General features: G+C 46.4%; 1 protein-coding gene and 1 non-coding gene across 3 annotated transcripts; one reads left to right on the top strand and one right to left on the bottom strand.

Annotated features, from left to right (window-relative positions):
- Positions 1-15,905: 15,905 nt before the first annotated feature.
- Positions 15,906-60,662, bottom strand: Xpnpep1 (X-prolyl aminopeptidase 1). Of its 2 annotated transcripts, XM_036172311.1 has the most exons (20): positions 60,575-60,662; positions 52,896-53,020; positions 41,103-41,166; positions 39,898-40,002; positions 38,557-38,649; positions 38,151-38,294; positions 36,496-36,591; positions 34,176-34,257; positions 31,568-31,778; positions 30,294-30,383; positions 28,539-28,589; positions 27,433-27,491; positions 27,235-27,312; positions 25,246-25,317; positions 23,821-23,881; positions 22,388-22,457; positions 21,476-21,649; positions 21,006-21,082; positions 20,070-20,168; positions 15,906-16,415 (listed from the first exon to the last, which is right to left on the bottom strand). In XM_036172311.1, the coding sequence occupies exons 2-20, from the start codon at positions 53,010-53,012 to the stop codon at positions 16,287-16,289; spliced, it is 1,872 nt and encodes a 623-aa protein (XP_036028204.1). In that variant the 5' UTR covers positions 53,013-53,020; positions 60,575-60,662; the 3' UTR covers positions 15,906-16,286. The 2 variants fall into 2 exon arrangements, with proteins under 2 accessions (XP_036028204.1, XP_036028195.1); XM_036172302.1 differs by lacking the exons at positions 52,896-53,020; positions 60,575-60,662 and adding an exon at positions 41,257-41,324.
- LOC118576830 lies at positions 34,563-34,667 on the top strand. Its single transcript, XR_004944038.1, has one exon. It is a non-coding gene; the product is annotated as a U6 spliceosomal RNA (small nuclear RNA).
- Positions 60,663-65,092: the final 4,430 nt, after the last annotated feature.

A 65,092-nucleotide genomic window follows, 5' to 3' on the forward strand; every position in this document is an offset into this window, starting at 1 on the left:
AAAACCTATGCCAGGCACAGGCTGGTTCTCTCTCTCTCTCTCTCTCTCTCTCTCTCTCTCTCTCTCTCTCTCCTCCCCCCCAGTTTTCTGCTCCTTCTGCACCATGCTCCCCACCATGATGATAATGGACTGAAACTGTAAGCCAGCCCTCGATTAAATGCTTTATTTTATGAGGTGACTTAGTCACGATCTCTTCACGGCAGCAGAACAGTGACTGACACATTAATTCTTCTAGAACAGTGGTCTCAACCTTCCCAATGCTGCAACTCTTTAATACAGTTGCTTGTCTTTTGGTGACCCCGAACCATAAAATTATTTTTGTTGCCACTTCGTTACAATAATTTTGCTACTGTTATGAATCATAATGTAAATATCTGGTATACAGGATGTCTGATATGTGACCCCTGTGAAAGGGTCATTCGACCCCCAAAGGGTTACAACCCATGTATTGAGAACTGCTGTTCTAGAAGAACTGGAGGAAGGTGGGACCATTTCACTCTACTGAAAAGTTTAACTTCTAAGATGGTATAAAATAGTGGTGATGACCAGAGCTAGGTGATAGTGAATTGGGATAAGAACAAAGCAAGAAGGGCTGGGGGAGAGGAAGATGGACTCAGCTTCATGAACAAAGCCTGTTGATGCCAACAGCCACCTCAGAGGGGCAAGGTCTGCTACACTCTGAATGAGGTAGCATCTTGCACAGCATCCAGCCCCAGTGAAGACCCTTCAGGAAACTGTCTGCTGACCCATTCACTAGGACCAGAGAAGGGACTTGTTTTTTCAGAAGGGAGAGATGTAAAGTGTATTTGTAGTGAGACAAAAAGGACTCTCCTGGAGGGAAAAGAAGGTTAAAAATGCAAATGCCAGGGCAATTCCTGCAATAAGGAGGGCTAGAAAGCCTCAAGAAGGCAAGGGTTGGGAGTTTTCCTTCGAGTTCTCCTAAAGGAACACTGCAAAGCCCTTGTCAGAGGACCTACAGATGAGAGATGGAGAGAGAAAGAAGAGCTCCAGGCTGAGGACAGGGTGTCAGCAGCAGCATCCAGATTAACCAAGCGGCTTCCCATGTTCAGGTCTCCCAAGGGACCCTTCTGCCAGGACAGTCTCACAGGCTAGGTGTCCCTGATCTAAGCCACAAAGTGAGACCTATCTCCAGGCTGGCCACTGGCTTATTGTGACTTAGAAATAGGCCATTTCTAAGCAAGCTTTCTCATCAGACTTTCTTTGGGGAACACCAGCTCCCCAATAATGACACAGAAACTTATTGTTATGAAACCTTGGCCTTTAGTTTAGGCTTGTTCCTCTTATAACTTAAATTACCCTCCTTCTCTTAATCTACATTCTGCCTTGTGACTTTTACCTCTCTCCCATTCTGTACATCGGACTTGCTCCACATCTTGCTGGTATCTCCCTGCCTCTCTTTTACCCAGAGTTCCTCTCTCTCCCCAGAAATCCTGCCTATTCTTTCCTGCCTGGCTATTGGCCATTCAACTCTTTATTAAACCAATCAGAAGATGTCGTAGACAGAGACACACCTTTACAGTGTACAAAAAGATTATCCCACAACACATTCCCCTCTCAGAGGCTCAGAGCCTCCTCTGTGGAGATGAAGCACCCAGGTTAGACAATAATGTGTGCCTGAACAATAGTGCAGATGGGGAAACGAATTTATATTTCTCTGGATTTTTTGCAAGCTGAATATACAATGAAAGGAAGCATAACTAGTAACTTAGAAGCTCCCCACTTGCTGCCTTCCACTTAACAAGCGTAAGTCAGAGTCATCCAAGAATATAAATAGCTACCCTTTGAATCTGCCTCAAAAGATATCAAGTCTTAGCTCTTTAATTTTTAAGTCACTGGGAGCTTTACATTTTAATTAATAAGCCATATTTTGCAAGGCAGTGAGAAACATTTCTGCCAATTAGCATCAGGTCGTGTGTGTGTGTGTGTGTGTGTGTGTGTGTGTGTGTGTGTGTGTGTGTTTTAAATCTACACTTGTGCTGACCTCTTTTCTCAGGAATTCATATGCATCTTGTCACTCCATTGTACTCACTTTTTGCCATCTCACTGTCAAGGGGCAACTAGAATATTAACACCTGCTACCCCTTGACCCAGTCGTGGCAAATACAATTTCCTCCATAACAGGATCACCCAGAGAGCCACCTCTGCTTGCCAGGCCTTGCAGCCAAGTCTGAAAATGGCAGCTGCATAAGACAGGCACCCATGACATAGGGTGAGGGGGGTACAGTGCCTCTTGGATGCCAGCCCAGTCTCCAGAGTCAGACTGCCAGCTGACATTCCTGGCTCCGTCATTTCCTGGCTGTGCAACCTTGAACACGCCATTTCTCTTCTCTTGGCTCTAAGTTCTTGTTTTGTGAAATCAGATGGTGATTAGCACTCATCTTTTAGGAGTTTTAAAATGACCAAATGAAACTGTAGTATTTTTTAAAGGACCTGGATTCTTGGGAGGTATTCAGGAAAATAAATGATTGCTAAGGTTCTGCTCTCTTCTGGGCACTGTCTGGAGAGCCCAGGGGATAGGCCAGGGCCATGTGGCAAAGGTAAGCCAGCTTAACACCCACAAGCTCCGTACCTCTGCCCTCTCAGAATCCCGCCCGAGGAGGGCTGAGCAGGAGACCAGAGCTGATCTCACAGAGGAAAAATCATTTGGATATCCAAGCTCTTCCCTAGGATGGGCACTGTTTCAGGAGAACCAGGGCAGCAGAAGTGACTGAAAATCGACTCAGCATTCAGCTTGACAAGGGATGGGCATAGTCCTGGGGCCTAGGTGGGAATGTACTGAAGACAGACAGATAGCTGAGGAAACTCAACTGAGGACTAAAAAGGAGGGAAGGCAGAAAGCAGAGCCGGAAAGTCATGACAAGACCAGGGTTAAAGGCAGTGGCTGATCACAAAACAGAGGCCCCCTGTTTTGCTGAGATTTCAACAAAGGACTATGATTTTGTTGGTTCTGAACACAAGCTCACTAAGATAACCAGACTACCCAAGGCTACAGAGAAAAAAAAAAAACCACGGAGCAAACACTGAGAACGATTCTGTGGCTAGAGGCTGGAGAGATGCCCAGTGGCTAAGAGTCCTCTCTGTTCTTCCAGAAGCCCAGAGCTCAGTTCCCAGCACACGTGTCAAGCAGTTCACAGCTGCCTGTGCCTCCATCTCCAAGGAACCCAACACTCTTCTCGCTTCCAAGGGTCCCTGTGCATCTCTAGTAAGTGGGGAGAGTACAACAGAAGAGGCCTGGGCCTCTTCTTTCCAGGAATAGAGTCCACCCCAGGTGTCCCATTTCAGATCAAAAGAGACAAAGGAGTCTCAGAGAAAAAGAGAAAGGTAATATTGTTGATGGCGACAATAAAAAGGGCAGGGAGCAATGCTGCCCTGACTTTCCATCATGCTAACTGACCATCATACACAGACCCAAAAGGAGGTCTGTCCTCCCAGCTAATGGAACTCGCCTGTTACCAGGGCAAATCTCAGTCAGGTGCAGTGTCAGTGTGACAGAGCACCGAGACCCAGCCAGGGCACACTAGAGAGCTTCTACAGACACCTCCCGGTGATAGCTTAGATCATAAGCCCTGTGCTGCAGCTGACATACAGTGAGACAGGCCCAACGTGGCGCGTGGCTCTGTTCCCACCACACTAACTGAAGGGCCCCTCAGAGCAGGCACTTGAGGCTAGCTTATCAAATGAACTCTCTCTCTCTTCCTGCCTACAGTCATGCGCTGCTTGCATAGTGAGCTTTTCAAGGGACACTGAGTGGCAGCCATGTGGCAGCCTCTGTGTCAGAGATGTCCTGGGGTCCTCCAGGGGTCCCACTGAGTATCTGTAATTCACCTTTCTTTCCAGGCTGTCTGGTGGTCTCTGCTCTCTCCAAAGAACCACACTGCCACCTGCTGGCAAAACATGCAGCTGGGCCTGGGATGCTATGGGATGTCCTGGAAATTCCCAGTGCATCCTAGGGATGATATCATCTCTAGGGATGATAACCTGACCTGTGGAAGTCTACCCTGCTTGCTGCGGGGGAAACCCCGCCCAACTGTTCCCTTTGGCTTTCCCTGATTGCTCTCTTTTGCTTCTCTTGTTGAGAAAGGTGTGTCCTCCACCACCCCACCTGGACTCAGGGAGCATGATGGTGGAAACAGCCAGACACCTTTGTCCCCACACATACAACTCACCCCTTCCCAACGAAATTCACTACACAACTTAACACCAAGTCACAGCACCCAGGGGGACTTAGGCAGATGCTCTATTATGGCAGTTTTTATGTTTGTTTCACATGTCAATAATCAGGATGCACTTTACATTCACGATGATGCCAGGTGATCTTTGACATCTGGAGATGGCAAGAAAGTACCACTGTTGGTCATTAGATGGATGGCATAGTATGTGAGTTACATCTCAGTAATGCTGTGATGACATTTTTTAAAATGTCTCGGGTTGGATTGAAAGGCATGGGTGTACACAAAGCTCTGCTATGCAACAGTAACATCTAAAAGTGCCTCTCACGGAGTCCTCACCACCAAACAGGAGGCGGGACCACCAGTCTCCACAGGGAATAGAGACTCAAGGCTTGTGCTACCCGATGACAGGACTCAGACACAGTAAGGTCTGCCCTGGAATATGTGTTCCTAATCACTGTATTTCTCTCTTGTTATGTTACTTCTAGAACAAAAAAACTAAGATCAAATTTTCTCTAGTAAGAAAAAAATGAAACTTTCTCTTTTGAGTTAAAAAACTATATTGGTACTAGGTGCTGAAGAGTTGGCTCAGCAGTTAAGCGTGTTTGCTGATCTCACAGAGGATCCTTGTTTTAACACCCACACAGTGGCTCCCAATCATCTGTAACTCCAGTTCCAGGAGATCTGACACCCTCTTCTGACCTCATTAGGCACCAGGCATGCATAAGGTGCACTTACATACATGCAGATAAAATATTCATACAGTTAAAATAATAAAATAGTTTTAATTAAAAATAAATGGATATTAGGACTGGGTATTTATTGGGAGAAAATGCACAGCATGTTAAAGGCCCTGGGTTCTATTCCCAGCATATATATATATATATATATATATATATATATATATATATATATGCTGGGAATAGATTAACAATATATAATTAATAGAAGGTCAATAGGTAGGAAGATTGTTAGACAGATATGATAGAAAGCAACCAATCTGCCCTTCAATAGGTGACTGGTTTACAAACTGCTATATCTATGCACTAGAATATTATTCAGTGATTGAAAAAGACACTCTTGAGCACTTGCCTATTATTTACAAAGTTCTAAATACAATACCCCTCAACAGAGACAAACAGAGAGACAGAGACTCAGAGAAAACGCTATCAAGTCACAAGACATGGATGAACCTTAAGTCCATATTGCTGATGAGAGCCCCATCTGAAGAACATATTACTATACAACTCCAGTTATGTACCGTCTGGGAAAGACAAAACTTTAGAGACAGTAAAAAGATCAGCAGCTGCTAGGAGCTTGCAGAAAGACAGGAGAGAGGCTTGAGTAGATGGAGTTTTTGAGTGGGGATTTTTTTCAGGTGGTGAATCTCTATCTGCAAGATATTGTCATTATAGATTTAGAACACTAAGTGTTTATCAAACCCACTGAACCTTACAGTCAGAATGAAGACTGAACCTTAGTGTAAGCAAATCTGAATGAATGAATGAATGAATGAATGAGCCAAGAGAATATAGGATGGGATTCAGAATGTGACCTAATAGCCTTGGAAGGAATGAAACAACCACATTCAAATGACAGGAGGGAAAGGTTGGGTCTAAGCCACTTTTAAAACTGAAGGAATGGAGCTTATAAGCCAAACAAAAGAAGGCTCATTCAGCAGTGACAAAGGTACCCTCATGGTGGCCCAGGTTACCAATAACAACACAGACACTAAAACCGAACAGTCAAGTGCACACTCCAACTGAACAGTCAAATCACATGCGTGGTAATGATGGTGAGTCAAGCTTCTCACCAATGAGCAAGGTTGCAGATGAATGAGAAAACATACTTTGCTCATGGACTGGAGTTGGAGACATCAGTTTGAATCATATTTAGTCTAACACAGGCATGTATGGCTGATTACATATAATGCTAGTTACAAATAATGAAATGTTATATGACTCTGTACATATATACATATGTACATGTGGCTTTGTACCCTTGCACCAGCTGAAAGGGTCTAAAAGCAATGATAATCCAATAGCCAATAGCCAATAGCCAAGAATCCATCCTTGATATAAGAGCTTCGTTTTCTTCCAAAAGAATCTGAGCTCCTTGGAGAAATGGCTAACTCAAGGATTGGCCAGGAAATATACTATACAAGTAAGTCTAAAAGCATTGAATACCAAGAGTGAGGCAGGGGTGGAAAAGATCTAGCAAAGGGACACAGAAGCCAATAGAAAGAGATCCTAATAACCAAAGATGGAACAATTTGAGAAACAAAAATTACCTTCCAAAATACAAAATATCCACAGGTTTATGTGAATATGAAAAAAAAATGTAAGAAGAGAGATACTGGGCAGTGGTGGAGCACACCTTTGATTCCTGCACTTGGGAGGCAAAGGCAGGTGGATCTCTAAGAGTTCAAGGTCAGCCTGGCCAGGACAGCCAAGGCTATACAGAGAATTCCTGTCTTGAAACACCAAAAGAGGGGAGGGGAAGAGAAGAGAGATATCTCTCATGTGGAATATTTTCAAATAAGTTCTATAGATACTCTTCAAGAAAGCTAAGTGTAAATCTCCACTCAAGTCTCGTCTGCACATAGTGACTTATTTCAGAAGAGTATAATAGCAAGGAGGGAATTGACTTTACAGTGAAGAAATATGAGCAAAACCTCCTCAGTCAGATGGCCATGGCACACGCCAACAGTGACAGGCTGTCTTGCTGGTGTGTTCCTTTGATCTGATGTGGTAAAATGGTACTTTATCTTTGTGTCTTCCCCTTGAAAATGTAGAACCACAGGTTAACCATACGAAAGTCCCAATGTAAGGACAATACACAGAATAGCTGGCCATTATTCCTCAAAACTGTCAATGTCATCAAAACAAAGTGAGAAACTGTCACAACCTAAAAGGACATGACAGCTGTGATGGCTAATTTTTTGTCAACTTGATATAAAATGGAGTCATTTGGGAAGAGGGGAAACTCAAGGAACTGTCTCCATCAAATTTCCCTGTGGGAAGTCTGTGGACCATTTTCTTGCTTGATGATGTGTAGAAGGACCTAGCCCGATGTGGATGGTGCCATTCTTGTGCAGGTGGTCCTGGGATAAGTAAGAAAGCAAACTGAGCAAGTCTGGAAGAGCAAAGCAGTAAAAAGCATTCCTTGTGTCCTCTGCTTTTGTTCCCACCTTCAAGTTCCTGCTTTGGCTTCCTTCAACAAACTATGACCCAGGATCCGAGCAACAGCAAACACATAGAACAGCTAAATGTGATCCTCAGATCAGAAAATAGTACAATACAAACACCAAGAAAATTTGAATAAAGACTGATCTTTGGTTATTAATAATGCATCAACATTTGTTCATTGTGATAAAAATGAATATCTCTGTTCTGTTTTCACAGTAAATATAAGACTGTTCTAAAAAACATTTGGTTTCTTTGAGACACATTTTTATTTATGTTTACTGAGCCTGGAAGTATGTGTACATGGTTGCAAGTGCTTGCAGAGGCCAGCAAAGGGAGTTGATCTGTGGCGCTGGAGTCACAGGTAGCTGTGATCTACCAAACATTCATTGGTCATGAGAACCAAACTCAGGTCATCTGGAAGAGCAGCAAGCACACTTACCCACTAATCCATCTCTCTAGCCCCTGAGAACATTTGGTTTTTAAAATAATGATATAGGGATGAAGAGGAAGGAATAACGAACAATAGTGAGAGAATTCAATATAGAATACATGCCTCTCTTTCTTGGCTAAAAACACAGGTGCTCTCTCATAACACTCAGCTTTACTGGGTGACAATGTGTGTCCTACAGTAGGCTAAGATTTGTGGCCATTGTTTTGCTTCATCCATACAAATACACCATCAAGGATGTCATTACTGCTTCTATTTTATAAATGACAAAACTGGAGGTCAGAGAAAATAGATGGTGCCAGACTTTGAAAACTGTGGGAAGATGCCTATTCTGCTTCCAAATCCTGTCATCTGTAAGCCTGTTTGAAATATCTTCACCCACCATGTCAATAAATAAATGTTTTTAGTGATTATGTTCCTAGTTTGTGGCCATAGACTGTGTTGAGTCTCAGGGAGCTGTAAGTCTAGTGAGAGAAACACGGGGAAGTTCAACTTTCAAAGGGAAATTTCTTACAGTTTTTGAACGCTGTAGAAAGTTGGCATAACAATTAATGCAGAGGGATGTGTGGAATGCTGTAGAAAGCTGGTGTGGGGACTCATGCAGAGGGATGTGTGGAATTGGAGCTAGGTTCTGGAGAAGAGAAGGAAGTGAGAGGATGGATGATGTGGAGGGTCCTCCAGGCAAAGAGGAAACTTGTGGCACGCCATCTCTTACAGGACAGATGTTGGGTAGGTAGCATGCCCCAGTGCAATGAGCCCTTGACCTGAGGCCCAGCAGAAGCTGCTACAGTGTTGGTCTTAGCCTTCAGTCTGGCCCGTAGGCAGCCTTTCTTTGTCAAAACCTCTTTAGATCCCCCTATAATGATTAAAACACAGAAAGAAGATTCTAAGTTGAGAGACCCTTAATCAAGTGACCTAGTATCTTTTTCAGCTTCTCTTGGAGTGATGTAAATGCTTCAAAACTAGGAACTGGAGAGAGAGGTGGACCAATGGCTAAAGAGTTTGCAGTACAAGCCTGAAGACCAGAGCTCAAATTGTCAGAAATCTCATAAATGCCAAGTGGTATGGCAGCCCTCAGAAGTCCAAGGCAGGAGATCCTCAGAGCAAGCTGTCTAGTGAGACATCCCCACAAACTCTGGGGTCAGTTGTGATGCCCTGCCTCAATAAGTAAGGAGGAAGAGGAGAAATACTGACATCAACCTCAAGCCTACACAAACACACACACACACACACACACACACACACACACACACACACACACACACACACACACGCATGCACGCACGCACGCATGCACATATACACACAGGAAATAAGAAATGCTTAAAAACTAGGAAATGTCACTCACACACACCACTCACATTCATGTGCTCACATACACAGTTTCACCTCCTCCTTAAAACTGTATTTTCTGTTTTCCCCTTAAGCCCTCCTCATCCCGTGGCGAACCAGTGCAGATGGTAGTACCTCCTGCCAGCTTTATGCTGGACACGTTCCCTCCTCCAACCCACACCAATCCCACCAGCACTAGCTAACTCTGTTATCTTGGCAACCTGGTCAATGCCAGTGCTACTTTTAAAAAGAAACCTTTGTGCGTGTTAATTTTAGCTCAGATACCAAACCTAGCATGAAAGCGGAGCTTAATCAATTATAATGAAGACCTTTGCTGCTGTCATGCCACCTTCTTGACTCCGTGTGGCTGTGAAAATGTCTGATGACAACTTTGTACTTTCCCCACTGTGGAAACACCACATCCTGTGGGTGTTTTGTTTAAATACTAAAAGATTTCTTCCTTCTTCTTTAAAGTCCAATGATTACTACATTCTGTACTGTTGGACATTATTGGTTTACTTATATAGCTGTGAGGTGTACCTTTTCAATGTGTCATTTCAGATTTTTATTCTGTAATCTCAGGGACGTTTGTTTGAACATTGTCAAATATTTGTTCTGTTCTTTTGCTTTGGTTTCCATCTTTGGAGAAACCTGTATAAATGTTTAATTTGTTGTCCATCTGTGTCATACTCTCTTAGTGCTTTTTACTCATTTTGACTTTTGTGTGTTTAGTGTATGCCAGTGCCGGTGCACTCACATAGAGATCATACATAGGTTGATATCAGATACCTTTCTTGACTGGTCTCTGCCTCCATTCTTTTAGACAGGGTCTCTCTCCTTTAGACAGGGTCTCTCTCTTCTAGCAAGGGTCTCTCTCTCTTCTAAACAGGGTCTCTCATAGGGCTATCACTGTCAGGGTCATGCCATCTCTGCCTGCGGGCTGGGACCGCAGGCATACCCTGACTGACCTGGCTCTTACTGAGAGTGCCAAGTCCAAACTCAGACCCTCAGGTTTGGAGCGGAGCGCTTGGCTGACAGCCACCCCTGCCCTGCTCTGACTGGGTGCATTTTCTTCATTCCTTTTCTGCTTTGCTTAAGATACTGTCTTGTATGCTTCTCCATCCTGTATTCTTGCAAGCCTGTGGTTTTGAAATGTTTTCCATCTGCTGTTACCTCATATCCCTGAGGTGTGCCTCCATTCTTGGCATATCATTCTGCAGTTTTTCAAATGTTTCTAACTTCTCACCTCCATCTTTCTTCTGTCATGTTTCTATGCCATGATTCCTTCTGTGATTGTCTTGAGCTTCAGGAAAGGAGACTTGAACTGAGATCTTTGTTTATTATTTGGGGCTCTACAAGTCTTTTCTGTTGATAGTGTGACTCTTTCAAAAGACAGCACCTACTTTGGGAGCTCCCCAGCTCTGATCCGGGTCTCTGCTGGATGAATCTCCATCTTTGCCTGTCCTGCTCCTGTTTGGGTCTATCCTCAGGAGTGACTCCTGCTTGGGTCTATCCTCGGGAGTGTCTCCTGTTTGGGTCTATCCTCGGGAGTGTCTCCTGTTTGGGTCTATCCTCGGGAGTGTCTCTGTTTGGGTCTATCCTCGGAAGTGTCTCCTGTTTGGGTCTATCCTCGGGAGTGTCTCTGTTTGGGTCCATTCTCAGCAGTTTCTTCTTGCTATGGGGCTTTGCCCCGCCAGTTGCTAGGATTCTGACTGCTTTGGCTCCTGCCTTCCTTCCACAAAACCCACAAACATCACCAAAATGTGCAAATGTTCTTTGTTTTGATCACAGCTCTCAAACCAGCTCTTGGAGACTGAGTTCCTGGACTGTTCCCAGGCTGGTTGAGCACCTGGCCTCTCCTTCACCTGCCTCCAACACGGAAGTGGAGAGAACAGCTGCCCTGGTCCCGTTGACTGTGTGTCACTGTTTGTTGTTAAGTCTCATCCCTGCATTTCCGTTTTGCTATCCCAGCTTCTCTGTTTTTATAGTGATTTGAAGAGATTCAAAACTATGGCAAAAGTTGGAATCTGCATTTTTAACTCTAGATCCTATGAATTTCTTTTTTGTTTCTTTGGGACTTTTGTGGAAGGTTTGTTATGGTGAGATATTTGCCTGAAGATCAGAGAACAGAACAAGCCACCAGATTAAACATAGATGCCAGGGAGTGGTGTCATACATCTTTAATCCTAGCACTCGGGAGGCAGAGATCCATCTGTATCTTTGTGAGTTCAAAGCCACCCTGGACTAGCTGAGATTGATTCAGTCTAGCAGAGAAACAGAGTCAGGCAGTAATAGCATACACCATTAATCCCAGCACTAGGAAGGAAGTGATTGCTGGGCAGAGAAAGGTATATACAGCATAAACAGACAGGAACTAGAGCCTTTTTTCTGCTGAAGCTTTTTCAACTGAGGAGCACTATTCAGCTGGAGCCCTTGTGGTGAGAACTCAGGGGCTTCCAGTCAGAGGATTCGGGAGTGGTGAGAAATCTCTCTAGTGACTTGTTCTTTTGTTTCTCTGATCTTTCAGCATTTACCCCAATGTCTGGCGCCAGGTTTTTTTTTATTAAAAGACCTATTAGATTTCATGTTACAGGTTGTTTTTGTTTTGTTTGGTGCTTTGAGACAAAATCTCTCTACCTAGTCCTTGCTGTCCTGGAACTCACTCTGTAGATCAGGCTGGCCTTGAACTCATATATCGCCTGTCTCTGCCTCTCCAATGTTGAAATTAAAGGTGTGCCCAACCATGTCCCACTTGCCTGTGGATTTCTTAATCTGTATTCTGACTAGCTGGTGACCACCATGTGGGCTTGAAAAAGGAGGCAGCTCAACTAGTGAAGAGTTTGCATGAGGACCTGAGTTCACATTTCCAACACCCACATAAAAAGCTAGGCATGACAGCACATGCCTGTAATCCCTGTGCCAGGAAGCAGGGGCAGAAGGTCCCTTGGGCTGGCTGGCCACCAGTCTAGCTAAACCAGTGATTTCCAGGCTCAAGGAGACCCTGTCTCCAAGACTGTTGTGGAAAATAGAGGAAGACACTGGACATTGACCTCTACCCTCCACATAATACACACACACACACACACACACACACACACACACACACACACACACGAACACATACACACACACACAAAAAAAAAAATTGCCACGTACTTACTTCCTCCCTTGAGGCCCTCCAGAACCACTCCTAATCTCCCCAGAAGCGCAGTGCTCAGAACACTGAGAAATTCGAGATACTTTATGCTGAGCCTCTAGGTCATTGGTGGTATAAACTCCTAGCCGCTGAGAAACCCAAAGCAACACTTTGGCCGGGGCCAGTCAGTACTCCCGGGTCTGCCTCCAAATCACTACCACCACCCAGAGCTGGTGTGGTGAGAAACAGAAGGCAGCTGCTTGGCAGTTAGATACCAGGCAACCTCCTAGACCAGATCATAGGTGGTGGGGGCAGGCTGTCTCCCATGTGCAAGTATCACAGAAGCACCAGAGATTGAAAAGCACCCCGGAAGCCAGCCCCTGGGGTGTTCATTGCCAAAGCCGTGCATTGAACCATTCCTCGATCTTCACTAATGTACTTAAAACTTTACCAGGGAACAGAGCAGCCAAACAGAAACGAGACAGGGTTCCTTGGAGTTCCATGTCCCATCAATTCTGTTTTCCCAATCAACATCTATCACTTATTTAAATTCTTTGGTTCTGCAGTTTTTCTCTCGCATCTTCCCTCGGGCTCTGGCACATTAGAGCTGTATCCGGTCCTGTCTTTACGGAACTGTCTCACCTAGTTTAGGTCTCAGAGGCTTATGCTAAGACAGTACAGCCCAGGCAGAAGCTCCAGGCACTGGCACCTGTCAGCATGGCTGGAGCCAATTAAGTCAAATTGCTCTGAGGCTGCCTTGGGAAGCGACAGGCTGAACAGCCTGATGAAGGAATGGTACAGTTGCCGTCACACTTGAGTTATGGTCTGTTTAAACTTGAAATCAACTGTGATTCACAGTTCCCATTTCAATGGATAAGGAAGCTTTCAGGATATCAGGAGACGACAGACAGAGTCCTAAGGGGATGCCTCCTGCCTTCCGGAGGGATGACAGATGAGAAACATGCCTAATCCATTCTATCCTTTGGGGAGAGATTTTTCCTCTAAGTCTCACTTTATGGTACATATTAGAAATATGATCAAGTACGGGGGAAAGACAGTCAAGAACACATCTTCAAGGGATCAAACTGCATCCTGCTACTCATCGGCAAGTATCATTTCTATACTTTCCTGACCCTGCTACAAAACGGCCTGAGGAGCAGATCTTGCTCCCACCACGTGGCAGGTTGGAATGAGGAACTCAAAAAGAAAGCAAACCATACTGGCAAGCTTGTTGGTACTCTGTGAATCTGGGCTCACTCTTCTAGTAAAAACGATACCACCTTGGTTCTAAATGGTAACATCATTTAGTTCTTTTATTTTCCACTCCCAATTGGCAAAAATATTGGACACTGCCAGTCATACTTTGAGGAACAGCAAGTGCGCTCACATTTGTTCATCTGTCAAAGCCATTCAAGTTACAGGTAGGGCTTAGTCCCGAAAGTTGTGGGGTAGTCACAAAGCAGGGGACTTGTGGTTCTGTCTGCTCACCTACACGACACCCACACTGGCAGAACCCGTCTGATGTGACCATCTGGGAACTACAAAGTCAACCAAAGGCTGGGAACTCGCAGAGGGCTTGACAGCAAGTTGAGGTTAATTTTGGACAAGTTCAGCCTTCACCCCTGAAGCAGTTACCTGCCCCCACCCGTCTCATACACAAATGTCTCTCTTCACTGGCAGACAGCTGCACATATATAGATGTTCCTAGAGCAAATTGCAGAGCTTGGAGGAGCTTCAGTGAGCAAAACAGACCTTGGATTAGGTGAAGATGTGCTCTGGTGGTAATTGCTGCTTCTGAAAAAAAGTGCAGAGGTAGACAACTATGTCATATCTCCACGAAGAGTTGAAAGACTTCCTCCTTCAAAGTAATTCCTATGAGATTTAAAGAGCCAGTAATGATTTTTTTCTGTTTTCCTTTTTCCCTTTTGGGATCATCCACTAAAAACTAAAACCCTGGGTAGGGTGGGGAGATCTGAGAGAACTTAAAGAGGATAGCACAGGGCAAATATGATCAAAATACATTATATGCATGTATGAAATTTTTTAATTAGAAATGAATTTGTCTCAAAAGCAGATTATGAAAGCAAATTCATATGCCCAGGAAAAAGCTCAGGTTCCTTCAAAACAGACTCAAATTTAAGTTTATATCTTAAGCTGGTCCTTGACCTAAAAAAAGATAAACAGTAATCAGCAATTTAAAAAAAAAAAAAAAACTGTCCCAAGGAACAGAGTCTGAACTTCCAACAAAAAGGTCACAGAACACACAAAGAGAACAGAAAGTGTGATACTTTCAAAGGAAAGATACTACACGAACTAACAAAACCTGAACAAAAATGCCCGATGACAGACCTGTAAGGTCCTTTAAACTAAATGCCTTCTGATGCTAGGAAAGCAAAGGGAAGTGTGTAGCAAGTCACGAGCGTGTCTGAACAAAGTGCCAACAGCACCACAGAACCGAGACATTCTGGAGCGGAAAACTATAGTGGGCAATGCAACTTGACTGGTGGGGTTCAAAGGCGTACTGCAGCAAGCAGAAAGTGAAAAAATAGGAGACAGGACAACGGGAAGGATGAAGTCTGAGGAGCCGACAGCATCATCGAAAGATGGACACGCTGATCCATCCCCAAAGACAGAGGTGCAAGGAACATTTGAAGAAGTGTTATCTAGAAAATCCTTAAACTTGACAAAACATTGATATAAATCTGATAGTATTTTTATAATCAAGGTTAATAAAGTCCAATAAGATTAACTCACTATGACACATTATTAACTTTCCAAAGCAAATTTTTCCAAAGATCCCTGGAATCAGTGACTTCTCAGCTATGAGGAACCTTCACTAAGATTATCTGTACATTCTCATGAGAAACTTTTGAAGCCAGAAGGCAAGAGGCCAACATATCCTAAATGCTAAAAGAAAAATGAGTCAACCATGAAACTCGAATCAAGCACAGTTGTTCTTGAGAAGGGAGAAATTGAGGCAGTCACAGGTTTAAAGAGATACTACACCTACCTGGCAAGAAATGCTTATGGGGTCCTGAAGACAGAATGAAGGACAAGATGGCAACTGGATGCCATGTGAAAAACCAAAGAACTCAGTGAAAGGCGTGGGCAACTGTAAAAGTTGGTGGTAATGGAACAATGGTTTGACCTCATTTTTTCCTATATTACTTAGATTTTGTTTTAAATTATCAGTCTGTTGCACATATGAACTCAGATACTGGCAGCATGCACAGGACCTGCACAGGTTCAAGCCAGATGAAGTCTCAGCACCAAGAAGTAGACACGGGCTCCCACCCCTAACCAGGAAGCTATCTGCAACTGATACCCACTGGGAAAGGGAAAATCTGCTTTCTCTAATGGAGTCTCTCTGGGTATAGTAACCTCATGGCAGGCCCCATGCCCTGAGTCACTGGCCAACACAAAGTGAACTCAATGGCGTTCTGCAGACTTTCAGTGTCCTTTGCTGAGTTTGGGCATATTTTGACTCCTTGGCCTTTTGCTTGTGTTTTGTGTGGTTGGGGAGTTGTGTGTTTCTTGACCAGCAGCCATGGAAATCAGCTTGCCTGACTTACTGGGAGACAGAACCCTGGGGAAGAGACGGCCAAAACAAAGCAGAGTTTTGATGCTTTTATTCACTGATCGGAAGAGGGTCTCATGAACATCAAGGTGACCATGACTGATGTACTAGCACCTGGAACGAGCCCATCATGGAGCACTCAGTGTTCACCATCACTGGCCAGAGGGCACGGGGTGCCTCCCCTTGTCAAGTCCTTCTGGCATAGCAATTTTATTCTTGGCTCATTCTCAACAATTAAAAATTCATAAAAGACTGTTTGCAAGAAAATATCAAAGTGGGTAAGAAGAGTTTCAGTTCTTCTTAGTGTCTAAAAGTAAAAAGGGGAGTCGGAGGAAGAGGTAAGGAGAAAGAAGTTGGGGTCTGCTGTGTTTCTTCCTTCCCCAGAAGCATCCTACAAAACAAGCGCAGGGCGGTGTCAATGCTGCTTGGAGACAGGCTCCGTCTCTCTGATGAGCCACTCGAGAGCTTCCTGGCGGCCCTGCATCTGCAGTTCCTTCCCAATCACATCCCTGCAGGTCTGGTGGTAACTGTTGAGCCAGTCACACTGCAGGGGGAGAAAAGGACACCATAGTGTTAACTGAAAAGCTACACAGGCCAACAGTGAGAGGCCCAGGTGCTAAGGTCACAGCTGAGAGGAAAGACGCCCAAACCTTGTCCTCTTGCTCCTCGACTTCCTGCCTGCTTCCCTGGGAACAGACAGGCTGCACTGCTTCTGGTGAAATGATCCCTGAAGAGTGTAGTGTGCCAACTTGAACTAGCAATGACTGTGAGGGTACCAAAAATAACCTGGCAGCAAGCCAAGGTACTAGGCTTCCTTGAGTGCAGTGCATCTTGTAACCAGGGCTCCCCTTGTCAGGACACCTGGAAGCCTCATCCACTGCTCAGGTCACTAAGCTGAAAGTTCCTTACCAGGCCATGTAGATCTAACACAAACTAGCTCAGGGTATCGACCTGAACAAACTCTGCCAGCTGTAAAGATGCCTGCTGAGACCAGACACTCCTCAGCTTCCTGTCCTGTATCCACTAAAGCTGATAAATGAGCATCAGCTAAGCTCAGGTGGCTCTGGTCTGCAGTTGTCAAAAGGATACAAAGCCTTTGGTGGTCAAGGACATAGTTCTTCAAAGCAGGGCTGGAAACAAACTTGACTTTTAGCCCCTTGTGGATATGCCACCATATCCAAAGGGGTTTTTTTTAAAAAAAAAAAAAAAAAGATTAAACAGATGCTAGCAGAACTTGGTGCCTGAGAACTGATAACTCCAGACCTGCTATCAGATGGTCTGTGACAGGCACCAAGAGTGAAATCCCCTCCTGTTGGGAGTGGTGGGAAAAGGGGATGAAGAAAGTGAGGACAATGTCCATAGCACAAATTTGACCATACGCCTAACAGGACCAAGGACCACGAGACTAGCACTGCCTTTGGTCTGGCTGTAGCAACGGAGCAACATGCTACTCAGGGAGGCTATGTTTCCATAAAGGAGCTGGCCTCTGGGAATAGTCTGCACCAGGTACCAAAGCCTGCCGAGAGACCAAGATGGGAACATAAACCAAAGGAGACAGATGGGGAACTGCTCTCAACAGGCTCTGACAGGGTCAGGGCCCTAATGCCCACTAATAAAAGCAAACTAGCCGACTACGAGCTAGGGAAATGCTGGTGAGGGTGTCAGAACTAGCAAAGCACTGTGTGTCTGTGTTTGCAGCAAAGTCCAATGGAGCTTTAGGCTGTCAGCAGTGGAAACAGCTCAGTAGTGTGTGTGTGTGTGGGGGGGGGGGGGGGGGGGCTGTGGTAACCTTGGGCAAAGGGGCACTCCTAAAGCCCTTTTGGTTGAAGGATGAGAGACAAGATAATGTAAACTGACTCAACAGGGACTGAGCAATATCCCCATGGCCCTGATGTCTGCAGATGACCAAATTCAAATCAGACTATGGTCCTCTGCTGCCATCTGGTGAGAAAAGGTAGACCTACTCCAAAGAACCCCTAAAGAGACAGTCAAGAGCAGGCTGATACTAAAGTACAATGAGCAGGTATTTTAAAAGAACAAAGGACAAACCTCTTTTGAGATATGACCATTCCTTCAGAAAAAATGGCATCCTAACCTATGAAAAGCTATACAAGAAAGGGGCCTTTGCTAAAGTAGTGAGACAGTACTCTGCCCGGTACATCAAACACTGTATCCACGGAAACTTGCTTATGACCCAAAGAAAGGGTAGCTGTCCACAATAATCCTTTGGTGATTTGGCCAGGCAAAGTATGTAATTAGCCACTGGGCATGGCAGATCCCAGTGGTCTGTGTTAAGTTTCACAAAGTGGGTTGTGTCTTACTAGTAAAACTCTTCCTGGAGAAAACAGCCTTGCATAACTTGTCCTCACACACTACTTCCCGAAATAAAGTGGAACATTACCTGGGACAAACATCTCCCGATTCACATGAGGTCAGGGCAACTGCGTAACCTACTTCCCGGTCATAAATAAACTAAAGCCTTGGGCTTTGGAGAGCCCTTACTAAGGCCCTGAGGTGTAGCAAAAGGAGGCTACAGGAGGCATGGGTCCCTGTGGGACACAAAGCTTCTGAGCAGGTGGCTCTCACGCCATCGTGTGCTCATGCTCCCTTGCTCCCACAGCATTACTCTGGTGGGGTGGAGAGGGGCTCCTAAACTGCAGATAGGATCCTTCCCACTAAAGAGACATAGGACACCAGGCTGCTGTGAGGCTGAGCATCCTGTTCTAAACCTATCTACAATCTGAACAAACCAGGATGGCCAGGACCCTCAAGTGTTCTGTAAACATAAATGCTGACTGCACTATAGGCACCATAATCAGAGAGGTGCCCAGGCACACAGGCAAGCTAAGCTAAGCTCCCTCAGCAACCCATACGTTAAATGAAACACACAAGAGGCTTCTGGCGGGGTGAACCCCACTCTACAGCCTCCATGGAGAGCATGTGAGCCCTCAGTTTCCCTCCTCTTCAGACCCCAGTGAAGATCCACCCTGCACCAAGTGCACCGGCGCCCAGGGAGGAGACATCAGCTCCCTCCAGGTGCCAACCATCCTATTCCGACAGTGTCTTCATGCTTTTCCTGCCTAGTGTTCCCATCAGCCACCTGCTTTTCGCTGGGACTCATACCTCGCCATGGAGCTTGTGTCCTGGCTTCCAACTTCCTAGATTAAAACCTGCTTTGTCTCTGGCTGGCTAATTGTTCCTGCCCTGTCCAGGTCCTAGTCTCTTCCCTGACCGTGATCACCTGCCTGGTTCCTCAGTCATTACTCCAGGTACCTTGGCCTGCCACCTTCTCTGGCCTAGGGGACTGGGGACTTACTGTACCACCTAATAGAATTCCTCTAGCCCTGTGAGCTTGGTAAGTGAACCCCGCAGTGCCACACAAGGTGACCACAGCCATAACAGACTGAGACGACCTCACTCAACTACATGAACCTATAGGCTCATGACAGATTCTGCTTCTTGCTGCCTTAATGTTTCCTGCATGGCCCGGAGGCCTCACATCCACTTGGCTTTTTGTAGGAAAGACAAATGGATCCATGTTTGCTCAGGAGGACTGAGATGCAGCCCATGAGCTCCTGCTTTGACTGTTTGTGCCCCAGTAGGTGGCGTTACTTTCAGAGGCTATGGAACCTTTAGGAGGTGGGGTCTACTAGCTGGCAGGAGTCGGTCACTAACAGCAGGTCTTCAAAGGTCATGGACTGGTCCCTGGTTCGTCTTTCTCACTGCATCCTGGTCCACTGAGACATGAAAAACCTCTGCTACACATTCCAGCCGTCACGAACTTGGCCTCAGTCCCTCACTCATGGAGGGTGTTAGCTAGCTGTTCCTCCATCTCTCCCCATAGGACGACCTGAAATCTCCTGAAACTGAGCCAAAGAAAACCTTCCCCAAAAGCTGCTTCTGTCAGCTCCTGAGGACACAAAAGCAGCTGATACATTGCCTCCGTGCACCCAAGCAGGAAGAGTGGAGCTGTTTCTCTTGAAAAGCAATGGCCCACTGTGCCTACCCATGCGCACTAGGGCCCCAGGGCCTGTGGAATAGGACTACCTCTGCTAAGAGCCCAGCACATACTGGCTATAGTCCCAGAGGACTTCAGACAAAGTTGAACTCTAAATGGAAGCATGGGAATGGAACAGGGGGTAGTAGCCATCTCTTACTGACATTTCCTCCAAACTTTCACCCCAAGACTCCCTGTTACCTCTTTATCAGTAAGAGAATCCACATCTATCATTTTGGTCTGGATGGGAACCAAAGTTAGAGGTTCAAAGGTCAGGCTTCCTCGGTTGTTGAAATTATACTGTAAGACAAGAGAGGAAACAGCAGGTTACACTCCCCTTTAGCACAGTGAACGGTTGAGCTTTCTCCACCAAGCCCGGCACCCCTCAGAGAAATGTGTATGTGAGAGCGGACCAGCAGACAGCAGGACACCATCTTCAACTAAGGAACACAAGCGCAGCTGATACCACTTCCCACGGCACTGTGGGCACACCTCTCAGTTACCAGGAACAAACGGTGGTGCTGAGCGCTCCCACTGGGCACTTCCATGAAGCTACTTATGCTACGGTGAAGAAGATGAGGACAGCCCAGGAGGGTGTCTGGACTTGGGGAATCTCTGGTTTGGGTCTTGAGAGTCTACTTGGTATCAACCATCCAAATCAATTGGCTGTGTGGCCTATGTTGTCCTGCTTACTAAGCTTTCTTTTTTCCACTTCTGTGTCTGTGTGAGTAAGAAGACAATTATCCACCATGTGATGTGGGTCCCAGGATCAAAGTCACGTCTCCAGGCTCAGTGGCAGGTGTCTTTACCCACACAGCCCAAATCTCAGGCTCATCCATTCACTACGATTTTTTTTATTATTATTCTTTGGTTTTTTTTTTTTTTTTTTTTTTTTTGACAGTGCTGTAGACAGAACACAGGACCTCGTTTGTGCCTAGCCAGGACTCCACCACTGAGCTACAGCCTCTGTCCCTTTCTGGTTTTACAGAGGAGAGAAGCTTCTGGTAAAACCCCTGATCTGAGGGGAAGGAAGCTCCATTTTGGCCCCACTATGGCACATTTTGGTTCCAAAGACACAAATATTCATCTTCCCACAATAAGAGAAGGAAATCTTTAAGTAAATACATGAACACTCACCTTGGTCTTCACGGGAACCACCAGAACAACATTCTCAATGCGGATCCCGAAAGCCCCATCTTCATAATACCCAGGCTCTAGAACAAAGAACTCAGTGAGAGGCAGCCCAGGAGGCGGCACACCAGCCAAAAGACGGGAGAGGGGGTCTGTCCATCCACACACTGTGTCTCCCAGGACACAGTGATGCAGCACTGAGGTCTGTCAACCCTGGGTAATGTAAGAGAGCAGACTACAGTGTGTCTAGTGTAGACAAACAAAATGTCTACACCTATAAAAGACCATAGTTTTAAATTCTTACCCAGACCTTACCCTTTCTAAAATGACCCCAAATCACTCTGATAACTGAAAAAGGTTGTTGTCATTTCAAGATGACTGAGGAAGGGAGAGCTATTACCAATTTCCTTTAAAATAAATGAAACATAAGAAACAACAAACAACTCCCATATGCCCTGTCCATGAGGAACACCCACCATCCGTGACAATCATGCCAGCCTCCAAGGGCTCATCGGAGAATGTTTTATAGCTGATGCCACAAGGGCCCTCGTGAACATTCAAAAAAGAGCCAACACCATGTCCTGTTCCGTGCAGGTAATCCAGGCCAGAATCCCACAAAGCTGAGCGGGCAAAGGAGTCTAGGAGGTGACCTGAAAGACAAAGGGGCATTTGATATGCGCGCAGCACTTTAGAGATTAGGTGGATTATGTCTGACTTCAAGAAGGTGAAACAGAAAGCCAAAGTTACTGAAGAGTTCAGATTTAAGCTCAGCACAAGGAAGAACTTTCTAACAACTGAAAATACTGAGATGCCAGTCACAGCTCAGTCGAAAGGCAGGGATCATTTGCACCAGCAGGCTGGGAGTTGGACACTTCTCACAGATTAAGGCTGCAATGGGTGACACGGACATTCCTTCCTGGGAGCTTCAGGCTCCAGCACTCCGAGCATGAGTTTCACCAGACTACACGCAGACCGGCAGGTATGAGCGATGGAAGGACCAAGTCAAGGGGGTGAGGAGTGCCCACCGGCCAGAGCCAGCCCTCCACCAGCACTCGGGACAGAATGCATCTCAAGTCAGGATGCAGTAACATAAATCCAACAAGGGCCATGAGGAGGTGCTGGCCCCATGCCGAAGACAGACGGGAGGCTACCACTCCGGTCCTGAGGCCTCTGTGCCCCGTTTCAACCACTTCTGAACCACCCTAAGCCTGGCTCTGGGGATGGGGACAGGGAGGGGGGGCACTCACTCCATGGAGTACCCTGCATATCCTAGCTGGGCCAGAACTGGACTAAGACTGACAAAACAAAACGGGGGATACATTTTTTTCTACCAAAACTGGGATGTGTTTGAACCATGAGCCTGCCATGTTACAGAACAAACCACCTACCTTTGGTTCCTGTCGGGAAAACAGCTGCGCTCACAGCTATGTGGCCTTTGAGGACATATGTGAAGCATTCCTGCCAAAAAAAGAAAAAAACAGACATTTTAACCCCATACAGTCTTCTAGCATTCCAAAACACCTCACCTGTTAAAGTGTCTGGCAATACTACAGAGAACATCAAGGTGATTTCAAAAGCAAAAACAAAAACAAACAAACAAAATAAAAATAAAAATAAAAATAAAAATAAAAAACACCCAAAAAGCCCAGCCACAGACCAATTTGCCAGAAAAACCTTTTTTGTTTTGCTTTTCAAGACAGGGTTTCTCTGTATAGTTTTGGTACCTGTCCTGGATCTCGCTCTGTAAACCAGGCTGGCCTTGAACTCAGAGATCTACCTGGCTCTGCCTCCCAAGTGCTGGGATTAAAGGTGTGCGCCACCACCACCCCGCTGCCAGAAAAATCTTGAAATTAAATTTAAAGCAGCAGATGACCAGCCCGGCTCTCCCTTGAAGAATTCTGACACGCTGTCAGGAAGATGTGAGATGAGGTAACATTTACAAAGTCAGCACACCCTGCAAAACCTTCATGACAGAGACACTTAAGCACCATGCCAGCCACCATTCATAGGTGGCAGCTAGGCCCCTGGGCTTCTCACCACCATGCTATATCCTCAGGGTAAGTCCTACCGGGAAGGCTAGGGGCTTGCAGAGGGGGCCAGGAAGGACTGACCCCTGAGTCTCCTCTATCTAATCACAGCAAACGGATCCTGCACACAAGGCCCAAAACCTCCCAGGTAGGGGTAGCTGCAGCTGGCAAGGCCAGAGCACCAAGACCAAGAAGGCTATGCAGCCACTTTGTCACACACCCATTCCCTCAGACAGACACAGCACTCTGAGCCCCAGCCCCAGCCAGGAGGCGGCCCCTGCTGTGCCCACATTCACAGACAGTGAACACTTTGTTCAAGGCCACAGAGTCAGTACAGCAGAGATCTCAGCAGAGTCCAGCCCCCTGGCAGGGAGCGCTCTACCTCACAGCTCTTCCCTACCTTTCTAACTGGTCAAAGCAGAAACTGAACAGTGCCCATCGTTCCACAGTCCCTTAAGCGGGGGCTGTCAAGGGAAATGCTGACCTTGAGAGACTGAGAGGGGCGCTGCTGACAGAGCATGCATTTTACTGCCCCTCCCTCGAAAGACAAGGCCAAAGCTATTTGAAGTTGAACTTGAGCTGCTTTGACCTTAACAGCATGCTTTTCAATTTCCTCCAAATGTCTTATCCACCAATCATTAATTACACAGGTCTCATAAAAACAATAAGCCTGACTCCACAAAAATGAGCATTTTACTACCCACTTATAATTTTTATTTATTTATGCAACCCCTTTTGAAAAAAGCAATGTCTTTTTAAGGCAGAGAGGGCCTGGAGATTCTGTTTCACATTACCTTCTCATAGGCTGTAGGGGTCCCAAAGTGCATGGTCCGGGTCACATCTGTGGTTCCGTCCCTTTCAAAAGTAGGAAAAAAAAAGTTTTTCCAGTCAAAGTAACCTTTTCTCAACCATGAAACAGATGGTGGGTACGTGGAGGAAGTATAAACACGGTGCTATGGGAACAGCACAGGAAACACCCACTTTGGAAACCACTTTGCCTGAAAGGTTAAGCAGGTACCATCTGAGCCATCAGCCCGTATGTTTTATAACAATTTTATTGAGACAGAGTCCTAGACACACACCCAAGAGAACTGAAAGGTGTGTCTGTACCGACACTCACCTGAATGACTGTGGCAATGACTGTACAGCTTTACATATACATAAGAAACTGATTACATATACATAAGAAACTGATTAAGACAGAGTAGGTGAACTCTGTCTCAATATAATTGTTATAAAACATACGGCCAAGTGTGAATGTAAAATTGGCTTGACAAGAGTAGGACTGGGTGGCCGTGACATACATTATTCTTGGTATATACAGTGAGGCTACTTCAGGAGACAGCCATCACCAGGTTATGCCGAAGAGGGCAAAGACCATGTACACAGAGGCTTGTAGCAAGTACTTGTAACAACAAAGGCAAAATCCATTTCCTGCTGCTGGAGAGCAAAGGGATTACTGAACCGAGACACTAAAACTACCCAGAAGCCTCTCTTAACATACACTAGTTCACATTAATCACACCAAAAATATAATTTCCAGGATCTTCCCACAACATTCCAAAGAGAGGAGAATTTATGCTATGACCAAGTGATCCCCACGCAGCCCAAGGCCAGACGCTGTCACCCAGTAACTGGCTGAGTTCATATAACTGGCCCCCAGCTGCAGTGGGGAAGGTCCCTTTCTGTGCACACTATCTACTCTGGCTCCTGTCAGGGCTCAGCAATGAAATGGGAGCGAAGTTCAGCTTTCTTCTGAGGAGGAAAAAAAAAAATGCTAAAGTGGATAGCTGTAAAAGAGGCAAGACAAATTCAGAAGTGGAGGGGCAGGCCCTTATTTCACACCCTCACATTCAAAATTAACCCTTACTTCCTCAGGCCCTGAGGCAGCTCCAAACAGGAGCCGGCAAACCACTTTCCGGGATGGAGCAGAAAGCTTCACAGGTTCCCAAGGCTTTGCTTTCCTTCAGTTCTTATTTCACAATTTACCAATTTACAGCTAAGGACTGCACAGTTCCATCATCCTTCATAGGAACAGCCACAACTGGGCTTTTTCAGTGAGAGGTCAAAAAAGAAAACAAGACAGAAACCATCCATCAGTGGCCATCGAGGGATGGGTGAGCAGCTGGGCGTGCTCAGTCAGAGCACAGCTTATCCGCCTCCTCAGACTTTGGCCTTGAACTCAGTCTCAAGTTCTACAGCAGTCCTGGTTTACTTACTTGTACTGAGCACCCGAGTCAATGAGGTACACCTCATCCAGCGACAGGGTCCTATTCGTCTCAGGGACTGGCCTAACAAAGTTAATTTAAAAAATTAGTTATTCCAAAAATGTAATCACTTGGCAAATCTAGAGGGGATGAATATTGTAAACTACTCTTTTTTTTCTTTTTTTGGTGTTTCAAGGCAGGGTACCTCTGTAAAGCCTTGGCTATCTTAAAACTTGCCCTGTAGACCATTCAAAGACTCTGCAGCCTAGCTTCCCAACTAAGGAAGTGGAACAGAAAAAGGATTAATTATGCTCATGTCTAGAACAAAAGTGTTTGAGAGATGATTCTAAAAGAACAATCGACAGGACCCAGTGTGGCTGCAATCCTCAGAAGGCTGAGGCAGGAGGACCACAAATTAAGACAAGCCTGAGTGACAGGGAGGCCCTACCTCAAACAATAGACAGACAGACAACATAAAAACCCTGACAGAAGAAGCAGTGGGTCTAAGCGTGGGTTCCAGGGATGGGAAGTAAACAGCCAAGGTCCATGACAAGCTCCCAAGAATCTCCGTGCTAAGAGACCCTACCTTCCCCTGGGGAAAATAGTGGGTGGGGAAACTCTTCAAAGATCAGGAGGTTCTTTGTGGAAAGTGACCTACCTTCCCCATCTCATATTCTAGACAGTACCAGTGTGCTGGAAAATGTCCAAAGGGAAGAGCAGTCTAAGCTGACACGCTACAGGCACCAATCCCTCTCCAGCAATAACAAGGTAATCAGACATGGGCCAGCCTCTAAGCTGACCTCTAACAGCCTGAAGGAGGAGCAAATGGCTTTGAAAGTTTGACTGCACTAATCGTACAGAAAAAATTCCACCATGAAATTCATCATCTGAGTCCAAGTGAAATCCCTTTGGTATCTGCATGTTGGAGCAGGAGTGTTCATATGAGAGAGTGGTAGACACATCTGCGACTGTCTCCCACACAGCTTTGAAAACTGCCCCAAGACTAACAGCTCTAAAAGCAATCGTTTAAAAAGGAGAAAGTGTACGCCAACTGTATGTAGCAGAGATAGTCCGAATGCCCTTCCCTTTACTGCACTTGGAAGACAGAGGACAGGTGCCAAAGGCCCTACAGAGAGAGAGAGAGAGAGAGAGAGAGAGAGAGAGAGAGAGAGACAGAGAGAGAGACAGAGAGACAGAGACAGAGAGACAGAGAGACAGAGAGAGCACTGAGCTGGGTAAGCTGATGTCCACACCTAACTACATTTCCTACATCACCAGCAGGGCTCAGATCCCAAGTACAACAATGCCCCTCACCTCAGAGTTCAGGGAGGTTCAGCTCTGTGGGTCCCTGAACTCTCACAGATCATATGGTAAAAAGGAAAAGAAGAGGAAAAAAAAACCTAGACTGGGATGCTGGCTTCAAGCCCCGAGAGTCGGGGAGAGATGGCCCTGCTACCCAGCATCTCTTGACCCACAATGGCTACCCCACCAGTTAGCAGAGCACTTTTGGATGCTGGCAATGGTGCTCATACAGGATAGACATCAAGAAGCCTGCTGACACCAGGAAAGATAACTCCAGAAATCAGTCAAGATACAAGGGTTATAGAGACAGTTTCTGAGCCTTAGAATGGGAATATGGTTAAGTGTGGGAGCTCATCCCTGTCATCTCAGGCTGCGGCAGGAGGATCACCATGAAGTGGAGGCCAGCTTAGGCTATGTAGTAGGTTCCAGATCAGCCTGAGCTATAGAGTGAGAATACATCTCAAAAACTGTTAACAATAATAACATAAAACAAGTAAGAGGAAACTCCTAAAAGACAGAGAGAGGCTTGAGGACTCAGGAAACAAGGCCTCTGGGATCTTCCCTCCCCTACTTCAGTCTCCACAGACACACAGTGGTGGGCACAAAGGCTCTGGGAAAACTGCCTCCCCTGCTCAGGCTGCTGTGCGGAGCAACGCAAGCCAAGCCTGTGTTCCTCCTCTGTCCGTCCGCATGCCTTACGCGTAGTGAATGATGGCGCCATTGGGTCCCGTACTGGAGATTGTTGGGAAGCTCAGGTCCACAAAATCAGCCTGTTGCCTGGAACAGACAGAGCAGAGTCGCTCAAGGGTTCCACTGTGGTGGGTGTCAGGGCCCTCCCAGCTCATTCAGCTGCCAAGAAATCAGCACAGGGTTCTGGTCTTCTCCACAAACACTTACCTTCGAAATTCCTCAGCTTTGTCAGCAGCTGAGATCTCAGTTACACCCCCTTTGGGGACCTACAAGAGAAAGTGCTTATGAATCATCACAAAGAATCACCTGCTTCAGCCATGTGAAGAGTGAACATTTGATGCTGGCACCCCAAAGGCCCCCTCATCAGGACACATTGTGTCTCCTCTCTAATAAGGAGGGAACAGTGGGGGCTCTCAACAAAGCTGTCTAAAGGAGAGGGGGTTCTAGTCACTTCACTTTGCCCTGAACCATTCTGTCACAGCACTGCATCCCCAAATCTCCCAAAATGTAATGCATCTATGTTTAAAATTTCAAAAGCATCCCCTATAAACAACTATCCTAAAGCCAATTATCCTGGAGGAATAAAAATAGGTCCTAACAGTCAAAAACAGGAAGCATACGTAGGTAAAACAACCTGGCCCCTGGATGCAATGTGATCACCACCTGGATTTCTTCTTAGGACAGCGAAGTACGTGCACAACGCTCGCACGGCATGATCCTAAGACTAAAACAAACCAAACACGAAAACCTATCTGCATACTACAAGAAAAACAAAAAGAATTTGCAAAGATGGACAGCTTGAAGTACGGAGGAAGAAACGATCCTACTAGAAGAAACTAGCATAACCCCTTTCCCAAGTCTAGTTGTTCCTAGTTATTAATGCAGAGTGGCGCTGTTTTAATAGCAGCACAAAGAAACCAACCGATGTCAGCTCCAGGTATGGCTGGGCAAGAAGTGAATGGCCAAGGTCAATTTAATATAAAAAGTTTCATGGCTTGAAGTTCCAAACGAACACACCAAGAGAGCTTACTCCCAGTGTAGCTAGCTGGCCTGCCTATATCAGGAAGGGCCACTTTTCCTTCCAGTGAAATTCTACTCTCTACCATAAAGGAGCCACAGTAATGGAATTTCTTTCTTTCCCACAGAATTTACCAGTATCACTGTGCACGAAGTTACAGCGTACAGTGCCAAACAAAACAAAACCAACCAAAGCCTTAGGCCATAAGAGCCCCCGGGAGGCCACGGTTGTATTAAGGTCTGTTGATATCTTAGAGTGTTCTACAGCCACGTGCCCAACAAAGGTAAGAACCAACCTCTTTCTCCAGCCAGTTGAAGAGTTCACAGAGAGCAACGGCATCCTTAATCTGTGCAAACAACAGAGAGTCAGATGACCAGACTCAGAGCCCAGTCCCATGGCCACCCTCCCAGCACTGCACCCCAGAGCCAAAGAACCCAACAGCACTCAGACTTTCACTCTGTGGATACGCTCCTGGAAGCCTCCTGTAGCACTTCCCATTACTGGGAGAGGAAAAGGGCTGCCCAGCTACTCATCAACTGAGGCAGGCAGGAGTGGCCTGACCTGAACACACAGGCAGCGCCTCTAACCAGTGAATTCCACCCTACCCGGGCCAGGAACGACAGGCTAGGGTCAGCCTCTGCCAATCTCAGATCTGTGCCTCACCTGTCTTAACTTACTCATTACACCACAGTGTAGCAGGAATCTTAAAAGTTCTTATTAATAAAATCAAACACAGGGGCTGGAGAGATGGTTTGGTGGTTAAGAGCACTGGCTGCTCTTCCAGAGGTCCTGAGTTCAATTCCCAGCAACCACATGGTGGCTCACAACCATCTGTAATAAGATCTGGCTCCCTCTTCTGTATACATAATAATAATAAATAAATCTTTAAAAACAAAAACAAAAACAAAACCTTTATAACCAAAAAGAAAAAGAAAAAAAAAAATCAAACCTAAGGCCAGTTATTGGGGTGAACGCTGGAAGATCAGAGAAGCAGAACAAGCCACAGCTACCTCACTTTGCCAATACCTCAGCTGATCCTGTTTCCTCAGACTGGAAGCCTCTCGGTCCTCATCCAGAATGAATCTCAGCTGAACTGCTGCTCAAAAGCCTGAAAGCTTTACCAGCTAAAAGCTTCTAGTTCCTGGTCCTCACGCCTTATATACCTTTCTGCTTTCTGCCATCACTTCTTGGGATTAAAGGCATGTGTCACCGTGCCTGACTGTTTCCAATGTGGCCTTGAACTCACAGAGATCCAGAGGGATTTCTGCCTCTGTAATGCTAGGATTAAAGGCGTGAGTGACACCATTTTCTAGCCTCTGTATCTAGTGGCTGTTCTGTGCCCTGACCCCAGATACGTTTATTAAGGTGCACAATATTTTGGGGAACACAATACCACCACACCACAGCCTTACCACCCTCCACACTACCACCATCAATACCTCCATGTACATGTGCATGTGTGCCATTACATCACAGCCTCACCACCCTCCACACTATCATCATCAATACCCCTGTGTGCATCTGTGTGTGTATGTGTGAGTGTGAGTGTGTGTGTATAACATTTATGGGTGTTTTGTCTGCATGTATGGCTATTCACCATGTGTGCCTAGTGCCCACAGAGTTGAAAGGAGGGTGTCGGATTCCCAGGGACTGGTAATACTGAGTTATGAGATGGCACACAGGTCAGGTCCTAGGAATCATATCAAATCAAAAGAGCAGTCAAGCGCTCAGCCACTAAGCCATCTCTTCAGCCTCCTTCATTGTATTCTGTGTTACAGTTCATAAGAATTTAACACATCCAATTTTATTGTTTTTGTTTTTTGAGACAGGTTCCACCATATACCTGATCCTGACCTCAAATTCACATCCACCTGCCACAGCTTCCCAACAGCTAGGGTTCCAGGCCTGCATGCCCAACAAAATAGTTTATTTCATCTCCCACTAACTCTGGAAGACCAGAAGGACCTAGGCTCAATGAGTTTCAGGACTTGTGCCAGCCACAAGATAAGGGGAGAGCAGGCCCTTCTGACCCACCCCCCACTCGACTCACGTGAGCCCGCCTCATGCCTTCCGACTCAGCTGAGTTCTTCACGGCTTTGGCAATGCAGATGGGAGTGTAAGGCGTACAGCAGCGATGATCCTGGGGCAAGGCACAGGAAGATGAGAAGCAGGATTTACTCAGCAGCCAGGAAAACGCACTTGGAGGCAAAGGATTTGAAGAGCTCCCATTCAGAACCCGGCAGCTGTCCCTGAGCCTGGAGTCCTCCCACTTCTACTGATGGCCTGAGCATGCTCACACAGCTTGAGCTCACCCCAAATAAGTTCAGTACATCAAATGGGGCATCTTCCTCTACTCTCACTCTGTTGATGCCCACCTCTCACAGCCGAGGATTGCTTGCCAAGCCTCGTGGCTGTGGCGAGTTCACTGTCCTCTCCGAGCTAACCCCAACAGCTCTCTTGCTGGAGTGACACACAGCAACCTGCACAAGGACCCTCCTCTCTGCCTCTGTCACTGTGGTCACTCTCACGGCTGCCTCACCGCGGCAGCTGAAGGAGAACCCAGGCCTGTGTGAGTAGGTGACTAGGAAGGCCCTCAGCAACCTGCTGGGGTCAAGGACGCTCAGCTCTGAGTAACTGAGTGGCCAGACAGAGACACGGCGGCACAGTGGCAGCAATGCTGATGAGCTCGATCTGGGCCCTAGCCAGGAGTCCACTGCTGAGCTTGCCAAGAGCCCAGGGCCTGACTGCAGAAAACCAGCTGAAGGGGTGTGGGTTCTAGCCCTGCCCCAGGTTCTAACTAATGTGAAACATCAGTGGTTGGCTGCATAGCCTGGCCCAACAAGGACTCAGTGAAGGGCAAAACTGTCACGACCATGTGATCTTTAGACAAACCTTCCACTCCCTAGCCTCTCTGGGCCTTGAATTTCTGTATCTAAAACCTGGGGAAAGAGATGAGGTGTGTGCTAGGAAGTGTATCCCAACATTTAGGTTCCTGTGCTGCCTTCACCCTGGTACACCTTACTCGTTCTGTACTTCATCTGGAAGAATTTGACACTAGCACCATTTCACACATTACTTAGGGCTTTCCCTCAGTAACAGTAACTGCTGTCAAACATATTTAACTAAGCCTAAGTACTAATGTGTGCCACCTAAGATCATCCTCCATGCCATACCCTGGAAGACATGGACCTACACAGTTTAAAGAGTCTCAGATACTCCACTCCAGCACTGGGCTTACCCGGAGACCACAGCCCAGAGCCCATGCCTCTGCTCCAGCTGTGTACAACATCAGAACAGCAAAGGGGCCAGAGTGAGGCCACTCACCTTGGGGATGGCCTCGCTCACAGCATAGCTGGCTTTGTCACTGACCCACACTTTCTCCCTTGGGGAGAGGTCAGAACACAGCGTCTTGAGCTCACTCAGGATGGACTTGTAAGGAAGCACCTGGATTTTATATTCTGCCTCCAGGCCCAAGTCAAGGAGCAGGTGCTGTTTCACACCAGGCGCATCGATGCGATCCCCGTCAATGAAGAGCCTGCCAGGGACAGGAGTGGGTCACACAAGGGGGTACGTGAGGAGGTGAACATACACAAGGTTCACATCTTCTGGCACTCAAAATCAAACAGGTCTTCCTCTTTCCCCACGGCCTGCCTCAGCCCTGCCCTCCCAACTGTATTTCCTGTTCCTGTAAACACTGTCATCATCTGACCCATTCTCCAGGCCAGCAACTGGCCGTTGTCTTTGATGTCCCTTCTCTCCACCCCCACTTCCATTTACATCTGAAACCTCAGCCACACCCCATCACATCTGTCCAGCTGTCTGTAGCCCTGTCCACCAACACCTCTCTGTGATGGGTGATGTCGCTCTGTATGCTATGAATGTGTGTTGCTCTGATTGGTTGATAAACAAAAGGCTGATTGGCCAGTAGCCAGGCAGGAAGTATAGGTGGGACAAGCAGACAAGAATTCTGGGAAGAGGAAGGCTGAGTCAGGAGTCGCCAGCCAGACACAGAAGAAGCTGAGAAAAGGTACCAAGCCACATGGCTAAACATAAATAAGAATTATGGGTTAATTTAAGTGTAAGCAATAGTCAGTAATAAGCTTGAGCTAGTGGCAATACAGTTTGTAATTAACATAAGCCTCTGTGTGTTTACTTGGGTCTGAGAGGCTGCGGGACTGGCGGGTGAGAGAGATTTGTCCTGACCATGGGCCAGGCGGGACACAGGAAAACTTCAGCTATAAATGGCTCCCACACGTGGTGGTAAGAGTTTCCACCTGAAATCTGAGAGAGCTTAAAAAGAGATTATAAATGTAGCTAAGAGCACCTTCCTAGTTCATGTTGTTCATGGCAGGCCTATGTACAATGATGTGTTCCCTGGCTGTAGCAAGTTTGAGGCTCGAGCTACAGAATGGCGGATTCCTGCCAAGTTACACAGAAGTTTCTGCAAGCCGTCAACATGGTGTGTGGTGGATATAGCTTTTGCTAATAAAAAGAGGGGGGCGGTGGTGGTTCTGGGCGACAGTCTGCTTTGATAGAAGCATAGACCCACTGCCTCCCAGAATCAGCGGGCAGCGTGGCCCCCAAAGCTGGCGGTGAATTATCTCCACCATGTTGAAAAGCTGAGATGGGCGGAGTAAGCAGCCAAGGCTGCTGCTTCAGTACTGACCACTGCAGTTTAAAGCAACAGATTCGCAGTAAGACAGATTCAGATGGAATAAGACTTTGTGTGTAAAAATGTACGTAGGCTTGGAAGAGAGAAGAAAATGAATGTAGGCAGTTATATAAAGAAATAGTTTTAAAAAACAAGGTCTTTAAAGAGACAGTAAAGGTAATAAAAAATAAGCCATGTAAAGATGGATGTTACACAGAGAGTCTAGATTATATTGTCTTTGGGATTTTTAACTGCAGAAAGACATTTCACTGAGCTAAATCAGTGTGTATATTTTAAAAATATCTTGATTTCAAAATCTATGTCTAAGGATATGTTGCTTTGGAAAAGAGGTTCTGCGTTTGTTTCCACAGAAGATGAGAATCTGTGGATTGCTTCCAGGCTAATACGGTTTGACCAGCCAAGACCCCCTGAAAGGTCTCCAGTGACACCATGGCCCCAATCATCCAACATCCAAAATCAACTTCAAGGCAACTGGCTCAGAGGGACTGTCCAGAAAAACTGGCGGTGGGCAAGTCTCTGAGGCTATCTTGGTTTTCAATGGATACAAGAGGGCCCAGCCCACTGTGGGTGGCACCATTCCCTGGGCAGGTGGTCTTGTGCAGTATAAGAATGCCAGCTAGCAAGAGCCTGCCTCAAGCTTCTGCTTGAGGTCCTGCCCTGATTCCCCTCAGTGATGGGCTGTGGCATAGAAGTGTAAGTTCTTTAAGTCCTCTCCTTCCCTAAGTAATTTTTGGTCAGTGTTTTATCACAAGAGAAAAGAACTGGAACCCCACACAGTAGCAAAACAATGACAGGAAGCCTATAAGCAGTGTTCTGACTGATAAAACTGACAAGTCAACAGAGCAAAGTACGAGTGGGGGGTGGAAGCATGGGGGGGGTGTCCGCATCATTGCTGACCTTTAAAATGACTGGGGTCGAGAACTATGCAGCTGAGCCTGTGTGGCCCCCTCTGCACTGCCTTCCAGGAAACCTGAGATCAAATGTGGCCAGGACAAGACTGCAACAGGAACCTGAAGAACCTCATACTGGCTTTGTTCCATTGGACTCATCTACTTATTTCTCAGTCTCCTGTTACTATAAATACTTCTGTAGATTTCAAGACTTTTGGAGGTTTAGCGGGAAGGCAGGATAAAAATAAACACCTGTTAAGGCAAGGATGAAGGGGGAAGTTCCGGAGAACGGAATGGTACTACCATAACTGTGGGGTAAAGACTAGCAAGGAGCTGTGGGGAGGAAGTTTAGGTGGGAGTGAACACTTACATGATGGTCTCTAGTCCTACGATCGCATAGGAGAAAAATACTGGATTGTGCTCCACATCTGACCCTCGGAGATTGAACAGCCCTAAAAAGGAAAGCATTTTCTTAAAGATGGTTTCTGTCAGCTGTCTGGCTCCCAGGTAAAGCTTAACAGGTAGCTTTTGGGGGAGGGGAGAGTTTCTGCTTAGAATTCAGCTCCTCTCAAAGGATCCCACCACATCTCTCAAAAAGGCAAAGGACCTTCCTTACACAAGGTTCCACGGCTGAGCTGCAACTGCTGTGTCTGCCACCTGATGGCACCAGAACTGTTTCCTAGTTGGCCATATTGCAAGCCAGAGGAAGAAGCAGTTTCAAAAAACATGAGCAGTGTCCCCTAAGAGTTGAAATAATGTGCTCGCTTTGGCTGCACACAGACTAAAATTGGACAAAACAAAGAAGATTAGCATGGCCCTGCCCAAGCATGACACACAAATTCGTGAAGCGGTCCATAGTTTTAAAAAAGAGTTGAAATAGCTAACCCAGTTGCTGGGACCTGCCAAGCTCAGCTCTCTGGCACCCCAAAAACATAAGGAGGATACAAGCATTCTCTCTATCCCAAGGACAGAAAAACTGAAACGGGGTTGGGGGGTGAGGAGGGGGGGCACACAGGACCTCCACTGAGCAGAGGACACTACGGAGGCAGAGCTTGTGACCGAGGTGGAAGAAAAGCTGACTCACGAGCCTGCGGCTCAGCCAGAGAGCTGTTGCTAGGCTGGGTGGAGGACCTGCCTCGAGTCAGGGGCCAGAGTCTGATGAGGTCACAGCATATTTGAGAAGCCTGATGGACAAGCACACAGTAAGCTCTGGTCCTGGCTGCCAGCTCTACAGCATGCTCTCAGAAAGACAAGAGCAAAAAGGCTTGAGTATAGAAAGTTGCTGCCTCTATTTTAAAATAATCATTTCTAAAACCAGAGCAGAAAAGTAACATTTTTTTAACCTCTCATACTGGACTCCTTTTTTAAACTTTTTTGGAGAGAAGGTCTCTTTGTGTAGCTCTGGCTAGCCTGAAACATGCTATGTAGACCAGGCTGGCCTTAAACTCACAGAGATTCACTTGCCTCTACCTCCCAAGTGCACCACCACATCACGCTTACCAGCTCATTTTTAATGAAGGTACCCAGAGCTGCTGAGGTGTGTTAAGATGCATAGGTTGAAAGTCCTACCACACATTTACCCTTAAACTCACAAGACTATCCCTAAAAGTTAACCAAAAATACAAAGACCAAAATGATCAAAAACTAAGATTAAAAAAAAAAACGATCTTGATGGAAGTATCATAATAAATTACAGAGAAACTGGAAATAGCCCAAAGGTCTTCCATATGGAAACTGTTAGGCAGACTGTTGTATAACCATTTTATGGAATTTTTAATGCTTAAAATTACGTTTATATTCGCTCCTAGCAGACTGACACATTTAGAACAGCAGGCTGAATGACAGACACACAGAAACATCAACAATGGTTGTCACTAGGTAACAGGATTGTGAGTGATTCTGGTTTTCTTCTACTTCTTCTGCACCTTGCAAGTTTCCATAATACATTTTTCTTACATTCAAGGGAGAAACTGTGTGTGTGTGTGTGTGTGTGTGTGTGTGTGTGTGTGTGTGTGTGTGTTTCCTCTGACACTGGGCTTAATTACCCAGCAATCACTGACATCTGACACAGACTGAGAGACTGAAGGGGCAGGATGGATGTAGGACTTTCTTCCTCCAGTGAGGAAATATGACACAGCAGCCTCTTCCAAGCTTCACTGCATCAAATCCAGTCAGAACGAGGCAGGAGGGAGCATTTCAGACAGATTCTGAAGATTACAGATCCTGAACAACTCCGTGTGGACAGGAGTAGCGGGAGGTCTGAAGAGTAAGGGAAGGGAGTCTTGAGAATTTTCAGTTCTTAAGTTTTCTGAGGTAAAAATTTTACTAGAAGGTTCTTCCTATGAATATATTAGAAAGCTACGTAAGCATAAAGAAACGACACAAAAACGTTAAGAGAAATATTCTTCCTCAGAGAAGCCACAATCCTAAGAGATGGGCAGAGGCAGGCATCACCCACTGCTTCATCGTGAGCCCCTGGCTGTGTACTGCTCTGGCACGTCACAATCCCCTGCCCAGCTCATCATGGTGCTCTCTCCTGTGTGCTCACTGGCATCGGCGCTCTCATTGGAGACACTGTCTGTTACAAATTCCCTCACCATTGAGAATGCTGAATAGCCCGAACACAAAGATTCCCAGAGGCCCAAGGAAGAGCTCAGGTAACGCCCAAGCACTGAAACCAGAACACTCACATGCAATTTCATCTAGGGCGGTGACCACAAACCACACGATGCTCCTCTCAGCCATTTTCAACCGAAGGTCTGCAACCTTCTCCTTCCAGGAGATGCCTGCAAGAAACAAATGTGCTTTTGGCTCCAGCAGAGCAGGCAGCCAGGATTCAATCCCCACAGATGAGGAATGTCTCTGCAAAGTCCCTTGACTGCCGTGACACCAGTACAATGTCCCACTGTGAAGCATCCAGACTTGCCAGGTAAAGGCACCTACCACGCACAGGTCCTGCTGCTCAGTGCACTTATGGCTCAGAAAAAAACCAGTCCCTGCCCTCTTTGAACTTAGAAACTACAAGGCAATGCATACAGTTAGATCAGAAATTAAGTGCACTACTGTTTAAACGCGGGTGTAACTGAGTAAACTGACTGAGCTATAGGAATACATATGAATCTCTTTGGCAGAGATCTCACCTGTGAAACACACTTTACATTTCTTGGGCCCTGAGACTTGGTGCTAAGACCAAAGAGTCCCCTGCAGCCTGACTCACTGTGAATATCACTTCCAAATGACACTTGCTCTGTCAGGCACAGCCAGGGCCTCCCTGCTACTCCCCAGAATGCAACATGGTACCAGAGGAAGTCATCTCACCAGGGTAGCATCTGTAACTTAGCTTATCGCTAGCTACCTATGAACAGCACAGACACACCTGTGTGGTACACCTAGAAGTGCCCTACCCACAGCAAGCAAGCAACTGTTTGCAAAACAGAAACTTGGGCAGCCTACCTGAGAGCTCTTCTCCTACAGTAATAGGTCAGAGAACTGTTTCAGTTGAAAGACCATTTCAACCATGCTGATGGAAAATATTAAGCTTGACCATGGACCACTCGCTGTACCCATCCTCCCCAATAAATCACATCCAATGAGGGTGTCTCACTGGAAAGCAAGCCTGGGGCTGCCCACAACCAAGGGCTGCTTTGAAGATCAGCCCAGGAATGCTGTTTAAAACTTGGCCCGGTGTCTCAGCTGCGATACTTTATTCCCAGGACCCCTCTGGCAATCTGCCTACATTCCAGATGTCCCCACCCTCCCTGTTTCTACTGCAAGGCTCCCTGCCCCACAGTCCTATCTCCAGTCTTCTCTCTCTGCCCTTCACTGTCTTCATTAATCCACAATTCTCCTCCTCCAAAAGGTTCACAGAATGTGCAGCTCACTCACTGTCTCAGGCCGAGGAGGCAATCACACCAAAGTTTCTACAGCATAAGGTACAGTGAGGCCACAAGGCAACCCTACAAATGCCAACATGGAGGGAATGAAGCTAGCGTCACCAGATGCTGCTCCCAGTACCAGGCCCACAAGAGTGGCAGTTAGCAGCCACGAAAAAGCTTCAGCCTTTCCACCAAGTCCCACAAAGACGCCCAGAGGAGCACTGTAAAAACACACTAAGCCAAAGCAAGTGACAAGCAGGTGCAGAAGTGGTCGGCAGTAAAGCCACAGCCCTGTCAAATGGCCCTCGCCACCAGGTGAGGCACAATCCCGTGGCCATGTCAAAGGCCTGTACTGGAGACAAGGCTACATACTATGTGGTCGGCCAACTCCATGACAGGGTCTTTAATATGACCTTTGACAAGACGGGTTGGCAAGCCAGAGGTCTCAGGGTCACAGGTATGGCTCTGACCTGTATAATCAAGGCCCAGTGTGAGGAGGGGCTTGCAGGGGCGTTCTGGCCGATCTGTCCAGATTTTGTCCACAAGGTTCTCTTTCACAGGTACGAGGTGGTGACCAGCACTTCGAAGTACCTTGGCCATCTTCTTCCAGTAATCTGAAGAAAAACATATGGTCAGCCATGAAACAAACACCTATTTCCTCTAAGGCGAAGAGCAGAACCTTGTCCAGGCCCTTCTGGAAGGCATTCCCCGGTGCCGGGCATGTACCATGGCCTCCCCTGCCTCTGTCCCAGAAATGTCTTTCAGCTGAGCCTTCATTGTGATGTCAAGTCATATTGAGCCTCAAATGCCCCATATCCAAATAGCAAACGAGGATGCAGAGAAGTCTAGTGGGCTGGAAGGGACTAAGTCACTCACCTGTGGGAATGATGAGTGGGTCTACACCAACCCTGGATCCTTCTGGAAGCACACTCACCAGCCAGTCCTCCTGAGTTGGTGTGTCCTTCAAACCTAGGAGGACAGAATTGCTAAATGTCCTCTCTTCACCTACAAGGCCAAGAGCACAGAGCAAAGCCCCCTGTCCACAGCCAGCCTCTGACGAAAGGACTGAGCCTAAGTCTTGGCCACAAAGAAATCTTTCTTAAGATTCCAAGAGGGATATCTAGGAGCCTGTTACAGGCCTGGGACTCCCAACCACAATAGTGGACAGCCTCTCACTTCTACAACACTATGATAAGGGACTAAACAACCACCAAAAAGAAAAACCTATTTCAATAAGCCAGTTTTTCTTTAATCAAGCCAGTATCTTTGGGATATAGGTTTTGTTTTATTTTGTTTTGTTTTATTGTTTCGTTTTTTCGAGATAGGGCTGCTCTGTGTAGTTTTGGTGCCTGTCCTAGAGCTCGCTCTGCAGGCCAGGCTGGCCTTTAACTCAGAGATCCACCTGGCTCTGCCTCCTGAGTGCTGGGATAAAAGGCGTGAGCCACCACCTCCTGTCTGGGATATAGTTTTTTAAGCCAATGAGATTTTTGCTAAATAATTAATATCCTGGCACCATGCATGTCTATTCAGAGTAAAAGCTTGTGCATTCTGACGAATTTCTCTGCTGACTTCTGACAGACAGAGCTCAAAGATTAATAAAGCTCATGACTTAATGGTTATTAAAAACTGTAGGCTGACATGAAGTTTAATTTTGCTATTTGATTCTTTCCTTTAAAAAAAAAAAACCAACACTAAATAAGCCACTTTATTAACCAAGTTTTTCTTGGAACTCCTGATATAATTTCTGTAGGATGAAGTCACATCATTTCCTAGCAGATAGATCTTTGGCAAAACCTTGGGGCTGAGTCACTCACGGGCAGTGACTCACCCTCCAGAGCCTCCCCACACAGTGGCACACCTGAGGAAAGGTAGGCAACAAATGAGAACAGCGCTCAGGAGGACTAGGGATCCACCATGCCATACAGCTGACATAGTCCCACTTCAGTAGCCTACTGCTCTACCCCATAGTGCTACCAGACCTGGCAGCTTCAGTTTGGGGAGCCCAAAGGCAGCTTTCTATCAGCAAAATGAATCTGGGATCCTCCAAAAGTGAGTATGCAACAGTGTGTATACGGAGGTATACCACTTTTTGGTTTTCCTTGGCTTTTCAAAGGGTCAGAAATGTCAGGGAGAACATCAAGATCCGATGCCGGAAGCATTCCACCCCTGCCCAGACCAGCCTGTTACCTAGGGAAGTCAGTCTATGCTTCTACCCACCCATCTTCATTAGAGTCCAGTTGTTGTCCATCTGCTTGGCAGCTTGGAGAAAGTAGCGCCCATCAGTCCACATGGCCGCATGCTCCTCCGTGATGATGGCTGTGCCTAGAGCAAAGAAGCAAGAAAAGAGAAGTTTCTGACCAGCACCGACAATCTGCGGAAAAACATGGTAGTAGGCGGCCAGGGAAGTAAGGAGCACCCGCTTTCACTGGGGCAGAGGGGTCCTAGACTCCAAGGCAACCTCCAGGTAAGAGAATGATGCCATGGCAGCTGCGGATCAGACTCTGTAGGAAGCAGCTGTGAGGCCCAGACCACCAGGATGCTGGTCTCTGCACATGTGCAGCCTGCGTGAAGGCTGGAACAGAGGACCATCTAGCCAAATCTCATAACCAACAAGACAGGGTGGGGAAGGTTCCTCTGCTCCAATAGACCCCCTTAAAGAGCTGCTTCACCTCTCCCCAGAAGCAGCAACCTAGACCGTGCGTGTCCACAGTGATCAGCAGGCACCAGCAGGAAGTCCATGCCTCCCACCTCTATTCACCCTTAGTTGCCACAGAACTGGCAGACCTTGGGGCTTTCAGCAGAGGTGACGGCCAAAACCAACCTAAATGTGCCAACCAACACAAGCACTTAAGCCAAAGGAAGCAGAGGTGAACCACAAGTTGAGAGGTGCTCCCATCTCATCTAGCTTGCTAAGGTTTAGGAGCCCAAAGGGGAAACCACCCAAAAAGTCAAAGGTGTAACAGCTTTGGAAAAGTTAGAGCCTAACACCATGGAGCTCACCGGTACCCCCTGTCACCTAACTCCACTGAAAACAGAGAAGCCAACAGTCGAGTACCAGAGAACTGGACAGGACCAGTAAGCTAGTAAGCTCGGAGTTCATGTCTGGGCCACTACCTAGGCAGCTATGTTCAGTTTAACTAATGCTACTTTTTCTGTGCATGTCATAAGAAATACAAAGCTCAAAACTGTTTCACTTTGTTTGAAACAGCAAAGACACAGAAAAGAACAGAGGGTCATTAAAAGGTGACATTGATGAGCCAGGGAAATTGGAACCCACACCATCCTGCACAGGCTCAGTTGGGGATGTCCAGTTCTCATTTTATTTTCGGTTCCATAGCAGAACTGAAACACAGTTCTGTTACTTTGGGAGGGGAACAAAAACAAACAAAGACGAAGTGAAAACAGTAAATTCAGTGACTCACCTGCAGAGCCATCAAATCCAGAGACAAAGGCCCTCCGACAGTCACAGGGAGCAATGTACTCACTCTGGAAAAAAAAAGGTGGGAGTTGGCCCTCCACTGTTCATGCCCTGGGCTAGAGCCTGTGCGTATTACAAAGACTGAAGGATTCTTGTACCTTTGCTCAAGGAGCCGAATGTACAGGTAGAAAACCAAACCAAACATCTTTTCTAAAACTAGCCAGGCATGGTGGGACACACCTGTTATCCCAACACTGAGGCAAAAGGATCTCAAGTTTGATGCCAGCCTGGGTTACACAGCAAGCTCCTGCCTCAAAAAGCAAAACAACAACAACAAGTTAGCACACACTGTGAAAGACTAATCGAAAGCAACGGAGTTAGTGCCCTTTAGCGCCACAGCCCCCTTGGTGAACAAAGCAAGTACAGAGAACTGGTTCCAAACCGTTCTCCTCAATGAGATCCTGCAAACACTGGGAGCTTTCTCCCTCCCTTGCCTGACATTTTGGGCATCTGTTATTTTTCTGAAAAGTGGAGCTGCATTTCTGTTTTAACAAGTCTCTCATTAGACACTGGTTTCTTTCTGAACATCCTCCATGGTGGAGTCAGCCTCCCACACAGGCCCTCCCCTTCCTGTCAGGCAATCAGAAGAAGCACTTCCTCCAATCTAAGGGGCTCCAGCAAAAACAGGCCCCTCCCACTGATAATCCCCCTGCCTCAGTGAGGGAAGAGGGCAGGCAGGAGGTGTGAGAAACCACCACATGGCAGCCAGGGAAGCAGTGTTCATGTAACTTGCACAAAGTAAATAGCAGAGACAGGATTTGAACCTGAGCTGCCAGTCCCAGAACCTCAACTTTGAAGCCTATGCCTAGCTACCTTCTGTAAGGGTAGCCATTCCAGCTTTGATCTGGAGGTTCCAACCCCCACTGAGGCTTCGGTAACTGTCACACCTACAAGGTGGGGCTGAGGGAGAACCTGGTTCCTACTACAACCTTCTACCACAAAGTATCTCTCATCCTCAGGACTCTTTAGGATAAGATCAATAACAAGCAAGAAAACTGAGCGTGATGGCTAATACTGTCACTTCAGAGGATCCAGAATCACCTAGCAGAGGGAGGATTAAGATTAGGCTAAATAAGGAAGATTGACCCACCCTAACTGTGGGTGGCACCATTCCATAGGCTGGAGTCCAAGACTGAATAGAAAGGAGAAGTGTGCTGAGCACCTGCATTCTTCTCTCTCTGCCTCCCAGCTGTGGATGCCATGTGACCAGCCACCTCAGGTTCCAGTGGCCACGCCTTTCCTGCCATGACGGAGTGTATCCTCAAGCCCTTCCTTAAGTGCTGTATCTATCTATGTACTGTGCTCCTGAGGCCAAGCCTTTCCTGCCATGACGGAGTGTATCCTCAAGCCCTTCCTCCCATATGGTTCTTCTGTATGCTGTGAATATGTGCTGGTTAATAAAAAGCTGACAGGCTGGTAGCTAGGCAGGAAGTTAGGCAGGAAAGCCAAAGTGAGAATGCCAGGAAGGAGAAGGATGAAGTCAGGAGTCTCCAGCCAGATGCAGAGGAAGCAAGATGAGAATTCTGTACTGAAAAAAGGTACCAAGCCATGTGGCTAAACATAAATAAGAATTATGGGTTAATTTAAGTGTGAGAGCTAGTTAGTAATAAGCCTGAGCTACTAGTTGAGCATTTATAAGTAATATTTAGCCTCTGGATGGTTATTCAGGAACTGGTGGGCGGGAGAGAATCACCCAATTATAGTAAGTAGCTTTTGTCAGATATTTAATGACAATTTTAGCCAGACAATTAACTAATACACTAAAGTTCAAAAAGAAAATCTGTAAGTAGCTTGCCCTCTGTCAGGCTGATAGTGCACAGACCAGGATCAAAGGCCAGCTCTGCTTGTGTCCAGAACTGAGTCTCCTTCCACTGTCAACTGATTCCCAGGCTGAAGGACTCAGCAAGGGAAATAATGGTAGCACACATCTGCCATGTCAGCACTGAAGAGGCTGAGGCAGGAGACTCATGAGTCAAGAAACAGTCAGAGTTATATGAATGGCAAGACCCTAGAGGGAGGGAAGGAACTTAGGGTAGAGAATGGGGCTGCTGGCCAGGCCCCGGAGACAGTCAGCACAATTGAGGGGGAAATTACCCATGCTCCACTCCTGCTGTCTATCCTCTCACCAGAGCTGCTGCAACCATCATCTGGGACTCTCAGGGAGAGTGAAGATGTGGAGCAGGTGAGACATGGAGCAAGAGCTGCAGACCACACCCGGCCCCCAGCCTAGGCCCAAGCTCTGCGGCTCACTCAGCTCAATTCCTGTCTGTAAAGTGTGTCATTCCCACTACCAAACCCAAAGGAGCACACACAGCAAACAAACCACAAAGACAATTCACTAGACCTACAGAGAGAAGACATGGCCACCCACCAGTCACTTATGAATGGCAGAATCCTTATTAGCCCAATGACTGCTGGGTACAAGATTTTTAAAAGAGAGGCAGGGGAGCACCAGGCCCTGTGGCACAGGCCTATACCAGCTGCTCAGGATGCTGAGGCAGGAAGATCTCAAGTTTAAGGCCTGCCTGGACTACAGAGCAAGTCCAGGGACAGCTGGGGCAGCTTAATAAAATAAAATTGTAATTAAAAAACAACTGTCTCAAAATAAATTTTAAAAAATGTTAAGGAGAAAGGAGCTGGAGAGGATAAAAACAACATCTCTCCTACGCCTGTTGGGAAGGACAGGATACAGGGTTGGCCTCAGCAGAAACCTGGAAGTGATGCATGTACAGAAGAGACATCTTCCTGAGAAAGCATCTGAGGAACCAGGGCAACAAAGCTAACAGAAGTAACTCATCCTCTCAGCAAGGACGCTCTCAACTGACAACATGGCTCCCTGGACATGGCCCTCCCACCTGGAACAGAGTGAGGGTGCCCCGACAGTGCTAATGGCTCCGGATCGCTCTCAGAGACATGTCTCCAATGTGTCCCCATTACTCTGTGGGCAAGCTTGGGGGCGGGGGGCAGACCACAACTTCCATCCAGCCCCCAGCAGAAAGCAGGGGACAGATTTCTCCAGCAGATGAGCATGTCTAGCCTGGGACCCAGACAAGGCCTGGGGCAAGAACCAGACATGACCTAAGCGATCAGCAAGCCAGAAGGACACCGCCAGTGAGACTGGCAGCAGCATCACCTCCACACTGCAGGCTAAGGAAGCCAGACAAGCAGAGTCCTGGCCTGTGCTCTCCCCCAGTCATGAAGCTGGCCAAGCCCAGGGACATTCTTCCCAGAGCAGGCTAAGGGAAAGACGCAAAGAAGCAGACACAGCTGCTGGCTTTCCCTGCCAAATTTCCCACTCCTCTGCATTTCCCCTAAGAGGACTGGGGCCCAAGCCTCACCATTTCCACCTGAGCGCTGCCCTGAAACCCACACTTCAGACACTGAGTTTCAAGCACACGTATATTTTTAGTATTAACACATCATATTACCACTTTCCTTCAAACTCTCTGATGTCTGCCTGTCATGTCAAGATCAAATGCAAATGCCAGCCCAGTCCCCGAGTTACCACCTGACCATGCCCTGCTGTCCCTGGGACCCCTAACCCCACCCCAACCAGTGTCTTCTTCTCGTCAGTGCATCTGGATTGACTGTCATCTCCACAGCAAGACTGCCTGAACTACCAGACAACACGGCCAGCCAGTCACTTCGAACGCTCTGTACAGAAGCAGCTTCTTCCCAGGGAACACTTTATACTTATGCTGCATAGGTCCTCCACACCTCCCCCAGAGTGTCCCTCAAGATCGAAGTGGTCACAACTATCCCTATGCACAGAACAGGTACCATGCAGTGGGTCCCCAACCAACATGTGCAGAATAAATGAAGGACCTTTCTCCCTCTGCCCACAAAACCTTACCCATCCCTACAAAAATGGAGGAAGAGACCATGAGCCAGGAAACCAGGGAAATGGAGCCTCCCTGAAGCCTCCAGAAGTAACACGTTTGCCCTGCTGCTCCACTACAGACCTGGGGACCTCTGGAGCTGTGAGGGGACACATCTGTGTGACTTGTCAGAGCAGTGACAGAGCAGTGGAAGGAGGCAGGAAAAGGCTGGAGGGTTCCTCACCCCGAGTGCTCACAGCACAGGCAGGCCCGCAGGCGGGAGGCCCGCAGGCGGGAGGCCCGCAGGCGGGAGGCCCGCAGGCGGGAGGCCCGCAGGCGGGAGGCCCGCAGGCGGCAGGACAAGGGGTTGTCTCCCACAGGGGCACTGCCCCTCACTCTCACTGCCGCCATGCTGGGCTGCAGCCCTCGGTGCTCAGGAAAACTAGAAAGGCAGTGTTCGTGAGAAACCTCCCCGTTTTTAGATATTGGCGTCTAACTCAAACTATACAAATAAAGCACACCTATAAACTACAAAAAGACCCTTAGTCATCTCTCAGAATCCAGCTCCAAAACCCCTCTAACACAACGCTTCCCTACCAAGTCTAGCTCGCAGAGGTCTCCCACATCTGTGAACCGTGGATGATGGTGACAAATAACATTGGCTGAGGTATTTGGCTCAATTCTATTTGTTGCCAATGACTATATTAATTTATTCCAATTCTAATACCACAACAGGTCTAGAAGTAACCACCTCCCCCAGCTACAGATGGAAAAATAAAACTGAAGCTCACAGAAGTCAATTACTCCACTCAAGGGACCACAGGGCAAATGGTAGAAGGAAGATTTGAACTCAGGCCTGACTCTTAAAAGTCCTCATACTTGCTGCACTGTTACGCAATTTCCTCTTTTTAACTATGTATAACTCATACAGTACAAATGGGTAATAAACTCAGAAGGAACAAGGAATACAAGTACGCCCCCAGAGTCCTCAACCTTCAATAACCACACAATAGACAACTCAAGTCTATGACCAAGCCTAGAACTCAGCTTACTAGCTGGGTAAACCTTGGGCTCAGCTTGCTCATCTGTGAAATGCGGAGAAGGTGATGCCCACACTACAGGGTTGGGTATGAGCTGGTGCTCAGCACTAACAAGGTGCAGCACTTGCTCCTCAGAACCTAATCAGGCTTCTCAGTCAGCTATTTGGCCAGAAACAGGAGACAGGCACCTAAGAAACATGGGCTACAGCCACATAGGGTAGCCAAATATGCAGTCCAAAGCTTGCTCTAGCTTCAAGGTTGCCTTAAACCCAAAGGCCACACTCCGAGGTTTTACCTGGGCCACCAGGACAGGTGAGGAGGAAGGAGAGGACAACCCAGAGGGCAAAGCTAGAAAAGGCCAGAAGCAAGGGACAACAGAGGCAGCAACAGAGAATCCTGGGACAGTCTGAAGACACAGTCAGAGGCCCGAACATCTCCCTGAAAGGCCTGCACTCTACCCTGCAAGTTCTAGAGACACACTAAGGTTGAGGACAGGGTGGTAACCAGTGCTGAGTGCTAAGAAGAGCCGTCACATGGCCACATCCACATGGAACAGGGCAAGGACAACTAATGCCTGAAGGCCAGGACAAGCAAGACGAAAGTTATTGGACCCCACACTGGAGACACATCCTCCTCCTCCCTGACCCTGCACTCCTATTAAGTTCTCAACAAAAGTGAATCTGATGTTTGGATGTCTATACACAGAAAATACCACATTTTTTTGAACAAAGATATAAGCTCCTTATGCCCAAACACTGACGTAATTAATGCCCTGGCTTTGGCACTCCCCTCCTAAATGGAACAGAGTCAATGTGAAGAAAGACTAACACTCCTGCCATAGTGTAGATGGGTTATTGGATGGTGGCTGCCCAGCTAGAACTTCATTTCCCAGGCCCCACTGCTACTAGGTAAGTCACATGATAGGAAGGGATGGCTGGGTCAAGAGTTAAAATAAATATGTTCTCTCCACACTCTTTCTCCCTGTGCCAGCTAGAAAGGTGGTACCACAGATGAAGGAGCCCAGGTCAGGTCTCTCATCAACCAGGAATTCTGTACTACAGGATCCAGACTTAAGACTTCACAGCGCCAGGCCCCTAAAGCTACATGATGCATTACCCACCACAGGCACTGGCTCTAATAAACTAGTGGTAAAATCACTACTCTGCCTCACGATTAAGTTTAAGGAACAAAACAGGAGGCTGACTTCAGGAGGCATGGAAAAAAATACAAAGAGTTTAGGAAAATCTGACTCATGTCTTCCAGAAGAACCATACACTGCCAAACACTCACATTAGCAGATTCACCCTGATAAAATGTGACCCTTTGACTCAGCCAGGCCAAAGAGCAGAACTCAGGGCCTTTCAGATGAGAAGGGTGAGGAATTAGGATTTCTGAAATCCTGGCCCTGTCCCCATCCAGTGACTGTCCTGGCTTGAAGCAGGAGATGCCTGGGAACCCCAGTGCCTGCCTGAGATAGTACATGAAAGCATCCAGATTACCACTGAAAGCTCCCCTGGGCCTTGTTCTGGGGTTAAAGAGAACCCTGTAAATCGACTAAAGTGCCAAGTCCTTGCATAATCCCTCACTGGGGGTTCGTCTGTTTCCTCTCTACTAGGGAACAGTACGTGGGTGTATTTGTATTTTGGAAAGTACACAAAGGACAGAATTCAAGATTCCCCTTCACTTCTCTAGCGCCCTCCCTTCTTCCCCAGGAGGAATTCCACCAACCTTGAATCAGGCTGAAATGGAACAATTAGGATCACAGAGAACAGAGCCCCTCTATTGCAGAGGAGGCTGCTGAACAAGGCACACACAAAGCCTTCCTCCCTGTGCACAGACCCAGAGCCCACTTAGCGGAGTCACCCCAACTGCACAGTGCGCCCCACAGGAAGCCAGGAACCCAGCTCTGTTGCTGCCATCCTAACTACCCGAGGACCCTACACTCGAGAGTCTCTCTGCTACCTGCCTGCTCGGCTCAAGCTTACAGCAAGTCCTGCTGTTTCTCCTCCCAAGCTTTGCTCTCTAAGGCCAACGCTCAAATTCAGTCTTGACTCAGACTCCAGGATTTTACCTGGCCCATCAACAGGTTTCCACTTCTGTGTCTTCCTTCTCCAACCAATCCACATTCAATGACACTCCTATTGGTCATGTCACTTTCCTGTTCCAAAATTCTTACTGAGTTCCTGCTAACAAAACCCTCAACTCAGCCAGACATGGTGGCACACTGTAATCCTTGCAGGCAAGAGGACAGGCATTCAAAGTACCCTCTGCTACAACACCAAGTTTGAGACTAGCCTGGGCCATAAGAGAGTCTCAAACAAAAACCCCTGACTATAGGAATCAAGGTTATTAACAGGAATGGATGGCTGACAGATGGCCTTGACCTAAATGTGCCCACGGTTTGTTGTTTTTTGTTGTTGTTTTCAATGAATGCCTCTGTCTGTTCCTCTCACTCTCCCCCTCTCTACCTCTCTCCTCACATCCAAATTCTAACTGCCCATGGTCCAGTTAAAGGCACTTCTTCAAGGAAGCTTTCCTCACTCTATTGTCTGAAGGTCCCTCTCACCTAGGGATGCAGTCCACACGTAGACAAGCTTATGCCGTGAACAACAGCAGCCTCTGCCCACATGTGGATGCTAAGCACTAAAAAGTAGACTGAAAATTTAACTATTAATTTTATTTCACTTTAATCAACTGCAATGTAATTTTTCCCCCCAAGACAGGGTTTCTCCACATGGCCTTGGCTGTCCTGGAATTCACTCTGTAGCCCAGGCTGGCCTCAAACTCACAGAGATCCTCCTCTCTGCCTCCCAAGTGCTGGGATGCACTCTACTATCCTGCAAATTGCAATGTAATTTTAAAACAGATATTCAATTCTTAGATTCAGTTATCAGAAAACCTTTGGGTATGCTTAGAACAACTTGGGTATGTGAGTCTACTTTGCCAACTATAAATTTAATGAAAGATATATATATACAGACCAAATACTCAAAACCGTGTATTCAAATTGAGGTGTTTTATAAATATAAACTACCATATGTGAATGGTTCCTATAAAAAGTAATCTGTACTCTTTATACTGATATATGAAAATGATAAATCTTCTGATATACTGGAGTAAGTGATTTATTAATATGTTACCTTACAGTGTGGCTAAAAGTTTAAAGTGACGCACACCTCACAAAGTTCTCCTGGATGGTGCTGGCTAAACCCTTCCCCACAACAGGTGGGATTTTAGATTTCTGTTCACATCTCCAATTGCTGCTTGTCTACTTTTTCACTCAAAGGGGACTCTGATTAGCTTCCACGATGGTGATAATAACAACTGAAGCCTGAGGGGCAGACCTGCTTTAAGTATTTGCTGACATAGCCCTGTGACTTGCATATCACTGTCCCCTTTCTGCAGGCAAGCTGAGACTGAAGTCTAACATCTACACAACTGGCTAAGTGGCAAGTCAGACATCCAATCATTTGAACGGATAATCCCTCAGGCCCACATGGGAGGCACCTGCCTCTACATTTGTCCAGTATCAGCCCCTGAGCAGGCAGGCAGAAATGGTGAACAAATAAAGCTCAGTCGCCCCTACAAACTCATGACAGGCAGTTAAGTCACAGCAACAAAGAAAGCCAGTGAAAGATGAAAAACAAGTAGCGGAGTGATGAGGAGGACGGAAGGACAAGAGTCAGGAATACAGCTGGGTGTGGTGCTGCATGTGATCTCAGCAGTCCAGAGGCTAAGCCAAGAGGACTGAGGATCAAGAGTTCAAGGCCAGGGACTAGACAGATGGCTCAGCAGTTAAAAGTGCTTGCTGCTCCTTGCAAAGGACCTGAGTTCAATTCCCAGCATGCACACTGAGCAGCTCACAAGCACAACCACTTGTAACTTGAGCTCCAGGGGTCCGACACCTCTGGCTTCTGTGGGTACCTGCTCTGTCATGCACACACACTTAAAAATAATTAAAAATTGGCCCTGAAGGAGATGGGAATGGAGGGGAGGGGTTGGGGGGAAGGTGGGGGTGGGGCGGGAGGGGGAAGACAGGGGAACCCATGGCTGATGTGTAAAATTAAAACACAAATATAATAAATAACAAAGAAAAGAAAGAATGTGGCAATATTCAATTAGACCAATGTTTAAAAAAAAAAAATTAACTCAAGGCCAGCCTGGGCTACATAGTGACTAGCACTGAACAAGCCTGGTTTATTGTTTTTGGGATGCTGCTAAGTGACACATTTTCCTGGGGTTGGAACCTCAACCTCCTTATTGAGGGAAAAACTTTCAACAATGATATTCCAGTAAAAGCTGAAGGACTGAGTAAACCTGCACCAGCCTGTCCTTTGGCCAGCCATACTATCATTCCCGAAGGGTGTATTAGGTCACATTCAATGTCAGAGGCAGAAGCATCTAAAATTCAATGAGTTGAAGGAGAAAAACAGCTTTGTGATAAATTCTCGTGTAGAGCACCCAGAACTGAGAACATCAAGAAAAAGTTGGGTTGGCTTAGCTGTAAGAGTGTTCTCTACAGACCATACAGCGCATAGCTAACACTGGCTAGAGACAGAAACCCAAGCACACACACAGCTGCACACACAGCCTGAGCCAGGCCCTCCGACTTTGAACTGGAGGTGCCCTGAGGCTCAAATCTTTCTGCACTAGGCCACCCATGGAGGTGAAGGGTCACAAATAAAGTAAACGTGTTAAGAAGAGAGAGGAAAAGAGAGGAGAGCAAATGGAAAAGGGAAAGAGGGGTGAAAGCCCTTATCAGCATCAGCTCCTGTCATACGCAGTGAAGCCCTGAGGACACTTAGGTAAAGCAGTCTAGTCACAAAGGGCAAACACGATTCTGGTTACATGAAGCATCTGAAGCGCCAGACTTCTGGAACCTGAAATGCAATGGAGGATTACAGGAGCAGGGAGGAAGGGAAACGGAACAGAGGGGTCCTTTAATGGGTAGAGTTTGCATCTGCTTTGCAAGATGAAGAACTTCTAGAATCTGTCATGTACCAACGTGGCCACGTTGCTAATGTCGCAGTACTGCACATTCTACGTGATTATGCTGGTAGATTCTGTGTGATGTCTGACTACAGCTCACTTTACTGTTCAGATCACAGACACAAACACCTCAGAACGCATGTGGAGAGCACATCTAAATACCACACACAGAGGTCGGATCTTAGCAGTGTACAGTCACACCTTTACTTTGCCCCCTGCACCCTCATGGTGGACCCCAATCACTTGCTTGTTCCACATGATGTGGGGGAGGGAGCACAAGACAGGGAGATCCAGCAATCTCATCCTCCCTGGGACTCTGGACCTGGGATGAAGGCTATGGCTCAGTCTAGTCTCTTCAAAGTAAGAGATAAGGAAATGAAAGCCTAGCAGTTCATACTCCCTGCTCTGTAACCTGCCTGTTCACCCAGGGAGGAAAAATGATGTAAAGCAAAGGGGTCACGATCCACAGGTTAAGAACCACTGGTCTAAACTCCCACAGCATTTTTATTGGCCATGGTGTGTGGAAGCAGTTTCTGCCACTTGCAACTGATGACTCCTCAAACCCAGCCTTAACTCACACTAACACTTTATGCTTCCCTCAGACCTCACCAGGGAAACTGCCACACTATTCTAAGACCGTCTGCCTCCCTAGTTTTGTTCCTATTAACGCTCACCTGGAACCCCTTACCTTCCCCTCCCCTATTTCCACGACCCACTGTATCTACCCTTCAGGTTCTAGTTCAACTGTCTTGTCTCACAAATGCCCCATGACCACCCTCTCCCACCCTCCCACTTCCACAGCCTGATCAAGTTTTCTTCACAGTAGTTAACACCCCCTCTCTGCCTTACGAGAGACACGTGTGCACATCTTTTCTCTTAGTGTGTATGTCTGTGGGTGATAATGCATACATACACAAGGGAACCTCCAGAGACAAACAGAGGTATCAGATAACCTACAGCTAGGGCTGCAGGCAGTTACCAGCTATGGGTGCTAGGAATCAAACTCAAATCTGCTGAAGACTGTTCCTAACTGCTGAGTCATCTCTCCCCGCCCCATACATAGACATCTTAACCCCACTACCAAACTGGCTCTTTTTTTCTTTTTGGTTTTTCAAGACAGGGTTTCTCCGTGTAGCCCTGGCTATCCTGGACTCATTCTATAGACCAGGCTGGCCTCGAACTCAGAGATCCGCCTGCCTCTGCCTCAAGTACTGGGATTAAAGGCGTGTGCCTCCACCACCCAGCTAACTGATTCTTAAGGTAGAAAACAATTCTCCTGTTGGCATGAGGCAAAACCACTAAGGTAGTGCCGTGCACATGAGCAAAGGCTGGAAAAAGCAAACACACAGATGGCTGAATGGGGAGCAAGAGCACTCTGTACACTGTTTCTTCTCTCACTAAACCAGAACCTCCCACCTTCGTACCCTTGAGCCATCACAGGGTGACACACCTGCCGACTTGCCCACATCAAGCCAGTCCTGAGTTCGTCATTACCACGAGGATGGACCTCCTTGGTGGCTTCCTGCCTATCGTCTAGGCACAGAGAGGCAGAAGAGACAATCTGATGGGGTCAGAGCATGGCAGAAGCAGTGCGATAGAAAACATCAGCAATGGAAAGATCCAGAATTTATGCCCTTAATTTGCCCACTGATTTCTTCGCAATCTACTGGAAGAGCTGAATTCACTGGGAACAAAGAAGGGTCAATGCTGCAGGCATTCAGTGAGACTTAACCAGCTACCACTCCTGTGTCAGCCCCAGAAGACACACTTACTCATGGGTGCACAACTAGAATTCTATAAACACGTTAGAGCTGAGGGAAGAGAGAAGGCAAGGAGATAGAGGAAGATAAAAGGTGATGGGTCCTTTCTTCAGTCATCTCTACTTGGTACCTGGTGGGCATCTCCTGACGGGATGATATAGGCCTGGATTGGTTCTGCCACATACTCGGCGTTCCTCATAGCTTGTCGCAGCTGCCGAAGCAGCTCTGATGTCACCTTTGGAGCCATCCTGTGGTCTGCAACAACAGGAGAATTTGTTCCAAAACCAGCCTGGCTCCCACAGTTCAACTAGTAGTTGAAAGCAAGCTAAAGGAGGGTACCTCCCTCATCCCATCCTCCCTCATCCCATCTCCCTCATCCCATCTCCTTCATCCCATCCTCCCTCATCCCATCCTCCCTCATCCCATCCTCCCTCATCCCATCTCCATCATCCCATCTCCTTCATCCCATCTCCCTCATCCCATCTCCCTCATCCCATCTCCCTCATCCCATCTCCCTCATCCCATCCTCCCTCATGCCATCCTCCCTCATCCCATCTCCATCATCCCATCCTCCCTCATGCCATCTCCTTCATCCCATCTCCATCATCCCATCCTCCCTCATGCCATCTCCTTCATCCCATCCTCCCTCATCCCATCCTCCCTCATCCCATCCTCCCTCATCCCATCCTCCCTCATCCCATCTCCTTCATCCCCATCTCCTTCATCCCATCCTCCCTCATCCCATCCTCCCTCATCCCATCTCCTTCATCCCATCCTCCCTCATCCCATCTCCCTCATCCCATCTCCCTCATCCCATCTCCCTCATCCCATCTCCCTCATCCCATCTCCCTCATCCCATCCTCCCTCATCCCATCTCCCTCATCCCATCTCCCTCATCCCATATCCCTCATCCCATCATCCCCTCATCCCATCCTCCCGCAGCTTCATCTTCAAACTGACTACTCCACCACCAGACTAAGCATGAAGACACTTAGGTCTATAGTTATTAAATATTACTTCCAAACAGCCATTAGGTAGCAAGAAAAAGTTTGCCACTAAGACTCATTCCCCAATTATCTTGGATAATATCTAGATAATATCTAGGATATTACTCTAAAGACATAATTAAACAGATATATAAAAATATAGGTGTCAACTTTTAATCCCAGTGTTTTAGCTAGGATTTCTTTTTTTTTTTTTTTCCAGAGCTGAGGAAAGAAACAGGAATTATTGGTTAGATAAACTATGATGCATAGAACACTAAGCAAGCCATGAAAACTTATATAGATGTCTAGGCCTGGTGGATAATTAAAAACATATTTTGAAAGGGCATATGTAGATTACTCTACTTCAAAGTTGCATTTTGAAATGTACACATGCACAAAGAAGTTTCCAGAAGGACAATCACCCATGTGCTAAGAGTGGTTACTTTTGTGTGTCATAATTTTAGGTTTTCCATTATTGTGATAAAACACCATGACCAAAAGCAACCTGGGGTAGAGGTTTATTTCAGTTTAGAACTCCACCTCAGAGTACAGCACTGAAGCAAGTCAGGGCAGGAACTCAAACAGGGCAGGAACCTGGAGGCAGGAGCTGGTGCAGAGGCCATGGAAGACTGCTGCTTACTGGCCTGCTCCTCATAGCTTGCTCAAAGAAATGTCAAAATGCAAAGAATAGTGATAATAAGTAATGAGCTCTAAATGAAACACCTGTATCACCGACTCCAAAGCTCAGCGAACATCACAGAAGAGTGGACCTAAAGCACACAGGAGCCAGAGGATGGAGGTTTCACATACGACATAACTGTCACACTCACAAATGCACTGCAGCTGTGGTTATCCACACAAGACCTGCACAGGATGGGAGCCATCAACATTTCATCACAGACAAAGCCCCACCCATCCCGAGAGACTATTGCCAGTTGGTTTCTGGGAGGGCGCTGTAATTTTCCTCAGTGATGTAGCACTGATAGTTGCCTATGCTTCAATAAATAACTCACCCATACTTGTGTAAGCAACTCTTAAATTAAGTAGACCACACATAACACATATAAAGATATGAAAGTAGGTGATTTAATGAAAAAAAGGTTTTAATGAGAAAGTGGGGGGGGGATGAGTGTAATGGAGGTCAAAATGACTAAAATTATATAAATGTATAAAACTGCAATTTTTTTAGATTTATTTATATATATGAATGTTTTGCCTACATGTACGTATGTGCACCATATGCATGCCTGGTGCCCTTGGAAGTCAAAAGAAAGTGGCAGATCCCCTGGAATGGGATTTATAGCCAGCTGTGAGTGACCATGTGGGTGCTGTGAATCAAACCCGGGTCTTCTGAAAGAGCAGCCTGAGCTCTTAACTGTTAAACCATCTCTCCAGGCCCTGCTTAGTAAGCTCTTCAAAAAGACCTTTACTCAACAGATACTGACTCATACAATAGATTAGCCTTAGCCACAGTCCTGTGACAACCTAACTAATGACGTCACAAAAAGCCAGAGCTGTGGTCAAGCACACAGTCCTCAGCCCATGCATTCCTAGCATAAAACATGCCTAGAATGCCAGAAGTCAAATGGAATGATAAGGGATTTGTTCGTTAGAGTTGTTGTTGTTGTTGTTGTTGTTGGAGACAGAGTCTCATTAAGTATGCTACAATGGCCTGGAACTCACAATTCTGCTCAGCCTTCTGAGTGCTGGAAACTACATGTACCACCATACCCAGCTTAAAGTATTTCTTTTAATTTATAAATTATATTTGTGTGTGTGTGTGTGTGTGTGTGTGTGTGTGTGTGTGTGTGTGTGTCATGGTCCCTCTTGTTCCCATGAGGCAGGATCTCTCATATGTATGTGCTCATGCTTAAGCAAGCTGGCTGAGCAAGAGCTGGAAGGAACAGGACAGTAAGCAGTGCTCCTCCATAGTTTCTGCTTAAGTTCCTGCTTGAGTCTCTGCCCTGACTTCCCTGGATGATTGATTGAGTGACCTGCAAGTGTAAACTGAAATAAATCCTTTTTTCCCCAAGCTGTGTTTGTTTCAGTGTTTCCTGAGCAACAGACCAGTAAACTAGAGCACCAGCCCTTGATTTCCGAGACAGGATCTCTCTATCCCAGGCTGATTTAGAACTTACTATGTAACTCTGCTGGCTCACATTCACATCCTCCTCCCTGGGAGTGTAGGCAAGTACCACCATGTACAGTATTTTCACTGACCCCCAAAATCATCCATGCTCAACCTACCCATCCCTCACTCTCCCCCAGACCCTGGCAATCTTTCATCTTTCTTACTATCTAGTTTAGACCTTCTCAGAATATTATTCAACCAGAATCATACAGTAGGTAGTCTTTTCAATTGGCCTCTCTCACTTAGCAAGATGAAGGTAAGAGCACCCCATATCTTTTTAGGGTGTGCTGTCTCAACTCTTTTTAGTTTTGAATGATATTCTAATAATTAGCTGTACTGCAGCTTATTTATTCATTCACCTGTTGAAAGACACCTGGGTTGCTTCCAAGTTTGAAGAACTATGAACGAAGATGCCATAAACAACCATGCTCAGGGCTTTTGTGTGGATATACTACTTCAGCTTACCTGGGTAAACACCAAGGAATGTGATAGCTCAATTACAGGACAAGCATTTATTAGCATGTAAATAACTTTCAAACTGCTTCCCAAAGTGGCTTGGCCACGCTTCACCAGCAATGAACAAGAGTTCCCTCCTCCCGTTGCTCCACATCCTTGCCAGCATTAAACATTGTTGGTGTTTGGGATTTTGCAACTCTTTTTAAGCAAATAATGAAAGATCTTAGTTATCAAGAAACAACCTGATATACAGTTATGCATAATGGGGGGGGGGGGCAGTTCCTATGAGGCAGCTAAATCAGGGGCTTCTCAAGGACGGACATGACTGCTGCAGTTTACACACACTGTAACTTTTCCATTTGCTTCTTTTTCTTTCTTCATCACCACCAGCACCATGGGTTCTCACACTTCAGTTCTTATGGTGACCTCCACAGACTTCCTACAACATACCTCACACCAGTTGTATGACTCGCTGAAAAACTGACCAGTTCATCATCTCCACCAGGACAACTTCACCAACTGCTACAGCTCAGAGGAGTCTCAGAGCAGAATTACTCAAAGGAAGTATTGCTGGAGACTGTCCTGCTCATCACTCAATCATATCCATGGTCCTTACATTAAAGCTGCTTCTGAAAATTGTCTTCAGAACTTCCTTTCCTAGTCTCTCCTCTACTTAGCCTCTAGCAGCTCATGTCTCAGAAAAACAGATCAGAATATCTGGTCTGAAGCCAAGCCTGGAGGCCCAGACCTGTAATTCTACAGAAGAATAAGGCAAAAGGACCACAAGTTTCTGGCCAGTCTGGGCAAATTAATGATCTGATACACTACTTCAAAAGAAAAAGAAGGGCAGCTGGGGGAGGGGGGAGGGAGTGCAGTCTGGGGGGTACAGCTCGGAATGGGAGCACAGCCCAGAAGTGGGGTGTTTGCCTAGTATGCACTAAACTCTAGATTCAATCTCCAGTAGCACACACATACACACACAAGAAGTATCTGGACTACTATGAATTCATCTCAGAACTAAGAGAACAGCTCAGTATTAAGCACTTGCCTAGCATCATGAAGCACTAGGTTCAATACCCAGCACTGCTCCACTTCCTAAAAGTCAAAACTCCATGTATATGTTAACACTCCTACTGAATCCAAAGTGAAACCCACTGTGAACTCAAAAGAATGCCTGAAAACATGGCTGTGACAACTTTCCTGAGTTTCAGAACAGATTTATTATGCTTCTAATTAAACAAATTAAACCCCATCCCACTGTGGTGTGTGTGTGTGGGGGGGGGGGGGTCTCACTCTGTTGCCTATGCTAATCCAACCCTCTTGTACTCAAGAGCTCCACCTACTGCAGCTTTCTGAACAGCTGGGACTACAGGCAGGCACTCTCCCCCCTCCCTCCCCCCTCCCCCCTCATAGTAACATTTTCACATCAGGTCAAAATAAAGACTTCTTTTGGAGTACTGATTCACCCTTGGCTGCACGTTAGAACTACCTTTAGAACTTCTGATTTAATTGGTCTGGGGTACAGCCTGGGCATATGAAATTTTAAAAAGCAAATATCTGACAGAGTCCACTGTACTTTCTTTTGAGATCATTAATTTTCTTATAGAATTTTGTTAATTAGGGCACATTCCTACCTAAGGATTTTGTTGGCACCACCTAGGAGTTCATAGCACAGCACCAAATGCACCAACACTGGCAGTTACTAACCTCATGGGCAAATTTAACAGTCAACAGCAAACATCAACACCTCGGCTGGGAACTGAGAATGATCAAGATCAAGTGAGTTTGGTCAAGGTCATCTTCAGCTTCCTACTCACTATCCCCTGTCTCCTCACCTCCACACCCTGGCCTTCACCACTATTTCCAGCCTCTTTACTATTGGAAATCAGGCCGCCTTAGAACCATAAGCATCATCAATTTATTACAATCGTGTATTTCCTTCCATCCACCATGACCTCAGCCCCATGGCTAATCTCAACATTTCCCCTTTTCCTGCCTCCTTATCCTCAGGCTCCTCACATCGGTTATTGTTTGGGGTCAAACGTAGCCACTTCTTTGTCATCTGCATCCTTGACATGATGGAAAAACTCCCAAAAGTACAACCAAAAGATACATACGGTAAGGGGCAGTTGGCAGCAGGAGTAAAAGTAGAGACCACAACTTCAGACAATGTTGAAGTCAAACAAACAGCTCAGCCACAGACTGCCACCGAGGTAAACACAAGAGGAAAGATGGCTGAGTAGCCTTAGCCATGTAAAACAACAGTCTCTGAAAGTGACTGACGGCTAAAGAGATGACACTGAAGGACAAAACCGGCACAATTGTGCACCCCAGCCACTAAGGCAGGAAAGGCACATGACAGTCATGGCTGATAAACTCAAAGGGTAGTTCCTATGAAAACTAGTTATTCAAGGAGAAGCATTATGAGTATCTGCAGTTATTAGAGTCTGATACAGAATAAATTAAGAAGAAATGCAATGGGCTAAATGATGTAACAGGTATGTATCCTGCTTTTCCCTAAAGCAGACAATGTCATTTCTGAATCCATGCATAACTATGCACATTTAGATGGCTGAGTATCACAACGCTGTGTCTATGATCTTTTCAGAAAAAGCTACATAACAGTGAAATAAAAAGTTAGGAACTCAGAAGATGCCATATGATAGCATTTCACTCCACATCCTTTTATTTTTGAGAAATGTTAGCAGTTGCCAAGAGCTGAGCAGTGTGCAGGGAGGTGGAAAGCCAAGAGCAACAGACCAGTCCATGATGTAACATTAGCCTACACTGCCAGGTGTTTTTAAATCATGCCTTAAAGAGAATGACTCACTCAAGTCTCTTGCATATGAAATAAGTTCTTAAACCTGAAGCCTTTATCACAAAAGCTTTGCCTGATCACACTGAAGGCACAGCTCATTCCCCTCGCTGGGTGGCTATCACTAGACATGATAACAAGTACGAAAGCACCACACGACGGAACGCTAGAAATATGTGAACCTGGACCTGAAGCTCCAGCTGGGATTCCCACCCATCTTGTTGTAAGAGCAGGAGGGCTGATATCCTCCAATTTCAGCATCCTAGATTATACCCAGATGTTCTTATAAACAGAGTCTGTGTCTCTGCTTATGTGGCTGAGATAGTGAGGGCTTTCCATACATTAGTGCTTGATTCTCTCAATGATTCTTTCAAGCAAGATTTCATTATTCCCATTTAAAGGAATAGGGATTAGAAAGAGTTTAGCTGCCCAAGTCAGCTGGACCATCAAGAGCCAGAACCCAAGGTGTATGCAATTCTCTAGTTCATGCTCCATTACCAACATTGCTAGGGGAGTTAACAGAGGATTAAACGAGCCTATGACCAGTGGAATCAATACTTGGGCTCTGATCTCCAGCTGGCATCTACCACTTTAGCTCCAGGGACCTCTTATTTCCTTCATATAGTTGGAAGTTTTCTTCCAACTCCAAATTTGATTTTTTTGAGCCCTTGATGCCTCCCTTCCTCTTTTTCCTACATCTCTCCTCTCCCTAATATAGCTCAAAATGAGCTGGACAGTCTGTGTTTTTAGAAGGAAAATTGCACACAATACCATTGGTATTCCCACAGCCACTTCACGATGGAAGACACACTGCAATTCTGTTAGGGCAGCCACAGTAAAGCTATATTTTCCCATTTCAGAATCTGACAAAAGGTAGAAAGTTAATTTCTAAAATAATCAATAGGGACTATATTAGAGATAAAAGTTGGCACCAGAAGAACCAGAAGACATTTCACTAACAATCTCCTCCACCTGTCACCATCACCACCCATCCCTATAACGTGAAAAAAAAAGAAAGAAAGAAAGTGTACTTTTCTGGTTTACCAAACTGGGACCAGCAAGATAGCTCAGTGGGTGGGTGCTTGCCACCAAGCCTGACTTGAGTTCCAGTCCCAAGACTTATATGGTAGAAGAAAATCAGTTCCCACTAGTTGTCTCTTGACCTCCATACATACGCCATGACATGTACACGCTTACATATATGCACAATAAACAAATACAGTATAATAAATTTAAGTGGTAAATATATAAAAACAGTAACTGACCACCCAGGAAGCCAGAGGACAGCATGATTTTTAATTTCCAGATCTTCATCTTAGTCACACTCAATTACAAATCCCTTGACCTCTCTTCCCAGTCAGTCTGAGGTTGGGACAGGAACTCTTGTGATATTCCATCTAATTTATAAGTAAAATTGTTACCTCTTTCCACACTCTTGTCTCCTGAGGGTGTCACCTCGTTAGGTTCAATTATTCTTAAATTTCTCAGCTGAAAATCCTGGTGATTCGCCCTTAAAGAGAAAGAGCAGAATGCTGCAGACTTTGGCCCCAGGAAACGTGGCAAGGCTCAGTTGAAGAAGGCGTAACTTGGCTGAGCAGCTTTCCTGTGTGAGTCAGAACTCTTACCCTAGTATCAGTAATGGCACACCAGTTTTGGATAAATCACCCTCCACTCTGTGTACCCCGGGGCAGGGAGCACTTCCCTATGGGGCACATTAGATTGTCATTGCTAAACATACCCACAGCAGCCTCTTCAGCTGACTACCAGTTCATGAATTCTCTTCAATTACATCTAATCCCATACTAGACTAAGATTTATTTTCTGTAACCATGTTCTCAGTGACTAGATTTTGCACTTGTACAAGTTTCTACTTCGTTCCATTTCACTTTTTGTGGTGTCTCATTCTTCCACTCTGGTTTCGGTTTCTCCTCCTAGCAGCTTGATCATTTTAGGCATTTATTTCAAACCTTACCACCTTGGATAGCAACCCTTGTGTTTGTTGGATGTGCTGCTTTTCCCCGTTGGTGGTTCATTGGGAGTTATCTTTGTGGGCTGAGGGTGTAGCTCAGCTGGTAGAATCTTTGCCCAGCATGCAGGAAGCCATGGACTCAATCCCTAGCATTGCACAAACCAGGCTGGGTAGTACATGCTCTAAACTGGGAGTTCAAAGTCACACTACACTACTGAGTTCAAAGTCAGCCAGAGATACATGAGAACCTCCCTCAGGGAACTGAAGTGTATCTTCAGCCAGGCATTTGGTACACACCATGATCCCAGCACTCCTTAGGAGGCTGAAGCAGGAGGGGGAGTTTGAGGCCACCCTGGGCTACAGAGTGAACACCTATCTCAAAGAGGGGTGGGGGCAGGGGTGTAACTGTCTATGAAAAGCTATGTCCTACTGCATGCAAGCATTTCTGTCATGGTTTGCACTTTCTCATTAACTTCTTAGGCAAACCCTCTACAGGGACTCTGGATCTCAGGCATAAAGGCCTCCGTCTGGATCTGATACCCTCCCAGGCTAAGTTCACCAGCATCCCAGGCAAGCTTTCAGTCCCTCTAAATCTGTGGCACCTGAGAATTCTCTATCACCTTCACTCGAGTATTGGCTGAGAACCTTCCAGTATCTAGATCTTAGTGTAGACACTGGTGGATGAGACCTCTGACTCGTGAGTGGGCCAGGGAGACGGGACAGGGGAGAGAAAGCAACAGACAATGTTCTACAAAACAGGGAAAGGAAGGGAGGGCAAGGGAGGTCTTTCTGGTAATAGTTGCCATTTTAGCAAAGAATGATCTTTAAAATAAAAGTGACAAAGCTAGCCATGTTCAAGGTTCGAGGGAAAGAAAGCTTAGGGGAGCAGGAGATCCCAGCTGGATCAAGAACAGAAAGGGAGAACAAGGAAAAACAGACCATGACAAATGATGACCACATGAGAACAGGAATAGGCAGAGTGCTGGAGAGGTCCCCAGAAATCCACAATGATACATCCTCTGTAGACTGCTGGCAGTGGTCGAGAGAAAGCCTGATCTGACCTAGACTGGTGATCAGATGGCCAAACACCCTAAAGGTCGGGCTGGAACTCTCATCCAATAACTGATGGAAGTGGATGCAGAGATCCTCAGCCAGGCCCCAGGTGGAGCTCTAGGAGTCCAATTGTCGAGAAAGAGGAGGGACTGCAAGAGCGTGAATTGTTGAGCCCAAGCGTGATCAGTTTACATGTCATTAGTAATGCCTGATGGTTCCGACTTTCTATATCCACATCCATACTTGTTATTGTCTGTGGTGGTTTTTTTTTTTTTTTTTTTTTTTGTGTGTGTGTGTGTGTGTGTGTGTGTGTGTGTGTGTGTGTGTCCCGAGCCTTTAATCCCAGCACTCAGAATGTACAGACAGGTGGATCCTGTGAATCTGAGATCAGCATTGTCTACACAGTGAGTTCCAGGTCAGTTAGCTACATAGAGAAACCCTGTCTCAGACAAATAAACAAATTGTATTTTATTTGTGTGTGTGTGTGTGTGTGTGTGTGTGTGTGTGTGTGTGTGTGTGTGTGTGCAGGAGCTGGCAGAGACCAAAAGAGGGTGTTGGACTCTCTGGAACTGGAGTTATAGGTCACTGTGTGGGTGCTGGGACTGAACCTGTGTCTCCAAGAGCAGTAAGCACTATTAACTGCTGAGTTATCTCCAGCCCCTAATTATCCCCCTGTTAATGGGTGAGAAGTGATATCCTTTCTTTCTCCAGTGCTGGGGGTAGAACCCAGGGCCTCAAGTACGCTGGGAGAGCCACTCGCTTTCCCCTGAGCGCCAGCTCCAGGCATCAGTGCTGTTCTGCAGACTTAGGATGCTCAGTGGTGTTGAACGTCTTTTTTTTCTCTCCCTCTCTCACTTCATTTTTTTTTTTTTTTTGGGTAGAATTGTGCACGTAAGTCTAGGCTAGAATCAAATTTGTGGCAGTCCCCCTGCCTCAGCCTCCTGAATTTTGGGGATGCATGTGCGAGCCACCACATTCAGTAGTGTTGAACATCTTGTCTATCTTTGACCATTTGAAGAAAGGTCTTTTCATATTCTTTGACCACTTTCAAATTATGGTTATCTTTTTATTGGTGAGTTGAGATAATGGGGGCCCTTTTGGCTAATCTCAGTCCCTTGTATTACTATATTTTAGGATCCACTTGTCAGCTTATATGTAGAAGCCAGCTGAAATTTTGATAGAGAATGTTCAATCTTTTTTGGGGGGTGGGTTTTTGTTTGTTTGTTTCGAGACAGGGTTTCTCTGTAGCTTTGGAGGCTGTCCTGGAACTCACTTTGTAGACCAGGCTGGCCTTGAACTCACAGAGATCCACCTGCCTCTGCCTCCTGAGTGCTGGGATTACAGGCATGTGCCACCACCGCCTGGCGAATGTTCAATCTTATATTAACATCTTTTTCTTTTTGAGACAGGGAATCTGTGTGTAGCCCTGGCTGTCCTGGAACTTGCTATGTTGACAAGGCTGGCCTCTAACTCACGGAGATCGACTGGGCTCTGCCTCTGAGTGTACCATCACACCTGGCAAGTTTTATATTAATGATAAGTATGTCTTCGGATCCATGAATTTGTATATTAAGGTTTTATTTAACTTACGTATCACCAATCTTTGTATATTTTACAGTATACATTTTACACTTCCCTTGCTAAGTGTATTAAGTATTTTATTGTTTTTGATGCTATTGAACAGGGATTTTTCTTTATTTTTTGATGTTGAGAGCAAGGGTGTGGAAGTATAATTAATTTTAACATACTGTGTCTTTGGTGAGTTCACTTACTCTAGTTTTTGGTGAGTTCTTTAGGGTTTTGTCTGCTTAAATCAGTGGCATTGCAAATAGAATTTTACTTGTTTTCTGATCTGGATACATTTGCTTCATGTTCTTGCCTGATTGCCAAGGATAGAACCACAAAACACAGTGTGGAGAGTAGTAATTTCTGTCTTGCTTCTTATACTGCAAAGCACTCAGTTTTCATACACCGTGTAGGTCTATTGTTAGGTTGGGAAATAAAAAAAAAAATCACTTATTCATCTGTGTGTGTGCACATATTGAGGTCAGAGGACAGCTTAGGGGAGTCATGTCTGTCCTTCCACTACGTGGGTCCTGGAGATCAAACTGGTAATCCATCTTAGCCGTAGGCTCCTTGACCCGCTGAGCCATCTTGTTACTGAGTACTTTTATCCTCATTGGGTGTTGCATTTGTCAAATGATTTTTTTTCCATGTCTTGAGATGTTGATTTTGTTCTTTATTCTACTGATCTGGTGTCTTACATTAAATTTACTGTGTTGACCAACCTTGTATTCCTGGGATAAAACCTGTGTTTGCTCTTTTCTGGCATTTTGTTGAGGTCATGTGCTCTAACATCTATGAGATCCCTGGCATATCTTACTTTGGACAACAAATTCAAGGTCTTATTCTGTCCTATTCATGGCCTTGTATTTGCTATACTCATTTTCTGGGATGTTCTTCTAGAATTGAACATGGCTAGCTTTGTCACTTTTTTTTTTTGTTATTTATTATATTTGTGTTTTAATTTTACACATCAGCCATGGGTTCCCCTGTCCTCCCCCCTCCCGCCCTGCCCCCACCTTCCCCCCTCCCCCTCCCCTCCATTTCCATCTCCTCCAGAGCCAAGACTCCCTTGGGGATTCATTTAAACCTGGTGGATTCAGTACAGGCAGGTCCAGTCCCCTCCTTCCAGGCTGAGCAAAGTGTCCCTGTGTAAGCCCAAGGTTCTGAACAGCCAGCTCATGCACTAAGGACAGGTCCCGGTCCCACAGCCTGGGAGCCTCCCAAACAGTTCAAGCCATTCAATTGTCTCACTTATCCAGAGGGCCTGCTCCAGCTGGGGGCTCCAGAGCCTTTGGTTCATAATTCATGTGCTTCCATTCTTTTGGCTATTTGTCCCTGTGCTTTTTCCAAT

Source organism: Onychomys torridus, chromosome 1 (genome assembly GCF_903995425.1).
Source record: "Onychomys torridus chromosome 1, mOncTor1.1, whole genome shotgun sequence".
Classification (NCBI taxonomy): Eukaryota; Metazoa; Chordata; class Mammalia; order Rodentia; family Cricetidae; genus Onychomys; species Onychomys torridus.

What these genes read in the sequence shown, in the direction of transcription:
- Xpnpep1 (XM_036172311.1), bottom strand. Translation starts at nt 53,012, where the DNA reads ATGGCTCCAAAGGTGACATCAGAGCTGCTTCGGCAGCTGCGACAAGCT. An exon ending in CGCCCTAGATGAAATTGCAT is followed by an intron (nt 34,258 to 36,495) that starts GTGAGTGTTCTG and finishes TTTCCTTTTTAG; the next exon opens with GGCTGTTCAATCTCCGAGGG. An exon ending in AAAGCTGAGGAATTTCGAAG is followed by an intron (nt 27,313 to 27,432) that starts GTAAGTGTTTGT and finishes TGTCTGTTCCAG; the next exon opens with GCAACAGGCTGATTTTGTGG.